At 41.2% G+C, this 72,089-nt stretch overlaps 3 protein-coding genes across 4 annotated transcripts in view; 1 reads left to right on the top strand and 2 right to left on the bottom strand.

Annotated features, from left to right (window-relative positions):
• The window catches only part of dis3 (DIS3 exosome endoribonuclease and 3'-5' exoribonuclease), an 11,961-nt gene extending 5,155 nt beyond the window's left edge, over positions 1 to 6,806 (bottom strand). Inside the window, exons 1-16 of the mRNA XM_072700575.1 lie at positions 6,450 to 6,806; positions 6,170 to 6,327; positions 5,612 to 5,805; positions 5,428 to 5,501; positions 5,171 to 5,338; positions 4,613 to 4,771; positions 4,213 to 4,326; positions 3,918 to 4,055; positions 3,672 to 3,818; positions 2,326 to 2,442; positions 2,143 to 2,244; positions 1,927 to 1,991; positions 686 to 770; positions 482 to 609; positions 189 to 275; positions 1 to 49 (exon numbers count right to left, since the gene is read on the bottom strand). The exon at positions 1 to 49 is cut by the window's left edge and continues 108 nt beyond it. Coding sequence (XP_072556676.1) covers positions 1 to 49; positions 189 to 275; positions 482 to 609; positions 686 to 770; positions 1,927 to 1,991; positions 2,143 to 2,244; positions 2,326 to 2,442; positions 3,672 to 3,818; positions 3,918 to 4,055; positions 4,213 to 4,326; positions 4,613 to 4,771; positions 5,171 to 5,338; positions 5,428 to 5,501; positions 5,612 to 5,805; positions 6,170 to 6,327; positions 6,450 to 6,668 — 2,004 coding nt within the window. The 5' untranslated portion in view covers positions 6,669 to 6,806. The remainder of the gene's footprint in view (positions 50 to 188; positions 276 to 481; positions 610 to 685; positions 771 to 1,926; positions 1,992 to 2,142; positions 2,245 to 2,325; positions 2,443 to 3,671; positions 3,819 to 3,917; positions 4,056 to 4,212; positions 4,327 to 4,612; positions 4,772 to 5,170; positions 5,339 to 5,427; positions 5,502 to 5,611; positions 5,806 to 6,169; positions 6,328 to 6,449) is intronic.
• A 9,033-nt stretch (positions 6,807 to 15,839) lies between these two features.
• LOC111852782 (Krueppel-like factor 5) lies at positions 15,840 to 22,192 on the top strand. The gene is made up of 4 exons (XM_023829025.2): positions 15,840 to 16,153; positions 17,217 to 18,039; positions 18,448 to 18,507; positions 20,186 to 22,192. Exons 1-4 carry the CDS (start codon positions 15,980 to 15,982, stop codon positions 20,362 to 20,364), a joined length of 1,236 nt encoding a protein of 411 aa, XP_023684793.1. The 5' UTR covers positions 15,840 to 15,979; the 3' UTR covers positions 20,365 to 22,192.
• A 13,264-nt stretch (positions 22,193 to 35,456) lies between these two features.
• LOC111852777 (Krueppel-like factor 12) lies at positions 35,457 to 65,490 on the bottom strand. Of its 2 annotated transcripts, none has more exons than XM_023829023.2 (6): positions 65,317 to 65,490; positions 52,215 to 52,291; positions 46,408 to 46,924; positions 43,944 to 44,076; positions 40,261 to 40,418; positions 35,457 to 39,658 (listed from the first exon to the last, which is right to left on the bottom strand). In XM_023829023.2, exons 2-6 carry the CDS (start codon positions 52,272 to 52,274, stop codon positions 39,477 to 39,479), a joined length of 1,050 nt encoding a protein of 349 aa, XP_023684791.2. In that variant the 5' UTR covers positions 52,275 to 52,291; positions 65,317 to 65,490; the 3' UTR covers positions 35,457 to 39,476. The 2 variants fall into 2 exon arrangements, with proteins under 2 accessions (XP_023684791.2, XP_023684790.2); XM_023829022.2 differs by lacking the exon at positions 65,317 to 65,490 and adding an exon at positions 58,255 to 59,405.
• Between the last annotated feature and the right edge of the window lie 6,599 nt (positions 65,491 to 72,089).

Here is a 72,089-nt window from a genome sequence, read left to right as displayed (position 1 = left end):
CGATATGTTGGCCAGCAACATGAACTCTTCAACCATGGAGTTGGTCTCCCTACGAACAAAACAGAAATAGTCCTTACTTTGAAAATGTGAAATAGAAAACGGGATACCAATGGCCATAAAGTTAAGAGAAGAACTCCATAGGTTCTTTAAGCAGAATAAAATCCATCCATCCAATAGGAAAAGCTCACTTGAGTTCTTTGGTTTGGAGATCTACTGGGTCATGGGTCTCACTGTCCATGTGGAAGCGAACTTCAGGAGAAGACAGGGTCAGTGCACTGCAATTCAGAACAGCTCAGCATTACGATCAATGTAACACAATAACAATGAATGTAGAAACACATTATACTATTTTTTATCCAAAACTCATTTCAGCATGATCATGTGGACAAATGATGAACATTCTCCAAAGTTCACTGAAACATTCTGACATTGTAAGTTGCTACAATGTAGAGTGGGCCAGTTAAAGAATAATATCACATACCCCTTTTCAATTCTCTTCTTTTTAAGGATCTTTGCCAGCCTGTTTAGCCCCCGCAGGCTCTTGGTGATGTCATCATTCATGTTGGAATCGTCTATCCTCATCTGTGCCTCGGCGTATGTGAGCGAGGCCTAGCGCAAAGACGACATCATCGTCACCGTTCCATTCGCACTCTCGGAATAAGAAGGGAAGACTGGCACTGCATACCTTGGAGTTTATTACGCTTTTTGTAAATCTTGTGTGGAGAATTTCAGCGTCCTGGTTCACTTCCCATATGCAGGAAAACGCCAGTCTGTGGAACGAACCAGAGAGAGTCCGAACCATCGCATTACAGCACAGCTTTCAGTAACGGTGTAATGCGAGCCCTTACCATCGCATTACAGCACAGCTTTCAGTAACGGTGTAATGCGAGCCCTTACCATCGCATTACAGCGCAGCTTTCAGTAACGGTGTAATGCGAGCCCTTACCATCGCATTACAGCGCAGCTTTCAGTAACGGTGTAATGCGAGCCCTTACCATCGCATTACAGCACAGCTTTCAGTAACGGTGTAATGCGAGCCCTTACCATCGCATTACAGCACAGCTTTCAGTAACGGTGTAATGCGAACCCTTACCATCGCATTACAGCGCAGCTTTCAGTAACGGTGTAATGCGAGCCCTTACCATCGCATTACAGCGCAGCTTTCAGTAACGGTGTAATGCGAGCCCTTACCATCGCATTACAGCGCAGCTTTCAGTAACGGTGTAATGCGAGCCCTTACCATCGCATTACAGCATAGCTTTCAGTAACGGTGTAATGCGAGCCCTTACCATCGCATTACAGCGCAGCTTTCAGTAACGGTGTAATGCGAGCCCTTACCATCGCATTACAGCGCAGCTTTCAGTAACGGTGTAATGCGAGCCCTTACCATCGCATTACAGCGCAGATTTCAGTAACGGTGTAATGCGAGCCCTTACCATCGCATTACAGCGCAGCTTTAAGTAACGGTGTAATGCGAGCCCTTACCATCGCATTACAGCACAGCTTTCAGTAACGGTGTAATGCGAGCCCTCACCATCGCATTACAGCACAGCTTTCAGTAACGGTGTAATGCGAGCCCTCACCATCGCATTACAGCGCAGCTTTCAGTAACGGTGTAATGCGAGCCCTTACCATCGCATTACAGCGCAGCTTTCAGTAACGGTGTAATGCGAGCCCTTACCATCGCATTACAGCGCAGCTTTCAGTAACGGTGTAATGCGAGCCCTTACCATCGCATTACAGCGCAGCTTTCAGTAACGGTGTAATGCGAGCCCTTACCATCGCATTACAGCACAGCTTTCAGTAACGGTGTAATGCGAGCCCTTACCATCGCATTACAGCGCAGCTTTCAGTAACGGTGTAATGCGAGCCCTTACCATCGCATTACAGCACAGCTTTCATTAACGGTGTAATGCGAGCCCTTACCTGTCCACATTGCACCGCAGGGAGCACAGATTGGAGCTCAGCAACTCGGGCACCATATCGATTCTCTGTGAAATAAGACCAAGAGTTAAGAAATAAGAAATTATTTGAATAAATTATACTTAAGTTCACCAGAGAATATTTATCATGACTTCTGAAATCGCTGAAACACAAGTTTCCATGAAGGTCCGACTGAACATAGGAACTGAGTGGTCCTACCTTTTCACAGAGATACACAGTAGTGCCCCTGCTGGCTGCTTCCTGGTCCAGTGCAGTGCCAGGCCTGATGAAATGGCTGACATCAGCTATATGAACACCAACCTGGAACATGCAGACACCCCATGGTGATACATCATCAATCAGTGCATGACACCCCCCCCCCCCCCAACAACAGCACCACACCTCCAGATTCCCGGTCTCCAGCTCTCGACAGTGAAGGGCGTCGTCAATGTCCGTACATCCGGGAGGGTCCACACTGCACACACACAAGTTCCTCAGGTCAACACGGTGTTTCATGTCCTGGAGGGAAACAAATAGTGAATAAATTTGTAACAGAAGGTAAGAACTATATTGATCTCCGTAGGCAAACTGTAATTCGCACATACTCCACATGGCTCACTGACACACATATCTATAAAGGTGAAAGGCATTGAGTTTAAGGTCCTTGCCAAGAGCCTAACTGTTATTAACCCTTTGGGGTCTAGGGGTAGGAAACACACTTTCACTGACTGGGGCATGATCACACATTTCTTCAAATATCATAAACTTAATTCATGGCAAATAAATTATTTCTTATATATTTGTTTTGCCATTACACTCATCTTTATTTTAATATATATTGTAAATATGTCAGATTTTTGTTAAGTTTGAAATTTGACATCAAAGTATAGACATTGCAAAATGCAGTTTGGAACACTTGCAGAAACATTATAAAAGTACATAGTAAGCAATGCTGGCAGTTTGTTTTGATCCCAGATATCTGATCACCAAAGTCTTGGCTACATGAAGATGACTAAATGGTGTAGATGCAACATTCATTTGGATAAATAAATAAGAAAAACCTAACTCATGTCACTATTTATGGCTCCTTTCATTGAATATGTAGCAACTTTCATGTGTATGAATGAGCCATTGTCACCTGGCCACGTCCCCAACCCCCTTTTATGGCGCTGAAGAGGATGTATCTGCATCGCGTTTCACCGTTGCGCTGTTAATCAAATTACCATGCGAATGCGATTTGAATACGCGCTAATGCGGCTATTTAGAATGTGAATAGCGATCTTCAGGTGAGAGCGGTACTACACGCCCCCGATGCAGGTAAAACAAAGTAAGATGACATGGTTTACTTTTCTGCCGATTTACCCTAATTAAAAAAACTTTAATACTTCCGACAATGGACGTTTTGAAAAGAAGACAGATTACGGATTTAGCCACGGTTTTTTCATGATTCTACATTAAGATTTCAGCGAGATATAAACTGAAATAGACGCGAAAAGTACGCGATGTTGCCGACGACATACTCGACCCCAGAGAGTTAATACCTTAGGAGCCATGGGATTCAAACCGGCAACCTTCTGGACACAGGCAGGTTGCAAACCCACACACCACCTGTATGACTACATTTTTCTCCATTTTTACTCGAACACAAGTCAGACCATTTGGTCGGTTTCAGGGGCTTAACCTTCAATGCTCAGTATTACTCAGAACGTCTCACTGCCTGCTGTGTACAAATGAACGGGTCTTATTACCTCTTCTGTGATGGCCCAAGGCATTTTGGGAAGGAAGCTGAGGACAAGCTGAGAGAAGGCCTGATGAGGAACGTCATGCTCCAGCAGCAGCACCTCCGTCTCAGTCTCCTTATCCCCGGCGTTACCCAACGCCTTCACGAAGTGACCCTGAAACAACCAACAGAACCTCTCACCTCAGCCCTTCCTTTATCAAAGGTGCTTTTTCCTTTGGTAGCTATTACAGCAGATGAGAGACGTCACTCTTACGTTGGGGTATCTAGAATGCTTGGGCCAGCCATCAATGGCCACCATGATCCTCTGACCCGCCAAGGTTGCCGCCTGCCGGGTTTCTACTCTGATCCTGGGAATACGACGGTCAGCCGGTGTAAATAAATGTCTTGTTGCCTGTAAAGACAAATAAATACAGCATATAAATATATGCAAATATAAACACGCACAGCTCAGGCAGATTTGTCAGTGCAAAGAGGGAAGTCTGAACAGCAGGAAATCACTGAATTTAATTTTCAGTAATAACTTAAGTATTACTACATTTCTGCATCACCTCTTTGATGTGGGACTGAGAAAGCATCCCACAGAACGGTCTCCAGTTTCGTTTAATAATGCCCACCACCTTTCCGGTAGGTTTCAACAGGGCGTTGCTGGCAGCACAGTTCAGCTGAGAAGGAAACGTTAAAGCATGATTTAAACACACGAGACTAAAGATATACAACCAAATAAGTCAGGAAGACACCAACATCAGTGCTACACCTCGAGCAACTTCAACCGTGAAGCAAATTCAGTGTAAATTAGTTACGAACAGGTCCGATGTAATCATTCAGGCAGTTTCGGCTGGTCATTTTAGAGTATGAAAGACAAGTGGCTCGTTCCTTTAAGGCACAAACCACCACAGCCAGCCTCCAGCACAGCGCCGCGCTCTAACACTCAGGCAGGCGGCCTCTCACCACATTCTCCTCTTCCAGGTTCTCAGAGTCAGCCTTGGGGCCCTCGTCCAGGAGAACCAAGGAGGAGGGGGAGGCCCAGGCCTCCCGCGGCAGCAGCTCCATCGCCACCACATCCTGGTGCACGGCCCGGTTCAGGTTCTGCAGGCCTTGGATCAGAACCTGAGGCAGGTTCCAGAGGAAAGCAGAGGAGCAACTGGAGGTTAATGATCTTCAGTCAGTAAATTGATGGTCCCTGTCCAAGTGGACCCTACAGAACAAGCCATCGTGGACATGATGACCACATGCTGTGTTCCATGTACCTACGAGGTTGGAAGTAGGACCACCTCAGTTAACGGTCTTCCAGTACAAGTTGGAAAGCCAATCACCAATACCAGTTGATGATAACGCATCACGCAGCACGTTGCTTATACAGACACAGTAGCAACATGTCCGCAGATAGCGGCTGGACAGTCGTGTGTATGACCGGCACAAATAATACATAAGTGGTAATAAACACACGACTTGCTACTTGAAACTTCCGACTTTCCAGAACTAACCAATAGATCTCAAAAAACTTGCCTCTGTACTATCTTCTCCGTCGCCTTGGATGAAGACAGTGGCCTCAAGGTAATTATCCCTGCTAGCGCGGAACGTTCCTTGGAGGAGACTCCCACTCTTGATCCCGGCCTGGATGCGGGAGAGGGGAAGATGCTCCGGGAAGAGAACTTTACCGGTTGTGATTTCATTCTGCAGAAAAGTAAAAGTATTCAGATCCGTGAGTGAGAGACTTACTACTATCAGAAGCTGAGCAACGCACTGATAGCCTGGATACATACGATGTCATCTGAACTTAAAGCAAGTCGGTCCACCAGCTCAGGATTAGCAATCAAACTCTTTATATACTCTTCACCTGTAGTCATTAAAAGTCAAAAAAAAAAAAAAACATTTTTTTAAGGATGAACTAGCAGAGAAAACCAAAGACACCAGCAACATTGTGGAATGCTTGTAGGCATGCCTTACATTTATATGCACTCAGACCACACTCCTCCGCTTTCTGCTTGTTCGCTTTGTCATTCGTAAGTAAAATTATTTTCAGGTCTTGAGCATCTGGGGCCTTTTTCAAGTGTTCACTGTACCACTGCGCTGCAGTGCGGATTGCTCTGTCATTTCTGTCATTTGCACTCTCTCCCTGTTCTCGCTCGATGAACGTTTCCCTGTAAACAAATTATTGTAGGAATGTGAGAATATACATATGAAAATGTATCAGCCCAGTCTAATACAACTGCCATACAGAAAAGGGACGTAGCAAACACTGGCTGGAATGGATCATAAGAAGGGCATGTCCAAGCAGGCATCATTTTGCATCAGTACTCGATAGAATAAAAAAATTAAACTAGGAATACTCTGACAATGAATTAAAAGAAACACATCTGCTGAAATCAGCATATTACTGTTCACATAAGTGGTTTTCATTCATCAATAAAACACAAGATTAGGCTAATGTGTTAGTTACTGTGTAAAAAACGAACATTACTAATGTCCGGTAAAGGATGAAAAAGACACGAGTGCTACAAATACCTGTGATGTTCATTAGTAAAAGTGTAGAAATGTTTTGCTGCAGTATGGATGACGTCTTTGATTCTTTTGTAGACTGGGGCACTTCTATGTCTGATCTCTTGCAGAACTGTTTGCAGAACTATCACGTTCTTGATCAAAGGATCTTCAAGAATATCAATCTAAAGTAAACAGCGGGAACTTAAAATCAATTCACGTACTGAGATAGCATAGCTATAATAATTTAAGTCTTAAAAATTTATCAAACACAAACAGAAACACACACGCACGAAGATTGCAATACCTGATGTAATACAACGTTTGTGTCTGGAATTATGTAGTGAGGGGACGAACACAAGTCGCTTTCGATAACGGCTTCTTTCTGCAGCACGGTTGAATCATGTTTGCATTCAACACAAAATTCACTTCCACACCAAATGTCATCTCTCAGATAATGCTCACGGACTATCTTCATAACCCCACCGGAACGGGTTTTTTTCACAAATGTTTTTGACTTAAGCATTCTGCAGCTTACTAATTTCCCCTGTTTTTAAGATAATACATAAGTTTTCTTGCCTGGTACATACACAGCAACAAGCACTCTTGAATTAGGAATAGGAAAGGCACGTGTAGGTTGCTGTCCGAAATATGTTCTTTCCGGAGTTTTCCTACGCGGCAGTAGACTGCATATATTATAAAGAATGTTAGCCGTACTATAAATGTTTCAGTAGAATGTTGTAATATAATTTTATTAGAAAATACATAATTTGTATTTCTATGTTTAATGGACTAGTTTTTATATTTCTACCATGCTTTTGTATCATTCACTCTTCTATGTTCAGTCGGCCAACTTTATGTAGAACGACAAAAAAAAACTACGCACGGTAAGTGTAGCGCCTCTAGTGATTAGACTGAATCATCACACATAGCGGCAGGTCTCTTCTTTCAGGTTGCGCGTTCACTTATCGGTCTTCTTTGTTTCTGCTTTTTTGTGGTTCCAAATATTTTTTTATGTGTTCTTACATTCATGTATTGGAAAGCAGATTGGTTATGTGTCGATGTGTTGAATATGTAATATCCCCTCCAATAAAAACAAAATGCCTTATAGAGAGAAAGCTTCCAATAATCTTACCTAAATCTTAAATAATGAGGAAGAATGAAATATGGAAAGATCGAGCTCTCTTCTGAAATTCTATTTTTTTCTTGTAATGAACATGATATGGAGTCTGCAACATATATGAAAGTTATCGATTAGTTTAAAAATAAAAAGAAACATGCATTGAATTCCACATTTAATTTCAAATAGCATCAAATAGCAACGTCACCGTGACCCTATATTGAATAATTAGTACGTACGATCCATAATAAGAAAAATAAATACACAGTTTACTCCTAATTTACAGTATATACAGCAACCATATGCTTCCCCCCCATTTCTCCAGTCACCCTATATACAATTAACACCACTTCATTCTTATGCTGGTCATGCTTAAATGATTTTTAAAGTTAAATATAAAGAATCATTCCTTTAACAGAGTTATTTCTTTACAGAGTTTTTCTACGAACATAGACACTCAGAGGGAGACAGTCAAGTGCAACGCTCAGACTGTCAGGTAATGATTTGAGCAGAAATATGTTAAGTTTCGAGATTACTTTTTAACTATATACTAGTTAAAAGGGAGGTGTGTGGCTCAGCGAACTGTGCCTGTGATCAGGAGGTTGCTGGTTCAAGCCTTAGCAGAATAATCATGTCTCAGTCGGGCCCCTGAGCGAGGCCCTTAACCCCCAACCCCAGGGGTGCTGCACCCTAGCTGACCCCCATGCTGTGACCCCCCCAAAACTTGGTTATGGAGAGTGAGATGGGCTAGGTGCAAGGGCGGATTAACGCACAGGGTAGATATGGCTTAAGCCTAGGGGCCCCACGTGTGCCAGCCTGCAAGGGGGCCCCCATTGGCGCGGAGGGGGGTGGGGTTGGGGGGCCCACAGACTACTGTAGCCTAGGGGCCTCTATACACCTTAATCCGCCCCTGGCTAGGTGATAAGAGAATCCCCTTATGGGAATGAATCCCTTTATGGGAATGAACACCACGTCACTATTCTGTTATAATGAATCTGCTCCTTCCGCTGTGTGTTAATATAGCTATGTGCAAATATTAATCTGCACACATTTATTTTTTGTAAAATGCTTTTATTAAATATAATTAGCAAAACAGTCCTTGTCCTGTAGTTTGTTATTGATTATAACCATAAGCCTTGCTGCCAGTGAATTTTACTCTGTACAGTTGATAAATCGATTGAACTAGTGGAAAAACTGCACTGTACAGTACAGATTTACAAACTATATATTTTAAAATGGTTTAAAGAGTGTTTATGTTTCCCAAATATTTGTGTCATTGTGATTTAATCACTCCGTTTCATCATCATCTTCGTCATCATTATTATTATTATTTTTAATATTAAAATTATTAGGTGTGGTCAAGATGAAGCTGACTCCTGCTTACAGTACAGACAGCATTCCACGAGAATGTCCTGTCTCCAGTTCCTCATACAGGAAAAATCTCAATTTTTACAGGTTCCTTTCAGTCTGAAATCTTCCATGCCTTTAAAAATGGAGGGGGTGGGATGCAAAACATTCTCACTCATACTTTAAGATTGCAACACCAGATTGGATCTGAAAATAGAGTGTTAGAGCCAAGGCAGTGTAACTTACGGGCTGGAAAACATTTTAGCTGACTTTCTGCACATTTTATCATTACTCGCAAAAACACAGAGTGTGGGATTCTAGAATTCTGTGAAGTGGTTATTAGGAATGTGACAGCACACAATTAAACTGTCTTCTCCAGGGCAATGAAAGCAGATGATCCTGAACGGCAAAGTCGAAGATCTGACTGAATCCTTTTCAGAATCCATGCGATCTGTCAAAAAGGATGAAAGCCACTTCACGAAGCTTGCGGAGTTTTAAAGGGCAGCTTCATATACTGACGGTGCTCATTTAGGGTTCTGAATATTCAGTACTCGTCACAATTGATTGATCTTACCCTTAAACACGGTTTGAATTAATGACATAGTGGGTGTATCATGTATGCATGCAAGATTTAGGGCCTTTAAAAGAAGGAACATGAATTTATGTGCAGTACTAGCTGATCAATAATCATTAATACTAGTTCACACAGGTTCTGTAGCCGTTCTTTTATTCGCTATGGGTGTGTGACACTGCGTTGCAGTTTGTAGGACTGGAAACGCATAAATAAACAAATACAGCAGTTTTACGACAAAATGGATTCACCCAGTGTCGAACGATGCGTCTCAGCTGGTTTTTTAAGTTGTCACAATTCTTCACAATTTGGAATTAGAAGTGAAGAGAATGCAGGCACCAAAGTAAACATATTAAGCAGACTTTCTCCCCTAACTAGTTCTACATGTGAACTGAAGGTACATACAGTACAACAGGGCTACATGCTTAAGCATGCTTAAGGACAAACTTTTAAAAGTTACTATAAAGAGAGAATTTTGGCTCCGCAAAGCCTATCGTTAAAGCAGGCCGTGACTTTATTTCCCCCTACACGAAAGGTTCCACACAGGAATATTTCTTAGGAACACTTTTGCAATACCTGTAATTAGTGCGTGTGTGTTTGTGTTCTTTTAAGTGAAGCCAGGCACGCAAATGTGGAAGCTGACATCAGTTCTCTTTGTGACTTATGACATTTGTTAACAAACTTGAATGACCACTTCTAATAGGTCGGTGATTAAACCACAGCCTTGTGCCTTTTCCCAGCTTTTAACATTTGGGTGGTAGAATGAAAAGTCCCACATATATCTCATTACCTTCATAATGACATCATTAATATAAACATATTAAACACTGTAAAATAATAAACATCACCATCCTGGCACTAAACGTCTGATGGTATAATCAAACAGATAAGTGAATTTGTTGCTGGGTGAATTGTGACTTAAAGATTTAAAGGACTCAAACTGAAGACTGAAAGCCGTGTTCATAATGAAGTAGCCAAACATTATCTCTGTGTTGTTGCTGTCAGTTACTGGACAAGGTATAACCATTTCATGCAAGTATCATACCTCGAAAAAGTTACATTGAGCTGTGACTGTTGGTTAAACTTGAATTTGAAGCTTTTTTAAAAACCACATTTAGGTTGAATCATAGCAGTACTTTTGGTAAGCATATATGTTTTGCTTATTTTGTCACATTTATGTTTCTTTTCTTTTGACCTTAGTTTACACACATTTGGTTGTTCAGTTTTCTCCATATGATATAATTTATTAATGAAGCATTGACTATGTTTCTCGGGTTTTGTAATGAACCCGAAGAATCTTCTTGCAATTATTTTATCACTGACAAGAAGCATTCCTTTTATAGCAAGCCCAGCCACAGCTGTGACAACATCTTTATTCTCTGGCAGGAAAAAAGTTTGCATATTAAAATGAACGAGATGACAGAAGGACATCGCGGCTTATGCAGAGTATGGCTCTGCGTGCCGACCCAGTGATCGCATGAGTCTTGCACAGGAGCAGGGGGTTATTGCTCCATCTCTGCTTGGCATTCCTTTTTTGCGCAGGTCAGAGAAGACTGGAGCTGGGTAGCTGTGAGCGCATGCCTGACATTCCGGCAGATCCGCAGCGCAGTTGCTGGGCATACTCAGAGTTTATATTAAGGGGGAAAGGATTGTTCCCATTCACATAAGGGCCGGATCGTGAGCCAAAAATGACAGATGCAACTGACATTATTTAAGGAATTTCTTGTGCTGTACTATTTATGGAAATTTTAAAGAAATGCATATTTCACACATTCTTATTTGAAGCAGGCTTGTGTGTGTGTGTGTGTGTTTTATCATTTTTTATCTGTTGTTTAAAATGCAAGACATATTTAAAATGAAATTATCACAGTTCTGAGCTTTCAATTTAAAAAAATGCTGAAATTATGAGTATTATTTTGAAAAACACCTGTCCAATATAATTTGATATCATGCCACTAAATGCACTGCCTTTGGTTTATCTACAGGAAATATCTATCCATAGAGATTCATATTTGGGCTATTTCTATATACTTATTTAAATCCTATGCCAGTGGTTCACTGAAGTCCTTTTCTGGTGTAACAGACCATCTCCGTGAGCTATTGAGCTGTCTACAGTATGTAATGCCATTGGAAACACAATTTGAAGGATGTTTCATTCTCCCTGTAACCCGTTAGAAGGTTCAGAAGCCCTTTGAACTTGACTGCACTCAAAGAGACTAACAGGAAACTTTAGATCAAACACACGTGCCATGCAGAGGTAACATACTCCTCTACCTTCTTTTTCCTCCCCCCTGAATTTTTCCAGCCAACCCAATAAAACCTTGCAAAAAATTCCAATTATTCCCACTAGGGCCAGGTGGGTTTCATTAATTGGGTTACCTGTGGGCTGGTGATCAAACACGAATGCAGAGCCAAATACAACTCCGGTGCCACCCAGAGGTCCACGACTCCACAAATCAAGTTTCAATTTCCAAATCTCTTTTCCCAAGCATTTACATTTATAGACTTGCCCTGGAAAGGCACTTAGGGTCTTATCTGGACCAAGTAAGCATGCCACATCGGAACGGTATGCTGATAAAGTGTAATAGACGGAGTTCTTTTTTATTTATAGCCGTAAAATGGGTGGAAAAGTAGGCTGTGTGGTGATGATTCTTTCCATCATGGCTTCCTCTGAACTCCTCAAGCACTGTGGCTTTTCAGCGTTTCACATTTCTTCAACAGGCATTTGCTACCATCATTCTCTGTGTGTAGATAATAAGTCAATTCCCACTCTGTCCTCTCATTGTAAACAAGGAACGAAAATATTCATAACTAGCAAAATATTGTATTTTAATTACATTGCAGAACTAATTATTGACAACTCTGTGCCGAATTTTGAATTGTAAGATATCATATCTAAGTACTGCAACTTCAGAAGTAAAGTACACCGATAAGACATTTTAAATTCTGAAAAAAACGTACAGCAGGCTTAGCCTGGCATGAGTTTGTCGACATAAAATGAAAGGTTTGGCGTCAATTAAAAAGTGTTCATTTTTCCTCACCTGGTTGATGGTCATATACAGAGAAAGACACAGTCCATCCTGTACTCTTAAGTGCACATTAACGAATATGCTTGATGTAAACCCAGCTAATGGTATAAATCTCCTGCCAGACACTAATGGTCACATATAAGCAAAAACCAGAATTACTAAAAAAAAAAAAAAAAAAAAAAAAAAAACATTGATGTTTTATAAACCAAGAATGCCTATTTTGGAAAGAATAGCTTATTATCAGCTATGGTATGGTATTAGCATATTAACATGTTAATATGGCCAGAAACAGGCTCATTCACTGACTACAAAATACATTTCACTGCCAAAATGACATCTTGATGCTCTATGTATAGTGACAATAAACTGTCTTATATTAGATTATGTTATTTTATCTTTTATAATGTTTCCTAAATTTCTGTTCATTCATCACTGGGTTCAGTGACATTTAGGTTTGGCCTTATAAAGGAACAGCACAGCCCAATGGATGGTGCACTATCTGCTTGGGACACTCTGTGCCTCTTCGTTTTTAACTTTTTCACTGCATGTATTTGTTTTGGTTGTGTGTAAACCATGTAAAACATAAATATGCATGCCAACTAAGTGGCACAGGAGGGATGCATATAACTTGAAAGAAATGGAAGAGCTTTTTATTGGCAGTAAGAGATTGTCATAGCTGTCACACCCAGTTTGGTGCATGCACGCGATTAACAGCGCAGCCCTTTGATGAAGGGAAGGGCCATTTCTCCTTGTGCAGAATTCCGTGTCTCTTTCATGGATGGGATACTTTCACATGGTATTTTCTGTTGTCCAAAGATGAACTACTCGTGAATATATACATATTTTTTTTTTTTACATTGCCACAGGTGTAGTTTTGGGAGTATTGACAGGGGCTAATATATTTAAAACATCACTCCCTGTATGTTTTAGCAAATCATAAAGACGAAGACAAAAATTGCATCACAAAAAAAATAATTTTAAATCTCCCAAGTGTTCTCACCCTCAGTCAGAAGTTTTGTCCTACATTCAGTTTATTTTGGCGAAACACAGGGTCCCAGGTACGAAAAGTGAATCGATCTTGCTGCTGCATTGGTGAAGGTATATAGAAAGGAATCACCACAGGAATAACATCCCTCTTTTGGCTGTAGCTATTTGAGAGATGGAGGTTTCCCAGCTGCCCACAGTAAATTCATACATTAAGTCATATACTACATCCCTGATTTATAATGTATAATGCATGTTAACTGGTTTCTGTCAGTCTGTAGCCCCATGGAAAAGACCTCAAGTTGGCATTACGCAGCAAAGGCAGCCCAGTCTGGTTCACTTCAGGCCGTGGCTGCTGCACTGCTTCCTTCAGACCTGTTTTGAGCCGGTCGCTTTAGGGAAGCCGGGCGTGGGAGTGCTGTGGAGCAGGAGATCAGGTCCGATACGGTGGCAGCTTCACTGGGAAGTATATACAGAAGCTATTCGGGTTTGGAGAAATGTGCTCAAATAAAAAGCCTGAAGAAGCGACGTTGTGGGGGGGGGCGGTAAATAGTGTTGCTATGACGTGTTTAATTACAGCTTTTCCTTTATTGCCTTTAGAACTCAGTATATTTGCCGCGTGACAATGAAGGCCAGCTTTTGACTCACGGCGTCTGACGCACGTTAGTATTATAGAACTATACATTATTAGTTCCACAAAAGACTCTTCAAGGCGTAAATCAGAAAGCCTTCGTTTGAAAGGATGTGCGACACTGGGTGGTGCGGGTTTAGGCGCACGTGCAGCCCGCAAAGCTACCGTCCCAGGCCGTCGCCACGGGCTGCTCCTCGCACCTGCTGCTCGTGCTTGCATCACACTTTGATTCTCCTGCTTTGAAAATACGAACCCTTGCATCGTCGCTAATTGTCTCCATGTTTGAGTGTTCCGTGCAAATGCCATTTAAAATTTTCCTGATGTAAAATACCCTTTCTTCAGCCATAAAGTGAGGGAAGTTCATAAAACATAAAAAATGCGTGGTGGGCTAATAACTAATAATAATAATAATAATAATAATAATAATAAAAATTACCATATAAGCTTACTGCTAATAAATATAGTCCATAAAGCAGGTGAAATATTAAGTAGAAAATACTTGTTTTCCAGTTATACCCGTTTATTCGCCTGGAGTAGTAGCGTCTTCCTCTTTATCGAAGGTGATATGTGTGTTTTTTGCATACAGACATACTGTATTGGTCTTTACTCGTCTTTATTCTATAATATATAGGGCTATTTTCATCCAAACATTCACTGAATGTTCCCCACTGGCATCGTCTTTGCCGACTTCAACAACTTCCAGTGGCATGCTGGCATAAAGTATGCAGTCCGCACAGACAGCTGCACTGCAGTTCAGTTGACTTACGCGCCAGCACATATGGCGGGGGCGCGATAAATAGAAATATTAAATGACCCAGAGCCGGGACTCAATCCGCTGAAGAGGCAGCATCTGATTTGACACAACAAGATGCTCCCGCTCCACTGACAATAAACACAAAATAGGCTTTAGTTCACTGATTCATTTTCAGATATATACTGTCGGAAGAATGCATTCTGTCAAGTGTCACGTACGTGTGCTAAGTATTTGGAATTTATAATATTTTTATATTAAGAATCAATTCGTCACCCATCCGTTTTCTAACATCTTATTCTTGTTAGCGTCCCGGACAATATTAATAATTTCGTATTAAAAAAGAATCAGCCCAGCGTTAAGTTGCCATACAAAGCGAATGTCTTACCATAGTAACAGGTGCTGAGGATTATCTACCTGTTATTTAGGGGGTGCAGTAATATTTTCGAAGTTGGTGTCCTCTGAACTGTACCACTCCTTGAAATATTTGTGCTGATTTTTTTACGACAATAAAGACAATAAACTCATTCCTCATTATGTAGCCTACTCTTATAGACGAGTCCAAACGATGTCTACAAAGTAGTTTGAGAGTGTAATTCATGCATGCAATAGATGGATGGACAATGAAATGGCGAAGATTTTCCATCGTGAATGGAACAATCAATGTTTCGGCGCTTACCATTCAAAACCAGTGTTAAAGTCCCACAGACAGGGATGCCTCCCAGAAGCCATTGCCCAGCATGTTGCAATCCGTGTACTTCGCTCTGTAGAAGTACCTTGCTATTATTATTTTCCAATATTGTTGGATCGGGATTAAAATACATGCCGTTTAGTTAATTTTTCTTTTGATGTTGTCAGAACCAGCTGACGTTTTGAGTTAAATCCTTTAACAAATCTACTGATAAAATCGTATAAATTGCATTCCCAGTTGTTATATATTGAGCCAGTTCTACAAATATTTTCCCGATATGTTAAAAACAGATATTTTACAAATTGTTTGTTTTTGTAAACAAAACACGCAAACACAAAAGGGAGTTTTACACCAAATCCTTTAAACACTTTTAATGAGTGCTATCATTACTGGTTATAATTGTCGTGAAGCACAGGTCTTTCTGGAAATATAACTTTGTTGTTGTAGTTTCTATCTCGCTGAGGGATCTTAAGGAGGTTTGTCAGACACCATAGGCGAAGCCTTTTGTCAATCCAGCACCCGGCGCTCCGCCCCGATCCCGAAGCCCCGCAAAACGAGCCGGGCGTAAATCCTTAAATTGTAGCCTAAGATAGGCGGAGGAGGCGCGTTTAAACTGTCGTCAGCTTGGCTCTTTCACGCAGGCGGATCTTTTTTTAAAAAACGGCGAGCGCTCGGTCGTGTCATATGTGATTAAGCTTTGGGGAGCAGCGTTTATGGTCACGATGTTAACGATCAGTGCTGGGCTGGGTCCGGGGGAGGAGGACGCCTTTTACACACTTCTAAAACCAGCGCAACCTGAAGGTGTCCAGGGGGAAGATCTCCAGCAGTTTACTGTGGATACAAAGAATGTAGTCAGGGGAAGGAGTCTACAAAGTAACTACACTCAGGTAAATCCTGTTTTCTTATATACATGGACATTTTTAGTATTTTTTTCTTTTTAATTTTTTTGTAAACATATCTTGGAATCCAAGTGCAGAATACAAAGTGCATTCATTTCAAGAATAATGATGACCTTAGTAAATGTTTCGTGTAGGTGTTTTCCGCATAGGATATATGTATAGTAGAATCTGGTATATTTAATAAGATACCGCAAAGTAATCTTTTTTTCCCAATTAATGCGAATGGGGAAAATCAAAGCGGGTGGGATATATAATCCCAGCTGTTTTATTTTTCTCTCTCCCCCCCCCCCCCGCCCCCCAAGTGAAACTAAGGTAGGAGACGGCGGGTCTGCTGATCCCGGCCGCTCGGCGTAACTGGCTGCAGCGGCCGCTTTGCGGACGGTCACTCAGCCCGCCCACGCATGTCATTCCAGCGCTGAGATTAAACTTCTCAGCACCGCTGACGTCCGTGGGGAGATTCGGGAAAGCGATACTCTTGGGTCGGGGTGCCGGGGACCCGTCCTTTACGATTGTGTTTGCACACAGATATATACACGCTGCAGATGCGCTGCTTAAAAGGCGACACCGCTGGTAGAGAAAATGGGGGAAATGAAATTTATTGCCAGAACAGCACGATTCCCACTACATGCTCAATTTGTCAGCAGATTCTGTTTTAGGAATGGCTATGACCGTGTTTTTTTTTCTTAACATGAGAAGGGGGAATGTCGCATAAAGTCATTGAGGAGCACTCGATAAATATTTTAACGCTGACTGCGGTCGACCGTCATCCACCCACGTAAGCTGTAAACGCTTCCCAATGTCGCCATTCATATGCTTCTGTACGGTTACAGGTTTTAAGATTTATTTGGATTCGGACTGCTAATGAATGCGTCTGTCGTTGATGACAGCGTTTGGATTCAGCGGTTTAAGTCCAGTGCATAACTGGGCCGTTTCTCTCCAGTTGGGGCCTGTGAAGTGGAGAGATGTGCGGCACTTATTAATTCTTATTTAAAAAGTAATATTTAGTATTAGCATGAACGGGTTGTGCCTCATTATTGTTGTCCTTCCTCAGGCAAAATTAGAGATGGAGAAGTACATGTCACATGAACCTTCGATTTTGCAAGAGGCCAATAAAGTGAGGCGGGACGGGGTTTCCATGGTGGACCCGTACTTTACCGAAGAAGGCTCCCCATACAGCATCAACATGAACGTTTTTCTTCCCGACCTTGCCTACCTACGGGCTGGTTTGTGTAGACCGCCGAGGGCCGGCACTCCGCACATCAAGGCGGAGCCCGTTCAGTCTTTCCTGCATCCCAGTTGTTCCCACAGCAGCACGGCAGCGACCCTGCCAGAGTTCACCAGCACCTTCAGTCTGTCGAATGGGCCCGGCGTCAACGGTGTTTACATCAAGCAGGAAATGCCCTCGGCTGACATGGCCCAGGACGGCTCCTTGTTTCAGCTCCTCAACTCCGAGATGGACGTGTCCCTTCAAGGAGACTTGGCCAATGTCGACCCACATAGTGGTCTCCCCATAACCTCCCCGGTCTCCAACATCACCAGCATGCACTTCGTTGACCAACAGACTGGCGTGAAGCCCTTTTGTAACATGCATAACATGGGCTATTCCCTGCCCCCCAGCTTTGTCCAACAGCGTCATAAAGCGCCCTATCTCCCCCCCTCGCCGCCTAGCTCCGAACCCGGGAGCCCAAACAGACAAAAAGATCCCCAGCATAATCTAACACCCCCTCCGTCCTATGCGGCCAGCATTGCCTCCAGACTGAGTGTCCACAGTCCCGGTCTTCCATCACCCATGCATCCACCCATGCCTGTCAAGTACAACCGCCGGACGAACCCCGATCTGGAGAAAAGACGGATACACCACTGCGACTTCCCAGGTAACTATCCCCACGCGTCGGTGTTCGCCAGGCTGAAAGGGCTTTATATCCTGTGGCTTTGCGGAGTCAGTTTTTCCGTTTAGACCTCGTTTTTTGTACCGCAGTGTTTTAACCGCCACTGAACGATTAATAGAAAACAGCCTCTGAATTTACACTTAATCCCCAAACGGTGGGAAGATCAAACAAACAAACAGAAATGGGTGTCAGCAGGGTGCTTCGTTCACACATGAAGGCTGCGGTAATGTGACGCACATTTGGAAAAGATAAAGTGCTACTTAATGGCGTCTCGTTAAACCGACACTGTAAACATTACCATATTTCTGTGGAGTACGGTTAAAGTGTTAAACGTATTATGCATTTAAGGTAGCGCCACATTCAGGTCTAATCAATTTTTTTTCTGCCTTTTAGGATGTAAGAAAGTGTACACCAAGTCGTCTCATCTAAAGGCCCACTTGCGGACTCACACAGGTAAGGACTGGAATGAGCCGTGTGAGTAGGGAGCTGCAGAAGGTGCCGGCCTCCGGACTTGGCAGGTCTCGCCGGTGTTGCTAGGCAGAAATGAGCTTTTGGCAAACGGTCACATTTATTCAGCATGCTGCCTGAACACTATCCCACACGGCTTCCCGGGATAAAATTCCAAGTTTAAAATAAATAAATAAATTAATATTATGGTTTTTATTAAATAATAATAATAAAAAAAACCCAGATTGATCTCTGTACGTGGAGCTGATCATTGGGCTTTTCTTGATGTGGTATGCTGTCATATTTTTGTTTCCAGTTTACTTTGCCCTTAAATTAGGGTTTGATGATGTAGTAGTGGCTTCGACAAACTTTTAAAGATTCTTCAGTGTCTTAATTAAGTAGAGGTCTGCATAGTCCAGCACATTGCAGTGTATGTCACAGTAGATTACTAATGGTTAAAAATTGAATGCATACATACATACGCACTCTGAAGGGAACTCTGGTTCAGGGCACTATATGGACTGACTGAAGGGTCTGTTTCCATGTAGGCATCAGTATCGCATTAATATGATGTTTTGCTGGAGTTTGTACTTTCAGAATTGGGTCTGTTCTGCATCTTGGACGAATTGGATGGATTGACAGGTGGATAAATCAGTGATGTGTTTCTGTTTTATCTGGCTGCTTGTTGTATGGATGTGTAGTTAACCCTTGTTTCAAGGGAAATCTCTACCTTTTTAAGGATGTAATTAAATTGTAGATAGATGGACAGATAAGGGATCCTGGTGGACACACTAGGCACAATTGGCATTTTTTGATCAACCATAAATATGTGCATCATTTAATGCTAGGAAAAATTTCATTAATATTTCATTGGCTACTCTGCCTTTGTTCCCCTGCTTTATGTCCCACTGCCAATGGGACGCTTCCTTTCACGTCATTCAGCACAAACACACCGGGCAGTCATGCCGCTTGTACGTCTGTGGTCATTATCTGAATTATCTAAAGAGGGGACTTTGCCGTTCTCAAATGATCTTTATAATAGCCTGGTAATCACCTGCGATGGAGACAATCCTTGCTGTCCTTTGCAGTGGAAAGTGCTCGAGGCAAAGTCTGTACACCCTTGGTAGTTCAAACAGGTTAATGCACGTCGTCTTTGTTTGGTGTTTACCTGTGTCCTGCCACAAATCCCATCGGAGAGCTTCTCTTTTGTCCTCTGTATTCTAGAAACTGCATTTTGAAAAGTCAGTTCAATCTTACTTTCCTGTTCTAAACCTTAAATTACCTTATGTACTCTCAGTGTTGTCAGGTCACTTCAATGTGTTCTAGAAATATGTGATAGTGTAATACAGTGTTATAAGGTGATTTTTTCCTGCTACACGTATTCCTGATTGTATCCTGTCTTTATTTGGGTTTATATGTCTTTATATTGTCTTTTTATGTCCATTTCTGGCACAGTAAATGCAACAAACTGTATATTATGCATACGTTTGGCAAAACTTCTGAGTGTAACTTAAAATGAAAACCCTTTTGGTTTTTACTGTATTTCTGTAATGTTCTGTATTGTCACAGGGCTGTTTATTTGGCCGACCACGGCAAGGAGGGGCCAGCTTTTGTTCGCATTGTCACGGGCACAATAGTCACAACTGGTTTGGCTTCATGTTTGTGTAAATCCGTGTCGTTTTAGGGGAGAAACCATACAAGTGCTCTTGGGAGGGCTGCGACTGGCGCTTCGCCCGCTCCGACGAGCTGACGCGACACTTCAGGAAGCATACAGGGGCCAAGCCCTTCCAGTGTGCCGTGTGCAGTCGCAGCTTCTCCAGGTCTGACCACCTGGCCCTCCACATGAAGAGGCACCAGAACTAGCTTGGTGCTTCTTCACCATCCTCTTCATCATGAGCCGCCTCGGTCACGTTTTTATGTGAAACGATTCTGTCGCCCTGTTTAGAGATATTATTTTCCTTTACTTTTCAAACTTAACTTTCAGAACTAACCCATTCCATTTTGACATGCTACATCAGAGGTGTTATTTTTCTTATGTATGTTAAAAATGGGGGCTGCAGGGGCTGCTTTGTGCTCATATTGTTTATATTTGATGTTGCCCCTTTGCCTTTGTTTTATTAATAACCAATGGGTTACATCCTCACTGACACGTCAATGTCCATTTAAAAGTTGCAAAATATTGTGTACAAAGAAATTCTGGAAATGTATTTCTAGAATTCTGCTTCTGCAAGCACTAAAATATTTATTTTTTCTACTTTTTTACTACAAATGTAAAGAAAAAGCATGGTATGCCATTTTACATAAGGTGTAAAGTTGCAATGGAATTTGCTTTTAGGTGTAAGTGTTCCACTATCTTCTTGCACTCTTGCCTGAGTGATATAATCAACATATTGCCAAGTGATCTTGTAACAATGGATTGTTCAGTGTTTTGACTCAAGCACCTGGTCAGTATAATAATGCATCATCAAACTGTCAGGAGAGTCCATTGAAGACAGTCGTACAACTGCGGCTCATGACATACTGAAATCTAAATAACAAAGGTTTGAGTATACTTGAAACTTAAAATACTTCCTGTCAAGAATGATTACTTTGGTTATTGCAGGTATTCAAAGTACTTATGACTGAAGTGTATTTATGTATGTTGACCAAAATTGTGTAAGTTATTGACACAATGGAATTTTGACGATTTGATTATTGCTCAAAAACAATAAGTATTTACGGTACCTAATTTGCATTTGTCAACTATTTCAGAAATGTACAGTGGTGTTCAGTACAAAATTCAGATTTCATCTATACACATAAAATCTATAAACATAAAATTCCATTTGCCAGATTAAGCTCCTTTACTGAATACTTGAAGTCATGTTCTTTATAGCTATAACTGGAAAATGCTAATCATCATTTCACAGCACTGGACATTTAAAAGGTTTGTCATTAGTAAATAATCACTCTTCTGTCTGAAAAAAAGTTTGTATCAAGGCTAAAAAAGTACAGCTACTGATCATTAATAATGTATTTATAACCATTTATAAATGGGATTTAAAAAAAAAATCAAATTAGACTAAAATAACTGAAACAGACATATTGTACAGACACGTCAAGACTTTTTTTTTTTTTTTACAAATATATGCATGCTATTTATGATTTGTTTCAGATTAATGAAGTGAAATGAATGTATAGCAACACACTGACATGTTAAGAACAGCCTTTTCATTATTAAGTGCCTTTTAGGTTTTTCAAAACAAAACCTTGGAAATCAAGTCTTTCTCAGTGGTTTATTTAGTGATATGATTTTATATTGGATTTGGGATTCCTGTCTATTATACAAAATGCTGGTTATTTACTGGAAATTTCATTTTTTTTAATTTTGTAGCAGAGTGATATCAGGTACGTGGACAATAGGTAATTTTATGTAACTAAAATGATGTAAATACTTGATATGCAGTGTACATGGCTTTCATCAGGTGTAATTGCTTTCTTTTAACAGTTCAAACAAAAGGGCAAAATTATAGATCGCCCCGCTGCCACATTGTGTGATTTATTATTGTTATTACTATAATTATTATTTTTTTTGGCTTGAAATATATTTTCTTTAAATATTTGTGAAAAGTGTATAACGAGATCTACTGAAATTGCGACGTTGGATTGCCACTGTTTTTGGCAAGAGAAAAATAAAGGTTTCCTAAAGGTAGTTTGGGATATTTTTGCAGTTTTTATTTCTTCCACATAACCCTACATCTGCTACTGTTGTTTCAGGATACTTTATATATTTCTGTGAAATAGATGTAGATCACTATTCATGTTTCTGTGACAAATGACTGTTTTTACAGATCTGTATGTGTGGAGCTTGGCTCACTTCAGTGTCCTTTGGTTACTCCAGCTTCCTTCCACGGTCTAAAAACACACATTCAAGTGAACTGGCTTATCTCCCAAATGTACATTTATTTATTTACCAGATGCTTTTGTGTAAAGCACCGTACAGGTGAGGCAAAGAGTACATCACAAGCTCAGATTTGTCGAGGGGCCATAAGTGTGGCCAGGCTGAGCTTCCAATGAATGCTCAGGTAGGAGTGCAACTTGGCACTGGGGCAAGAGGTCTGCAATATATTACAAATTTGGCAAGAACCAAATAATAAAACTATAAGCTATTCAAATCAAAACAAATGTACAAAAATAAGAGCATTTGGAATATGCAAGAGAGCAGATTAAGGGATCACCGATGAAGACTGAACAGGTCTCTGGTTGGAGGACTAGTTGAGGTTCTCCCGGAACAGATGGGTCTTGAGGTGTTCCACGCCATGTGTTTGTGAGTGTGTGCCCTATGATCAATTAGTATCTCATCCAGGTTCTTCCCCTGCCTTGTGCCCTATACTGCCTAGGATAGGATCCAGACCACCCTGCAACCCAGTCCTGAACAAGTAGTTGGATGGATGTATTCTTTGTGTGTGTGTGGATTATGTTTATATTACATTTTGGGGACCAATTGTTCCCCATAATGTGATTAAAAAACTGTTACTTTGGCATTGTGGGGACCATTATTCAGGTTCCCACAAAGATTGGTGAATGCGATTGAAAAACTAAAAATGCCAAAAGTCATATTTTGTTTGGTTACTTATGGTTAAGGTTAGGGCTGGATAGGGGTTAAGGTCGTCATTGTTGGGATTAGAGTTTTCCTCATAGAAATGAATGGAGAGTCCCCACAAAGATATAATTACAAACGTGTGTGTGTGTGTGTGTGTGTGTATGTGTGTGTGAGAAATTATATTAGAGCAGTAATCATACACATATTCATTGTGTAGTGTTCGGTAAATTATTTTCGGTTCGGTGCGCAAAATAAATGTGTCCATTTATTGATACAGACATAACATAAATTCACAAGTATATGTCCAATATGGGAAACATTATGCTAATTGTGGTTGTGAGTTGGTTACGGATAACGCTGGTTGCAATCAATCATAATCGGCGGTTTAGGCACATTTTGGTTTCCCAGTAAACTTGCCTGGTTCAGCACTTGAAAGAAGGACAGAGACAAAGAGAGAGTTGTTGGTAAGACCAAGGCTGTCTGTCGGCTCTGTTTTACCGAATTCGGGTATGTTACTGGAAATCAACGTGCTAACTCAACTGAGACGACATCATGCATGTTTGCCTACAACCGCAGCAAGACAGAAACCATTTCCCTGTGGCATATACTGTAGGGCAATACTGCCTGGCAATTCAGACCTGGCAGTGATAATATGTCTATAAGGATGTTTATCCCTACAGATCAGCAACCGTACTCGGTAGTAGAGAACACGGGGTCATTATCATTGTTATGATGCTATTTAAATTTTGTGCAGGGAAGCCTCTCTTAAGTTTTGTTATTCAAACAAATTGACAGACGCATTGCCTGTGTTCTGTAACTATTCATAATCTTGTTTGTTTTTGCAGGTTTAATAATAAATTATTCCAAAACAAATGTTTTCCCTGCTGCACCGATCAGTGAAACCAAAACCAAAGATTGAACCGGATCGTGAATTTCGTATATCGTTACTTTGGCATATAAACGTAAAGGTTTGATTTTTTTGGATATAGAAACATTTTTTTAAATAAATATGTTAAACTTAGGAGAAGAATGGAATTTGAATTATATCATAATAATGATCACATCATACTGTGATCATATCACTAATCAGAATTATCACCAGTAGGCTATATGCAGAACATTACACATTGTACCCACTGCTGATGTGATAGCACAGCACAGATAATGCACGATATACAAGCTCAAAGCTTTTCTTAGATAATTAGATACAATTAAGTGTTAAGGGATACTCAGCCATCTGTAGTAGTAAACCTTAAGATAAGGATCCACGGGCAGTTTTTCACTGGGCTGCAGAACACTGGGGGTTATGCAGAAGGGTTAATTTCCAAAAATAAAGTATAATTTTTCACTTTTTTACGACCCCCTCACCACATTCTGTTCGCATTTGGAAAAAAAAAATGGACTTACTTACAAAATCACATACCTTTCCGCCAGCTCCCTGGCTTTTTCACTGGTCCGTGAAAATTTTGAACATAAACCGGTCTGTGAACTATGGGTGTCGTTAGGTCCGATCACTCGGGGCTATAGCCCCAAGTATTTTAAGCCTATAGCCCCAAGTATTTTAATCCTAGCCCCGAGTATTTTAATCCTAGCCCCGAGTATTTTAGCCCTGACGCCAAGCTTCCTTCAAAAAAATAAAAGACAGGCCCCAGGCAAATTTCACATAGTCCCTGATCTTGTCATTAGCTAGAACCGCTCCTACTGTGAACATCAAAATGTTGGGAACCCTAACCTTGAGGTACAAGAAATTAGAATATTTACATATGATATTAGTAGGTCTATTATAAAAATGAAACCAATAGTGTATAAAAATATATATACTCAAGGCTGAACTTCTGCTTGGGCTAACCTGGGCTGTGGCACAGGGCCCCAAGTAATAGGAGGGCCCAAAAATGTTGAAGGTAGAGCCACAAATATGACTACATTGTATACTTGCTTTAATATTACTGCAAGTCAGACTTTTGTCAGAATCATAATCATGTCACTTCTCCTGCAAAGTTGCAGCCAAACAGATTTAATGATAATGACACTTCATCTGCCATGTGTGCAAACACAATTACAACTACATAGAAATTCTTTGGTTTTTGCTTATCCAATTTTGCTCTCCTATGAGATACATACTGTAGGAGGGTCAGCCATTTCTCCAACGTCCCCAGAAGTAACGGTCTTACACAAGAACGCAGCAGTGATAGAATTCTGTCAGCCAAGAAATTTGAATCGGTGACTTGAGGCACCTAAACTTCTTCACTAAGACAAACTCTCCTCCCTCATCTGAAAGAAACAATGTGCTTTTTCAAGGGAGGACCACTGCCTCGGATTTGAAGGTGCTGATTCTCAGCTCTGCCACTTCACATTTGGCATTGAATTGCTGAGTGTGTGCGGAAGGTTCTGGTTGAATGAAGTCAAAAAGCTACTAGCAGGGATGTCACTTGTTGTCCCCATACCAGAGAGTATATTTCAGCTACACCACAAGGACAAAATTATTTGGACACACCTCTTAATCATTGAATTCAGGTGTTTCATTCAGATCCATTGCCATAGGTGTGTAAAGTCAAGCACCTAGGTTAGCAGACATCTGTGAAAGAATGGGTCATTCTGAAGAGCTCAGTGAATTCAAGCGTGGTGCTGTCATAGGATGCCACCTTTGTTCAATTTCTAACCTGTTAGATATTCCTCAGTCAACTGTAAGTGGTATTATTGCAAAGTGGAAGTATTAAGGAACAACGGAAACTCATTCACAAACGTGAAGTAACAGAGCAGGGTTGCCGAATGCTGAGGCGCATAGTGCGTAAATGATGCCAACGCTTGGTTGACTTAGTAACTAAAGAGTTACAAATGTATTGTAACGTTTACCCCAACACAAAAATTGTGCATCAGGAGCTTCATGGAATGGGCTTCCATGGCCGAGTAGCTGCGTGCAAACCTCATATCATACAATGCTAAGCTTTGGATGGAGTGGGGTAAAGCACGCCACCACTGCACTCTGGAGCAGTGGAAATGTGTTCTGTGGAGTGAAGAATCATACTACTCTATCTGGCAGTCGGATGGACGAATCTGGGTTGGGCAGAAGCCAGGAGAACATTACCTGCCTGATGGCATTGTGCCAACTGTAAAGTTTGGTGGAGGAGGAACAACACTATGAGGTTGTTTTTCAGGAGCTGGGCTAGGCCCCTTAATTTCAGTTAAGGGAACACTTAATGCTTCAGCATATCGAGACATTTTGGACAATTCTATGCTTCCAACTTTGTGGGAACAGTTTAACAAAGACCCTTTTCTGTTCCAGCATCACAATCCCCCAGGTGCACAAAGCAAGGTCCGTAAAGACATGGTTGGGTGAGTTTGGTATGGAAGACCTAGACTGGCTAACACAAAGCCCGACCTCAACTCCTTCGAACACCTTTGGGATGAACTAGAATGGAGATTGCGAGCCAGGCCTTCACGCCCCGTCCAGCATTACAGTGCCTGACCTCACAAATGCTCTTCTGGATGAATGGGCAAAAATTCCCACAGAGAAACCCCAAAATCATGAAGAAGGCCTTCCCAGAAAAGTGGCAGCTGTTAGAGCTGCGAACGGGAGACCAACTCCATATTGATGCCTATGGATTTAGGATGTGATGTCAAAAAAGCCTCCGTAGGTGTAATGGCCAGGTGTCCCAATCCCTTTGTCCATATAGTGTATGTAGGCACCTTGATATCCTATCTATGAAAGTCCACTCCAGTGGAGAAAAGATGCAGTCTTGCAGAAGGCCCACACCCATTCTGAATGACTTTGAATTCATGCCCTGGTACATAGCTTTCCACTATTGATACTGTCCCCTACTGAGTGGACTTATGCACTGGGTTAAGGAGTTCTTCAAACGATTCCTTAAGGCACTCAGCAACATCCTTAGGGTTGGTCAGCACTTCCCCAATCCTGCTGAACACGTCCTGAACAAGGTCCCCCTTCTGAGACATCAAATGATTTTTCAAAACATCTTTGGTAGCCAGTCAGTCTCTCTCCAAACTCCTCCCTTGCACAAGTTTCGCCTCTACGGCCACCTACGCCGAAGTCGTTCAAGCCTGTTGATACCTTTGAGCGGTCTCAGGAAAGCCTTGTGTAAGCATTTCCCTGAAGGCCTCCTTCTTCAGCTTAACAGCTCCTTATCATCAGTGTCTACCAGCAGGTCCTAGGGTTACCATCATGACAGGCACTGACTGCATTTTGGCCTTGAATAGGGTCCTTACTGCCTCAATGCCACTGGTTTCACTTAACATTCGGGAGAAATTTGTCTGGTGGTGTGGGATGAATTAATCTCATTTGGAAGATCCAGCCAGACATTGTCAGCAAAATCTCAGCTGCTCATCCTGGGTCATCCTAAGCTCATCTGGCCTCCTCCTCATGAGCTAAATCCAACTTGCATAAAGGGGAGGGGGGCAGCTGATAGTTCTGCCTCGTTCATCATGCAAGTATCCAAAACACACGTTATCTTACGCAACTACTAAGTTGATCTTTGACCTTTGGCCTTGGATGCTCTGGCTCCAAGGTTCGAAGCCTGCATGAAAATTCTAGTTGCAGTGATTATAAAAATATCTCCAGCAAGTCAGGAATCTGTTTTATGATATATAGTGCAGCTTAATCTAAGAAATCATTGCTGTCACCGTTTGTAATATATGACAAAGCAGCAGGAAAGGCGTGTGTCCCATTTTACTGCTAATAACTAATGAACTTTTTTGTAGTGACTTTTTGTTATTGTAATTGTTGCAAAGCGCCCTCGATATTAGCGAGCCACGGTGGCTCAGCGGGAAGCAAGTACTGGGGACTGGAACCCTCCCTCTCTCTGAAGATGGAACGTTTTCCCAATGTTGCCCGAGTTTCCTTCTGCAGTCCAAACACAAGCAGATAAGTTCATTACTAATTAATTAGTCTAGACCAGGGGTCACCAACCATTTTGAAACTGAGAGCTACTTCACGGGTACTGAGCCATACGAAGGGCTACCAGTTTGAAACGCCCTCCTAAACTTATCTAAACTTCATATATAATAAACATGTTTTAAATGCTTTTTTAGATACTGTCATTTTCAAATCTATATAAATGCAAATGTGATTAAAGAAGAATAGCAACAGGATAAAATTTACTTTTAGATGCTGTTCATTGGTCAGCTGTGCTATTTTTAGAACAGGTCCGCAGGCGACTCATGTGGTCCTTGGGGGCATCCTAGTGCCCGCGGGCACCATGTTGGTGACCCCTAGTCTAGGGTATATGTCCCCTGCAATGGAATGGAATGCAATCTAGGGTGTACCCCAACCTTACACTCTATGTTGCTTTGTGAATGCTCTTAGCCAGAAGTCACTAGTTAGCAACATATATGGACCATGAAATAGGAATACAATTAATAATATGCTTCACGCAGAATAGTGTAGCTTAGTTTCCAGCAGCTTCAAAATACTGCATCTTGTCCAATCATATATGTTGTTTAAATGGCTTTAGGCTTCACAGTCAATTGCTCTGTGCCTCAGGGGCGCTGTTAGTTTGAGAGGCAAGGAGATTAGCGACTTTGAAACATGGCTCAGTAAAAAATAAGAAAAGTTGACAATGAAAATAAAGAGTTCAAAGAGACGTCGATAGCAAAATATGCCTTTATTCTCCCAGCAGGATGTAGATGGTCTGTCTGATCTGTTCCAAGTCCGTGATACTTGTGAGAGGCAGCAATGTGAAGCGCCGTTACAAAGCTAAACAAAGACACTTTGACAGAATGTGCTCACGAAAGTCAGAGTTGAGAATCAATTATAACCAAAATAACATATATTGGCCATGGCAACTTCCCCCACATTTACAGCCTAATAACATGTGAGAAAATCACGGATTTTGGGCCAACACGAAAAGAACAAAAAACAGATCCCACTGACAGGTACAACAGCAGAAAGCAACCAAGATTATTAAACTCGGACAAAATTATTAGTTTGGACCTCAGCATAAAATATAGGTAACTGGAACTTCTGTGTTTTTAACTGTGTCCCCCTACTCTAGGAATCCCCATAATCCTGACCAGAACATGTCGTTTAGAAGAGGGATGTTTACCTCAAAATTACCTTTCAGTAAAAAACAGTGGTTTAAAGTGATCTCGAAGCACTATAAAAATAAATGTAAAATGAAAGCACAAGGCGTTTGGTAATAAAGATGATTCATAACATTCTTTAGGTAGTATAGAGAGAGACTTTGCATGTATAACGCTTAACTCTTTTCCCCTTTATTGTAAATATATGAAGAAAGTTTGACATATAAAAGTTAAATCATATCTTAAGTGTGCTGGCGAGTTAATTGCCGGATATGTTTAATTAAGATGAAAACTGTTAAGTGGGATATTTGCTGCAAAAATTATTTGTAAAAATTGCAACTTCTTTCTCTCTATAGTCATTTGGTTAAAAATTGAATCAGGAACTAAACAAAATATGATATGCAAGCGTTCATCTGGGGATTTTCATTACTGTGTTCCTGGGTTATTCACTGAAGCGACCAAGAACCGGAGAATAATGTACTTCAGATGTGAAAGACAAACTAAACAATCTGGCGCCTGTGAATCCAGTCAAACAGCGTTGCTATTTCCTCCTGAGGTTTCCTTTTACGTGTGGCTCTTCTCCCTCCTTCATCTTTTCTTATATCATGGCTTCACAGCGTGAACATTATTGTTCTGAAGCACAGGCCCTTCTGCCTCTGGGGCAGGGAGAGGCATTCTGCATTGACTCATGCTCACTCCCTTGCTCATGTCAAACAAATGAAGAGGAGTCATTTTACCAGATAGTTTTAAAAATGTTAATTCTGTTCTTTAGCGAGCAGAGTACAACATATGGCTCCATGGCACTGTTCCAGCCCCCTTTCACTGCACCCCTTCCGCCACGGACAAAGCTTGGTTCACATGCATATTACAGCAAAGCGGGCCATCTCCTGACTTACCTAGGTCTGCTTTTTACAAACGATTGCAGTTTGAAATACGCGTAGATTTAATGACTACTTTTGAAAAGAAATCCCTACAATGAAAGGTGACACAATATACATATTTAATGGGGTATAAAATAACATGTTAGAATTCTTGGCTTCAGTTCACTCCCCTGTCTTTGATGCCCAACAACTGGCAATAATAATAATAATAATAACAATAATAATAATAATAATAAATATGCTCACATATTTTAAGATCATATTTGCTTGAATCTGAAACTGGTACATCTGCTGGCTGCTCTCTATTCCCAAACATGTTTTTAGTACAATTTTCCAGTTTAACATTACAGACCACCCAAACTGAGACAGAACAAGTGAGGTAGTCAGGGAGAAGCAATGGTTGGTGATAAAATGCTCCTTTTCTCTTGGCAAACTGCACTGAGAAATAGATGCTGCTTTCAAGAATAACAATTTATGTTTAATCCTACAAAGTATGAAACTATAATGCTGTTTTGTTATGGAAAGGGGGGGTATTACTATCCCAATCAATGCAAAAAACAAAGAAATTTTAATTTGAACTGTTATCCTAAACAAAACAAAATGTTATTGCACGTTGAAAACTATTTTTTTTAAATCTTTCCTGTTATTAATTTTCTAATATTTATAATTATTGTGACAGACTGAGTCAGTTGTTATAGTTCACCCCAATAATTCTGGTTTAACTACTTGAGGAAAAACCGGTTCAAAAGAGAAGAGAAAAATGGGGTGTTTTTTTTACTTAATACTGATGGATTGTGGTGAGTATTAAATGAGGTTGATTCACACAGAGGGACACACACTCATATGCAAACACACACAGTCATGTTGCATTTCTAGGATTATTGGGACTTTCTGTCACTTCTAATTTTAATACAATGAATGATTCAGGGCCCCATTCCAGAAAAAACCAGAAAGAGATGAAAACTAATTAAGTTTTCTAAAAAAGCCGATCAGTGCAAAGGGGACTTTTCTCAGCATTTGTGTGTCAGAGGAAATAATTATTGGCGGTTAGTTTACTATACTACTTGTATAACAGTTCAGCCAGAATCATACGACATCTTTTAACCAGCAACCTGAGAACCTGCCCATAATTACTACGAAAAATGTTAATAAATTCATGAATCTGGAAATTCCAGGATACGTTTTGCTACAACTGCCACACATTTAGAAAATATAACACAATCTTCAGACTTCAAGTAAACCGTACATATGAAAGTGTTCCAACAACCATCACACATATTTTGCCGTAGAACGACCATGGAACTTTCCGAGAAAGCTCCAAATGTCATTTAAGGGTTTTCCCACCACTATCGAATGTCCTTTTCCACAGTGGCTCTAGATCCCCACCATCGTTCTACACAATGAGAAAGAGAGTGCGGATATTTCTTGAGCACATACATTTCCATAAACTGTCTATAAACACAACTGTGACTACTCCCACCCTGCTCTCGGTGGACTGTGTGGGATGAAGGCTCCACCCTGCTTGAGGGAGAGATGTTAAGGAAGCTTTTGATTGTTCCAAACGGAATTTCTACGTGGAACGGCTTGGCTATGTCCCCGCCAACGGTACAGTCACATCTGCAGAGCTAGGGGTCGGGGGAGCTCATCTGATTTATGAGTCGAACTAACAGCTCTGACGCTCGCTGTCGCGAAACGGCAGAAAATGAAAGACATCAAGCCGCGTATACTGAAGGCCCGTCCTAAAATAGATCCCCGTTTTAAATACCGTGGAAAAAATAACGACGGGGTGAATGCGCTGAGTCATGGCAAATGGAAGAAGTTAAAGATGGCACTGGTGTGTGAAGACCCATTCACCAAGTAGGGGAGTGGATGCCACATGCTGAGTGGCCGGGCCAGAGTTCTCATTCAGCTGTGCAACCTCTGCTTGTGTTAAGGGCCAATAACATGGCAGCCCACAGCCATTGTATACGTGCTATATGCTGCACTTACTGTGAAAAGGTTTAAGCATTTATGGAACTGTTCTTCTAATGTTACATTATGAAAAACCTAACCAAGAATGGAGCGGAGGGAGAGTGGAAATGAATAGAGCTGGCTAATTTCATCCTGTTACCTTTACGTAGCAGTTTTCCGCTCAAATACAGTGAGACACATTTTCTGCATTTACCACATCTTCCCGGCCTATCTGAGAGTCGCATCATTGACAAACTCTGCATCGCTTATGCTTCGGCTAAATGTAAATGAGCAAGTAATTAAATATAAGTCATATACTGTGATTTTCCTTTAATTGCATGTTCACATGCTTGGATTATATACTTGAAATGGAATGTATTGCCTAAACTGAAGTGTGATTTACGTTATATTGTATGCACTGACTGCCACAGCCTTTCTCTATTCCTATGATTAATTCCACCCATGCATCTTTTCAGCTGCTTATCCTAGCACAGTCATAGACCCTGGGCGATGTAGAGACACCCATCAGGACTACGGGAGAAGACCAACATGACAGGGGGAATAACAGGCAGCCTCCACACAATCAGACCGGAGGTGGCATTTGAACCACAGCACCGCTGGAGGTGTTAGGCCACTCTGCCACCTTCCTAACATTTCTCAAGCAAATACAAAATGGCCTGTCACCACGGTAACAGAGATGTCCTTATGACCTCCTGCTACTGCTGGGGCGTTAGAGCTCCGTTGCGCGTAATCAGAAGGTTGCTGGTTCAAACCCTGTGGCCGGCAGAGAGATTTCATCCCTCAGCCTCTAAGCAAGGCCCTTTTAACCACAGTTTCTCCGAGGACTGGCTGACCATGCTCATCTCACTTTGTGCAAAAGCATATGCTAAATAAGTAAATCTTTGGCTCAGAAAAGGTTAATCTAATACGTAACATCTGATGAAATATATAACACTACAGTGTTCACATTATTGACCTTTTGTTTAGTTCAACCCACTATAACTACAATAGACATTCTAGAACCTATTATGCTTATGATTTATTGTGCAGTGCTTGCATGTGTGTGTGTGTGTGTGTGTGTGTCCTTTTGCATGAGAGATGCAAGAAAGGGGACAATGAGCAGAAGATTATTGCCAAGTGAAATATTATTTGCATAAAAAGTACTTTGCCACTGGGATTGTCTGATTCATCAGAGGCTTTAAGACAGTTTAATTGTTTGTACAGTGCCTTCCTGGTGATACCACATTTTTAATTAATTGGACATAGAATAAACTGGTTTCATGCACATTATTTCTCTTTTGACTCCCATTTCCCTGTTGATACCTGCCAAGTACAAACTATGTATTACTAGAATGTCTTTTAATGGCAATTCTGTTTAAGGATTGCATAACACAAATGCTGACTGATTATTAAAACCTGCAGACCAAAAATCACCTAAAATCCACTGAGTAGCTGTCTTAGAGCCCCGCGGTCATTAGATGAGCACAAGACTGCTTTCCGTGCAAGTTGATGCGTCGCCTGTCAGACGTTTGAGCAAAGCATGGTAATAGTTCACGGCAATTATGAAGTTATTTCCATGTATTACTGCAAAAGCATTCGTTTTAGTCATATTCCCTCAGGAAATAGCAGTACAATTGTGAGACCTGGGATTGTAAACCGGTTCTAACCTGTTAAACCAATAAAGTCTTATACAAGTTTAACCAGTTTCTCCTTTGCTGGCTACATTAAAAGGGAAGAAAAAAAAAACGTTAGTGAATTGTTTTGCTTTGAGGTTGTGAAAAGTGCTGCCCCCCTCAGGATGAATGTGAACATGCAACATATCTGGTCCATGCACTATGTGTACTGAAAAATACAACCATTAGTAAACTGTGGGTTATTGTGCTTTATATGATACGAAACAGAGTAAACCTCACATGTTGTTACACCTATTGTACTTGTCTCTGTAATGTTTCAATTTAGGGTTTGATCTTTGGCTTGTATTTTAAAAAAAAAATCTCTTTAAAAATCTCTCCAATGAGTAGCATGTACAACATCGCAATGTTTCAAACACGTAAGAAGGGTAGAGCTGGAGGCCAATCCTGCATGACTCCACGCATCTAAAGTTGCATCAGAGTTCCTTCTTTGAGAGGTTATTGATCGTGTCAAAGCATAAGTCCTTTGGAGGTTCCAGCAAACCAGCCATCAAGCAGCCTCTCGTCTCCGGTAGGGTTAGGGTTCAAAACTCCTGGCGATTTAAAGTCTGGGTGTTTTTGGATGAGAATTAGAATACCTAGCTGACCAAACCCTTTGATGTCCTGGATGATTGTATATATATATAAAATTCCACTTTATTGAAGGGCATTCTTTTTTTTGTTTTAATTAAAATACACAAAGATGTTCAAATTTTACTTAAATTCACAGTTGAATCCATATTGAAAATGTAGAAAAAAGTCAATCACAGTCAGAATATTGGGGCACAACTGAAAGTAAAGACTCTTAGGTTTCGTTCAGACTCTGATAACCTAAAGTGTACCCTTTTGATAGAATTTCATGTGCACGGACCCCCATAAATATCTACAGTGGTTTACTGGTGTAAACCACTGTTAATATTTATAATTAACATTTATTATACACAGCAGAAAAACACATTATATCAGTAAACTTGCAATGTTGGCTTCGGCTAACATTTTATATTATTCTATATTTAACAATTCTAAATTCCATATTTTACAATATAGAATAAATAAAACAAACTGAACAATAATGACCCTGTGTTACTGTCACCCATATAAAGGTGTCTGTGTCTTCAGCAGAGGATTTCCAGCAAATTACAAAAACCATTCTGTAAAAATGGAACAGGCAGCCTTCCTGGTACAAGAGATTTAACAAAATTGATGTTAGCAACTACAACATTTAAATTTAAAGGGATACAAACAGAATGTAAATCACCATGTATTTCTTTTGTAGTTAAATATCAATAAAAAGATTAAATTTGAGTGGCCTAATATTTACATCAAAAAGGAATAGTCTATTGTTTGAGTTTTATACTTAGTGTGTGTGTGTGTGTGTGTGTGTGTGTGTGAGTGTGAGTGGGTTTACCTATCCTTATGGGGACACAATATCCGTTTTTTTCCCTTATGGGGACCGGTTTCCTGGTCCCCATAAGGGAAAACTCTATTTTATAAAAATTGGTGACTGCTATGAAAAAACTAAAAATGCAAAAACACTTATATTTTGTTTGGTTACTTATGGTTATGGTTAGGGCAGGGTAGAGGTTAAGGTTGTCATAGTTAGCGTTAGCATTTTTCCCATTGAAATGAATGAGCGGTCCCCATAAGGATATGTTTACCCTACGTGTGTGTGTGTGTGTGTGTGTGTTTTACACTACGGAAATCCTGCCACAAAAAAGAGATAAGAGAGATGGCTATGGAAAGCACTGTGAGGGGACAGCTGAAGGGACAGAGGTCCTGAAAAAGTAAGTGAAGGAATACGGATAAGGTCCAAAACCAGTTCACAACTCCAAAATATATATTAAGTTTTTTTTTTTTAATAATTTGTAGTTTACAAAAAAGCACTCGTTACCATTTGAAAAGACTTTAACAAAGTGAAACATACTGAAAAGTTTAAGCACCAACCAAATTTGAACAGAAAAGGTACTGATATTTGTTATCAATTACAGAACATTCACAGTCAGGTTTACAGCCAATTTTAAACTGATTTTCAAAGTAATACTATGACATTTATCACATAGTTTCAAAACACCTTTTATGCTGCAAAAAAAAAACGATTTGCAGAAATTAAGTTCCCAGAATAGTATGAATGTACATTACAGAAAAGTATGCTGACAGTTCGAACTGTATATAATTTAACTTTTATCATTTACATTAACTCTGCTTTTATAATACTTAATACAAAATCAAAAACCCAAAAGTTGACTAACCACTTTAACAATAACAATAAATCTAATAATTCCGTGGGCACTCCAATACAATACCAAGGCATGAGAAAAAGTAAGGAACATTTGGTCTTACTCTATAATATACATACTTTAAACAATACTATAAATGCATTCCTGATATGTAAATCACAGCTCAGCTTAAAGGACAATCCTTACTCATAACTGTAATACGTCATGAAAGTGATACTGAGGTTGTGGCCCAGGATTTCCTTGGTTTCCATTGTGCCATTACATCATACCCTCCACCAATGATTCCACGGCTATACAGAGTATAAGGCAGCCCTTTCCAAGTATATGGCATTGGCACTGTGTATATGGAAAAGGACAGATATTTGACATGTTTGACACATCAGGTCTGCCTTGTCCTTGCCAGGGGATGGCTGTTCGGGACTCTACACATATTGCTCATTCGTGACATACTTTCACACTTAAATTGTACGTATTTTGAGAAACTGAGAGCAAAGATAGACAGTAAAGCTGAAACACGGGCAGAGATACTACTAAAAATCAGATGTACTGATGTAACATCAGTGAAACATAAATAACCCACAGATGACATCATATTAGACTTCATGTTTGATTTTAAGTTTTACTGATAAAATTCAAAAGCGTCAGCATGAACATTAAAGCACAATTTTTATGCTTAATGTGTTCATCGGGATACTGAGGTTTGTCTGTTTTTATTTAGGGCAAACTGGCTTTTATTAACCCAGTCAACCATTTTGAGTGCTTCACTAGTTTGCCAAATTAATCGGGCCAACGTAAACCAAGTGCAACTAATGATAATTTTAAGTGTTTCTCATTTTGAGAAGATGCAGGCTTCAGTATAAAGCAGGGATGCACCTTTACCTATACAGTAGAACTTCAGTTCTCAAACGTTTCAAATATCATACAATTCGGTTCTCGGCAATATTGTTTGGTGAAAAAACGTCTCCGTTGTGGAACATATTTTCAGTTCTCAATCAACCGACCCATTCCCGCTAAAACCCGTCTGACAAAGCACACGTCTTTCTACACATAAACAAAGGAAAAAATGCGTGCGTAGGAGTCAGTTTATCGCTAACGTTCGCGTATTGACTATCTCTGCCGAACTGTGCTGTTAATATTCTCGTGTTTTGTTTTACTTTTACTTTGTTTTGAAATAAGTCACCGTGGGTCCTAAGAAGGTTAGGGATAGCAGCAAACACAAAGCAAGGTTGTGAGAACCATGATAGAGCTTAAATAGGAAATAATTGCCAAGTATGATAAAGGTGTTGTATGGAATGTAGAAATCAATTTTTCAATTATTTAATGTGTTTATGGGTTTTGATGTTTTTATTTATCGTTTTAGAATTATAATGTATTTTACAGGTTTAAATATATAGGCAATCGTTTGGGGGCCTTGGATGGATTAATCCAATTTACATTATTTCTTATGGGAAAAATCATCAACCAAATCAGTTCTCCAACAGCCTTCTGGAACAGATTAAGTTCGAAAACTGAGGTGCCACTGTACTAGCACCGGTACTGAGTCCGATACCATGCTCATGTTGTACACGTACTCCTCCTTGTGATAATCCCTGTAACCAATACCACGAAATGACTATGAGCAATATCATTAGTGAGCAAAATACACAGGACAAGATATCTGCGTTCTGGAAATACTTCAACATTAACAAAATCCAGAGCATAGCGGACTGCAAACTGCAATACTAAGCTATCAAGAAGAGGTACGAAATCAGGTTCATACCTCACTAGTAGGTCTAATCTAAATTAAAAAAATAAAAATTAGGAAAAAGTATGACGAAATTTCCCGCAGCAGCAACTCTGTGAGCAAATCTGCAGTAAACACTTGCACAGAGATAGAAAATGTCAAATGATAACCCCCGTGCAGTGAAAATTAGAGAAACTCTTTCTCTGTATCGGTCAGACACAATGTCATAATGGTCGTAGGAGGAGAGCGTATGGGGGACACGGTGTAAAAAGTTTGTGAACCACTGCCTGAAAGATCTGAACAGTGGCAAGGGTAAAAGGTTTTAGAGTGATGTTTTTAAATCATAATTATCTCATACATCCAACGCTTTCCGCAGAGACTAAAAAAATGTTGTTCAGCCCTGATGATCAGTCCCCCCCTCCCTGATGGCAAATCTTAATGCCGGCTGTTTAGTCTGTCCTCTGTAGGCCTGCATTGTTTTGTTCAGTTTTTTTTTGGGGTGTATTATCATTTATCCCAATACTTTTAAGTTATAATACTGAATATTATTCTTAGACATGGTACTGTATAGCCCTAATTGCTATCAGTACTCGTAATCGCTCTGAAAATAATGATATCGGTGCATCCCTAAGAGTGTAGAAACAGCAAAATTTACATCCTGGTTAGTTGGCCTGCACTCTTAATTACTATTACTTTAGATACGAGAACAAAAATGGCATTCCCTTTTACTCACATGAATAGTATGGTTTATTTTCTCAATAAATTGTGGGACTGTGATTTTCTTTTTTTTTTAAGGTGCTTTAAAGACTAAAACAATACATACTGGTTTCACAATTATGTTCACATTTCATAAAATAACATATGTTCTGTACGGGACTTGTTTTCAATATTATATCAGAATTAAAACAAATGAAACAATAGATGCTTAATATTTAAGAACTATTTACTTAATCAGATTGCACGATCGCTAATCACAGCACAGAATGCACTAATTACATTATTCTAAATAACTCCAGAAGAAGAAGGCCTTCCTGAAACCCTGACATGATATGGGTGGTCAGTAACTGGCGGTGTCCTAATTAATGTATAGATTGTCAGCAACATACGTTGTAGGATTACAAAAAAAAAAGCCTCTGTTTTATCGGCTGAAACACTGAAGTGAAAAGCGCAAGCTGTATGTCTACCCCAGTCCCCAGTCCCCAGTCCCCAGTCTCATCAGCCAATCACCATCCATTTTTGGTCTTTGCGATCTGGGACTCATGCATCGATTATCAGTCCCTCTTGGCTTCCTGGCTCCTGCCGTGGAGTAAAAGGGAGACTCAGGTCTCTGGGCAAGAATACTGCTCACTGAGGGCAGGGGCCGGTCCAAGGTACGAGCGAACTGCGTGGCCACCAGGGGGCCAGCTTCTGACCAGCCCGTCAGAACGGGAAGAAAGATGACAAATGACAACTAGGTTAATCAAAACTTGCTTAGGGCCATGAAAAAAAAAGGTTGGGTGGGCCCTGACTGAGGGTGTGGGTCAGAGTCCAGTCTCCTGTGGCAGCCAGGGCAAAATGCCCCTTCCGGACCCAACGCCCACCTTCACTGGTGATTCACATTGCAAGTGCTGAAAAGAGCAGGAGGCCGAAACTGAACAAAATTGACGATTATAGAAAATGTATGTTATTCCCGTATGTTCAAAAGGAAACAGATTTGGGTGTCAAATACTGTGGCGGGGGGGAGGGGGGGTCCTTCCCATTTGTGGAGCCGAACCCTGTTTTCGTCCCAGGATGCCGGGCTTCCCCGTCCTGCCAAGGCTGAGGAGGGGCAGTGACCATGGTGCTGCAGGCCAGCTGAGCGCCAGGCGGAGGAGACCCCGCTCTTCCGCACGCCCCTCACCCCTCACCCCTCACCCCTCACACCAACATGTGGCGACGGCGGTGCAGCGCCAGGTGATCTGAGCGGGAGAAGCTGCGCTCGCAGTCCATGCACTTGAACGGCTTGACGCCCGTGTGCTTGCGGTAGTGCCGCGTCAGCTCGTCGCTGCGGGCGAACTTCCATGTGCAGCCGTCCCACGTGCATTTGTATGGCTTCTCACCTGAAGGTGCGGGAACATGAAGGAGACGCCATGAAATGCAGATACAACAGCCAGCTGCTGAACCACCTTAGCATGGGTAATATGTTCATGATGCTGGACAGCTAGATCAAAACTTGTTCGGAGGTTATAATATCTGTTCGCATGCAGGAACAATAAAGACTTTGCACTATCCAACGGCTAATATGTGATTTTAACATTAAAATAAACAAACTGCAACCTAGTTATTAAGGGTCTTAGTTAGTTGTAAGTCAGTTTCAGTGCTTTTTTGTTTGTAATGAGATTGTCATGTCATGTTTGTCAGATCTTTCCCACCAAAAGAAAATGGAAGAAAAATGTATTTTATTTCAATGTAGTTTCAGTTTGGAATGATGCACACAGTTTGCATCACTAGTAGTACCAGTGAAAGCCCACATGGTGGCGCTCGGAAATTACGAGCAAAAGTAGCTCGTTAAATCAGCCCCCCCCTCGGAATATAGCGCCATAGCCTGCTGCCTACGTCACCCAATGGGTCGGACCAACACTGACCACTGGTACCTGCAGAGCTCAGAATATTCATTGTCCTAGAAAGAACACACCTGCTGATCTGGGGCCAGTGAACTCACCCGTGTGTGTCCTCCGGTGCGCTTTCAGATGGGAGCTCTTTGTGTACACCTTATTACAGCCGTCAAAGTCACACCTGTGGATGCGTCTCTTTTTGGGATCTGGGGACTCGGACCTCCGTGGGCGCGACATGCTCTCGATGCTGAATGGAGACATGGAACTGGGACACAAAAAGAAACCAAAACAGATCATTAGCGAAACACTTGGCTGCAACGTAAAGTGAAAAGAAACATTTCTGTTTTCAAAACATACCAATGGCAAGTAAAGCAGAATCCAGAATATAAGCCTGCAGTGACAAACATTAATACAGCAAACATACAGTGAATTAGGCTGACAAGTTAGAAATTTAGCACTGCAACTGATTGCCGTATAACTCTAAAGAGCCAAAGCACTTCATCTAAGCTGCGTCCAGCTGTGTGAACAGTATCAAATTAAACACGTAGGAGGATTTTCATCTGTTTTCTTTCAGCTCTTTTCTACGGTACATTGCAGTTATGTACAGGGGCACATAGATGGAAATGAGTTTTATGTCATTTTATTTTCACTGGGTAAACTCTGTAGATTATGGTAAGCTTGAAAGAGAAAAAGGCCAATGTTTCTGCGGATCATCCGCCCATGAATTACTGTACAAACCTGCGCGACAAATTTCTGATGACACCTTCATTTGATGACCCAATCAAAGGAAGCAAAGCAAATGAGTTTCATTTCCAGCATGTTTACAAGGGCGTAATAAAAATGGAAATGACAGATGAGTGACAGCAACGAATCTTAATGCATCACTTAATCTGTTTGTCCTGGAATTAATAGTTTACCTAGTTGATTTTGCTACCCTTTACTTTCCTCTCCATTTTTCCTTGATAGCTTCTTAGGTAGCAAAAAATGACAGCCCACTACTCTCCTCTGCCTTTTCCAGAACTGACATTATGAAGTTCAAGTGTACAATGAACTGATAGGGGGCTGTATGAGGTTCAGTGGGCTACGCATCTGTGCCTGTGACTGGAAGGCCGCTGGTTTGGGCCCTGCTTTGGCAAAATAGTCACGTGTCTGTGTGAGTAAGACCCTCCACGGGCACCACTGCAGATGGTTGCCCTTCACTGCCAAACTTGCTCTCACCTACACATGTGTCTCTGTGTCACGGAGAGCAGGATGGGGAAGACAAAAAGATGATCTCCCTACAGGGATCAATAAAGATGTGATTTTTTTATTAGATATTACTATTATTTATTGGTGTTGTAATTGGTGGTTTATTGTTATGTATGTGAAATAACACTGTGAAATGTGTACTACACAGTTAACTTTGGCAGTCTACCACTGCCGAAACACTGACATTAAAAGCAATGGTTATTGCTCTTCTCAGTAATGGCCATTAGGGGGCGCTGTGGTCTTATTACTAGCAGCACCAGCATGAAAAAGGCCTACTACTTGTGGTGAAGAAGACGGAGAAAAGGTCCCTTTAACATAAGAAATAGCACAACTAGAGTGAAGTACCTGTATAGGAATTTGCTCCTAATAATGTCTAGAAAAAATGCCTTGTGGATTGAGGTTGTAGGATTAAATTTTATTATTATTAATAATAATAATAATAATAATAATAAAATAATGAAAGCCGGAGTAATTTAAACATTCTTTTACACTGTTTCCATCTGCCTGCAATATTACCGGCATCTACATTTTGAGAGCAAACTTTTAGATTGCAACAGCATCCTATGCATGATGTGTCTATGACTCTTAACTATGAAAATGAACATCGACAATGAACAAGATACAAGACGTTCAAAATAATCTGGATGTAATGACGGTGGTCATTCTGATGGCGTAGCATTCGAAAGCAAGAAAACGTTCACCTTGTTTCTGTACGTCTTATCCTATGTATGAACTTTAATGATGTACACACATCTCTAACAAAAAATATGCTGTTTTGTGTCAGAAATAACTGCAAGTTTATTTCTTCTGTTTCACATGCATTCATCCTAAAATAACCCTATGACACATAACATTTTGTATTTTTAGAGGAGCAGATGTTAATTGGACCATAGACAAGAAAGATATGACTGTTGATCTACTGTTTTTATGCAGGGAGTATTGACACATAGACCGACACAGAATACACCCAGGCAAACTCATGGGCCAGTTCAGTGGACCAGTAGATACTGTGGTTTTAAATAAATGGATGAGTTTGCCCAGGGATGCCATTAGCAGCAGTATTAACTTTCACACCTAGGGCATTCTAGCGGGAGCCGTCCGTCTGAACGCTCTTCAGCTACATCCACACCCGAGTGACCTGAGGCTCAAGGGAAGCACTTAAAGCTGACATATCCTTTCAGATAGACAACCAACCAGCCAGCAGTACTCAGAAGCTCATTAATATGGAAAAGCCACGGCACCGGTGGATTGGACCTACACTCTTTAAACTGATAAAGTAACGTGATGTTTGAACACGTCCACAACGCGGACGGTTCTCCCCTTCCTCCTAATCAAAGACACGTCAAATCTAGTATCGCTCCCAGCCCGGCCACACCACTGGTTTCTCACAAGTGTTCAGATAACAACAATCATCTCCCCTGCCCCCGTAAATGCGTAGGCTACTTGTGTCTGAAATAAATACAAGTGGGCTAAACTTTTTTGCGCACGGGGAACTGGCGGAACACGGAATTAAACACGTTTTCGAGTGCAGGGACTCTTATCGGATTGCAAGTGACTGGAAGAAGACGGCCAAAAGGAAATAAGACTCATCGAGTGAAATGTGTAAAACCAGCGTGTTTATTGCTTTACTTGAGTAGCCAACTCTAACGAGCCGGTTGTTGTTTAGAGGGTTTTTCACTTAAGGCACAGGAAATCTGTGACGTGAGCTGGCTAACATTAGGATCGGAGAATATAACTGACGTAACAATAGTAAATGTAGTGAAAAAGACTGAATAAAGAGATGTTAAACGGCCAGTTAAACGTCGGGGCAAAAACACTGGGTAATAAGTTGATGTACACCAGAATAAATAGTAGAATAATTCTACAGAGTATATTCATTGGTTTTCAAAATTGTTTTTGCCCGACATCAGAGAATAATGTGCAATGTCCGAGAAATCTGTCCTACCGACAAATTTCGCCTCACAGTTTAACATGCAGGAATGTACAGTATATTATACATGGTGACAGCTATGCAGACAGACATACCAACAAGCAAGCAAACAGTCTCATGCTGAAATCTGTGTGCAGGCCTAGTTAATGCGTGGGTCATTTTACGACAATCAAACTTAAGAATGGGAAACGGGAAAAATGTAAGATACATAGCAGGTTGATGGATTAATGGGGTTTGTAAAAAGAAGAAAAAAAATATGAAGTGAGCTTCCCAAAAAGTCAATGCTTTATATCAGGGTTCTTCAACTCTGGACCTCGATTCCAAATCCAGGCCGTGTTTTCAGTTCTCCCAGGTAGTTGTTTAATAATTACTGATTCTGATTGGTCAGAGGCTTCACACCTGACTGACAGGTAAAGGAAGGCTGGAAAACCAGCAGTGCTCGGACCTCGAGGACCGTGAGTTGAATAACCCTGCTTTATATGTTCACAAATAATAAATATACCTCCAAAAGAAGAAAAATGTTGCTTTCTTAATTGGCAAGACTCTTCTGAAATGTGATGGACAGAATGAGGGGAAGGCTTCGGAGCAGACTGAGCTGTGAAGGATACTCACTCCTGTACGGCCCTGGCGATGGAGAGTGCGGTGGAGCCCGTCTCGTTCACGCTGTCCAGCGTCACGTTTGGCAGGTCGTCATCGTCGCTGTCGTTTTTGATTTCCCTCAATAAGCCATTAGGATTAGATAGTGCTGCATTAAAAAAAGAGAGAGAATCCTTTTTTTAGTCAAGCAATATTAAACATATTCAAATGTGGGAATGATTCTCTTACTATGGAAATGTCACCATCATAAATAATATCAGAAACTTACTGTGGTTGATATTTTTTTTCAGAATGTTATCACTTTTTCATTAATTTGCTTGGCTTTGTCTCTCACCAAAAGCAACTCAAACATAGCTGGATATTTTCCTGTAGAAATTCATGTCAGGTACTTTACCCAAAGTGTCAACAGCAGGCTGTTCCGAGGGCCGCTGCCCCTTGGGTATCTGACCATATCTTGAGCCTCTACCTGCTACCCCATTATCTACTCAACATGCCCAGGAGATTCAAATACATTTGTCGGGTTGCAAACTTCGGTCGGCTGGTTGGAGTGAGATTTTCACTTTGAGGCAGGTCTGCACACACCGGGCCAATTCCTCCACCACTGTCCCTTGTTTCCTGAATCTTTCGCAGTTTTCATTATTAAGGTCACACTTCTAATCATCAATATCTCTATAGTACTCATGCAGATGTATTATACTCTTCTATTGAAATTTCTATTCACATCTATTGACATCAACTAAAACATAAATAAAACGATAATGGATTATGTTATTCTGTCAGGGACAACTAGGATATTTTAAGGTAGGGGCAAGCATTACAGGGGACATAATTCATATAGAGGGGAAAACCTTATCATCAGCCAATAATATGTTTCAAATCAGTGAGTGACAGGGGAGGGGGCATGCCACAGCCAATCAGCTTTCACCTGGGACAAGTGCCTCATTAAGTTGCTGATCATATCTGTAAATGTTTCTGCAGTTTCTGTAGTATTGGAGTAATGGGGTAATGTTACCACTCCAGTTGGTGAGAGCTGAGAATATAATTGCTTTTTCGAAATATTTACTTAAATAATAATTTATCACAGCTGGTGTTTCAGTAAGCCGGGACATAGAATTTCAGAGTAATATGTGTCGATCCTAATTTTGGTTACTTTTAGACTATTACCAGAACTGACATATTGCCCAAGTAATAAAAATTAGGCTTTTTGTTAAAAAAAAACTTTTTAGGAATAGATCTGGGAGGAAAACACAGCCTTACCCAACTGAGAGACGTAACAGTACAGGGATGTGAATGGTCCTCACTATGACCAACATACAGTATATCAACAAACACATTCGGAAAGTGGCAAGTCCTTGGTGCTGATGGTTTTTAAGGCTTGTCTTGTTTACATTTACATGGTGATGTAACCGAAGGATGAGCTGGAGGGGTACCTGTCATGTGGAGTATTTTGGAAAATTGCGTGTAATGTTCCTGGCGCTAAAAAGCATTGGGGACAACAGTCTGATTGCAAAAATGGTGAATGAGCAGGAATGTTTGTAATGAGCATTACACAGTTGAAAATAATGGATGTTATGTGCAATTAAACATAGATATACCAAAAAAAAACCCTTGTTAAAGTTGTGCATATTAAGAGCAATATATGTTCTGTGTCAAAATATTCAAAGTAAGCATAATAAAAGTAAGAGTGAAAATCTTGATGACTGCGGTAGATAAGCAGGACTGTCACAACTGGTAGAATTTTGGTTTGTTTGGCAATTGGATGCAAAAGTCACCGATGGACCAGTTTGGTTACACTGGTCACACTGGTGCGATTTCTGAGACGCCAACAAGCCAGTTGGCACCTGTTGCCATGGTTTCCGTAAGAGGAGAGAATTCTTTCAGCGGTTTCTTGGGCACCACAGGTTCACTATGTTGCCCTGTCTGCGTTACTTTAAGAACTCGCAAAAACAGGGTCCGTTTTTACGTATTCCTGTCTTCCAGGCAGAGTAAAGGTGGTGCTCACAGAGGCACTTACAATGGAATGTTTATTTATTTATTTATCTTCTGGGCAAGTGAATAGCCTTATCGCTAACAGAACTGGACTGGCTAAGTTCTGCAGAAGAGATTTAAAACACACAGGTGCCCCGCTGTGACTCGATAGCAGGCTGTAAAGGTTTACAGAATCAGCAGTAGAGACTTCAGAGAATTTGTTTCAAAAACTAAAGATCGTGGGACCAGCTACTGAAAACTGACAGCAGACCTGAGGGCAAGGGTGGTAGAGAACGTGTGGTTTTGATTAAAGTGGAGGTCTTACCCAAAACTACCTGAGCTTAATTAGAATAATGCATTTCATAATTTATCTCAATGCTGATGAAGAAGCATCTGTGCTTAGAGATTCATTTACAACCATTTTATTTCATCAATTAAACTAGAGTAGAATGAAAACAGGGTGGCAGCCCTTAAAGGCTAACAGTGCAGACGGAGAAGAGCGGTTGCTCACCCTTGCCCTGAGCCCTTCGCTTCTCCAGCAGAGGTAGCATCATTGCGGAGTTGCGGCTCCGGGGAGCGTGCATGTCCGCGTACATCATGGGCGTGGCCCGCACCACCACGGGGATGTGATGAGCGCGGCTGGGGAGCTTGGGGCTCTGGAGGGTCATGGGGCTGCAAGGGGACACGGGGTGGATGATGTGCAAAAACGACTGGCCCCTCATGACAGGGGAGGGGGGCAGCAGGGCACCCGACGTCAACACGGGGGAGATCCCTGAGGGCGGGGCTGACGAGATGATCGTGGGGGGGCAGGATGAAGTGAGGGAGGGAGAGAAGGCAGACATCGCCGGAGAGGACCGAGGGGACGTCCCAGCGAGGTGAGGGGAGAGTCGGCCTTTGTTGATTGACAAGTCCACAGGCTCAGTCTGTGTGTGAAACTGGTCATGGAGCTGTCGCCGTGGAAACTCAGGTCTCCCTTTTCTTAACAGGAGTGGAATATCCATGTTTGAGTAGTCATGGACTTTTGGGGGCTGTAAGGGGAAGAGAAATGCAGTTAGTCTCTTTAAAGTTCAGTCCAAGAAAGTTTAAAATGTATTAACAGATTCTCTGTTTGCGACATTTCCCTCAGTCAAAGCATAAACACCAATTGGGTATGCATTAAGGCATGGCATTGTAACAAAGCTGCACATACTGTATGAATTCTGGGACAAATTGCTCGTTACTCACTGAACAGAGGTGTTACAATAAAGAGAGTGTAACGTTAACCATCGTTCACCAAAAATGCACATATCAAAGTATGTTATGATGAAGTGTATTTACTGCTGTTTCAGATACTTGTTTGCATTCCCCCTGCTTATTTGAACTTTAAAGTTACTCCATGGAGAAAAGTACTGTGTTTACTTTAGAACGTCTCTGAGAGGGAGGACTTCAGCACAGACACCAGCTGTCTCACCGTCCTGGTTCCCATCACCCTCACAAGAACAGCTCTTTAGTTCTGCTAATGTCTTCAGCCAGTTTTATTTAATGCTAAAAAAAAACAGGCAAGCTGTGTCCTGTCTGGTGTGCTGTTTAACACCCGCACTTGTCATTTCTCTTTTTAATGATTTTTGATGAGGTATTTTTGACCATTCGGGGGTTTTGTTTAGTGATTTAAATTATACCAGTCAAATCATGCATTTACTTTTCAGGCGGTGCAAGTTTCAAGACTCACATTTCCTGTTAAGTTTATTGGAAAAAAATGCCACAATCATATTAAAAAGTGTAACATTTATCCAGTTAAACAGCACTTTTGATGCTCAACAAACTTTATTTATAAAGTAGAATGAAATGAAAAAATATTAGTAAAATTAGAATCAGAGTACAGATTTATATAATTTTACAAGTTATCAGGTTTTAAAAAAACATCCATTGAGGCAGAAAAGCTATGGGCATGAATGAAATGATTACTGAACTGTTAAACTAGTACAAAACTATACCTGTATTGTAACATCATATGTGAAAAATGTTTTAGTGTATTTTGTTTAAAGACCAGCATTTTTTTCTGTGTGTAATGCTAGCTGTAGTGACTGACTATATTTTCTATGTGCTATTTTAATCCTGGACTGCAATACAGTACCTTTGAACAGGAAGTAACACAGTTACAGTCAGCAAATACGATCTTATGGCATATAGCAGAACCACAACTGCAGTGAGGTATTGATTTACTATTGAGAAAACAGAAAGTTTCAAGCAATGAACTGAATTGTAGGAACAGAAACAAAATAAGAAGTGAAATTCAGATATTAAATTATATACAATAACCGTGTGTAAACTATTAAGTTTGGCATTATAGAAATTCTTTATTTTTAGCATTTGTTGTTGAAATACCATAAGAACATGGTTAGAAATATGTCATAACACCATGTCACAATAGCTTCTTACAGCTTATGACAACTGTTGCAACATGACATCTGTGTGGTTATTTTGTATGTAGAGATTTTGATATTTTTGAGAGCATGATGAATGTCTGTGTGGACTTTGTTCGATGAAGTGAAGAATAATTGAAGCCTGATGACACAAAGTGGGCCCAGCTGTGAAAGACAGAAGTAATGGAGGCAGTATCAGGTACAGTGGTACCTCGGTTCTCGAACTTAATCCGTTCCGGACTCCGGATCGAATCCTAAAAAGTTCGAGTTCTGATTGAATTTTTCCCATAAGAAATAATGGAAAACCAATTAATTAGTTCCCAGCCCCACAAAATTACACCTAAATATGTATTTTTTTAGCATTTAAACACAAAATAAACTGGATAAAACAAGAAGAGCATTTTTTTCTTAATGGCTTCCAAAACGATAAAGATCTTATCCCAACATTACCCCTGTCCTGCCCCGATCGTCCGCTCCCTCCGTGTGCCACGCCCCCTCGTTAACCTCGTATGGGATACCCATGTGATCAGCTGTTTCTGGTTGTTGTCATTAGTCCTCTGTATTAAGTAGGCGTTTCAGTTTGTTTCCCCAGTCCGGTCAATGGGTGCGTTCAACTTGCTTACAGCGCTGGCTTAAAGCAACGCATTCTGATCCTGACGCAATGCATTACGGTTAGATGCATTGCGACCTCTCACCCGGCTGCACAAACTGGAACCGCGTCCGTGACGACACACCTTTGCCCTTATTGGCTGAAGAGTTTATTACACGCATGACGTTTGTATCCCAGGCAGTTCCGATGCGTAATCTGCTATTTCTCCCGAATATCACGTAAAGCAGTGAGAACTGGTTTCTAGTTAATTTACCTGGTAAAATAAAGTTTAAATAAATGACATAAATGCTCTAATAGTACACGTAAGTTGGTGGTTTATTTATTGTTAGTTACTGTAATGTTGCGCTGCTTTATTTGGTTAATCGTCCAGTCTGTGAAGAAGGCATGCAAGTAAGAATTGCACTGTAGTCTGTACATGACAATAAAAACTTTGAATCCGGTCCATTGTTTATTTTTATTATTACTCTGTATTTGTTAATTTGTTCGTGAATAGCAAACTTTTAGGTTGTAACATTTATACAACTATAATTATGTAACTTTTTGGTGAGCAATGGCTAACAAAATGATATAAAATACTGTACAGTGTATTACCTGATACAGTATTTTCAATAAAATAGCATTATCACCATCAGGCGCTGCTACTACAGCAAATGCGAGGCTGACACTGAAGCGTTACCTTTTCAGAGACGTGCCGTGTGACTCATTTCCTGGCGTGTACAATTTATATTAGGTCAACTTTCACGATTCGACTTCTGATATTCAGATCGAGTTCTAGGTCGAACTGGTTTGTTCGACTTTCAAGAAATTCGAGTTCTAGTGAGTTCATCATCAGACTCTTGGGTACAGTCTCCTAGGGGAGATTTTTGGCCCCAGTATGGACTACATACTCCTCTGGTTATTGGGGGGGGGGGGGGGATCCTTAAGAAAAACTTAAGGATCACTAGATGGTTTTTCTCAGATTTCACTGTATTCCGCTATCTGGAGGAGTCACAGCAAAGGCAGAACCTTGTCAAAGAGGAGATTCCCCTGATTTTCATTGCTGCTCTGGGCTGGATCTAAAGGATGGACATGGTGTTACTGAGCTAGGCGTGATAGCTAACTCCCTAAAATGAGTTTATTTTATTTTTAATCTTTATATGTATATCCTATTGCATGGTTTCTTCAGCTTTTATAGTAGCAGTTTATATCTAAAATGAGTCAAAGGTTTACAGAATTGGCTCTTTTTAGTGTTAAGCACATTTGCACAGAATGAGAATCTGGATCACAGTCTGTTGGAGTTATTGCACTGCACCAACACTTTTCTAATTAAGTGACAAAACAACAAAGAAATGCAGGCAAATTCCAGACAGATGCGGCATATTGTATTTTGGAAGTATAGATCACATTGTTTCAGTAGTCATCTTTCACCAATAGTTTAATTTCACGTTTTAAAAGTAAATCGGTGCTTCTGTTCAGGTGTCACCCTACCTCCCCAGGACTCCACTGCTGAGGACAGTAGCCACATAAAAGTCTAGTGCTTGAAGTCTTATTAACGACTCCAGCCTGCCTCCCTCCATAGAGTAATCCCGGTTTTGTTCCTGCCATTAAGGCATGACTGGGTTATGAAAGTGCATAGGTAGTTAGGTAAGTATAGTTTATTGGTCCCCAGGGGAAATGATTTAATACTGATGATATGTTTGGTTAAGTTTGTTACCCAAGAGGTACGTCAGTGAGCCTCCCTCTAGCTACAGTTCAAGTTTGAATAAACGATGGTTGTTCATCCAAGATGCTGGCTTTTTTTCTCCCAGAGTGCTGACTGTCCTCCAGTACTTTTGTCCATGGTAATGAATGTCCTGAGACTCAGGCTTTCAAAACTCAGAACACCAGTTATCCCAGCTGTCCCCCTCCGCCCCCCCCTTCCCACACCCTCTGCTTCAGGCTGGGTGACATTCTCTTATTTAGGGCAAGCACTTAGAACAGCTAATTTTCCGGTAAGAAGTCAAAGACTCAGAGGGGTTGACTGTTTCCAGAAAGACCTTGGCTGCAAGCCATGCAAATGAGGACCATGCGTCTGTAGTCTGTGTTGAACGTGATCGTAAAAGTTGCCAGATTAGCATGATACGCTTCGAAGCAGATCCGCACGAACGCTGCCGCTGAGTGACATCACTACATGAGGAAATCAGTGACAAGAAGCCATTTTCAGAACCGCGGGCTAAGGCACTATGGATAAATAATGTAGTTCTGTAAAATGAACAGCCATTTTTATCCATCCGTCCGTGTTCTATACCAGCTTGTCCTAATCAGGGTGGCGGGGTCCGGAGCCGATCCTGGAAGCTATAGACACAAAGCAGGGAATAACCCAGGGCAGGGTGCCAACCCATCGTAGCAGCTGTTTTTAATGTGTCACAATCCATTAATATATTAATGTATTTCCTGGAAAATGACATATTTTTCTCAAGAATGATGAATTTATATTCTAACAAAACACATTTTATATTTATATTCTTTTATTATGCCGAGTATACAGTATCAATGCCAGATGCTGCCCTTTAAAAAACAAAGACACAGATAAACAATGAGAATAGGACTACAAAAAAGCAGCTCAAATATACAACTATAGTTTAAGTTATATACTGTTATTTCTGTAGAAGCTGTAAGAACATGAGCCAAGACTCGTCACACATTCTGGCCGGATCATGGGAAAACATTTTGCTAATTTATACCTGAAACTAAGTATACCTGTGAGCTTCTCCATAAGCATAAAAGACAAAGACAAAAAGACAAAGTAAATCGGGGCTCATAATTCCTAGATGCGGCGACACCCTCTAGAAGTGATTACTCGAATAACACTATCATAAGCTGAGGCTGGGTAACCAAACTTTAAAATCAATGAATTGTAACACATTTTCGCAGGAAATTCAAAATATTACGACTAAAATCAGCTAAAATATTATGTAACAGTGTTCTTATTTTAGTGTTTATCGTAAGCTTAAGCAATTCTGTATAAAACTCTTAATTCAAAGGCGAGGTGGAGCAGGTGAAGAAAGTTCGAGGATGGCTCTGGTCTATTACATGTGCAGTAAAGAGGGATCGTTCATTACAGGTACAACTAAGAGGGATGGTGCATCAGAGGTATGGATTACATGGCTGATCGGTTACAGGTGTGGCTGAGAGGACTGTGTCATTACAGCATCAACTCAGGCTTGGCCCACTACAGTCCTCACCGCAAGAGCCAGTCCATTACAGGTATAGCCAAGAGGGCGGCTCCATTACAGGTAAAGATGTCCAGGCATTACAGGTGTAATGGAGAAGCGTCCGCTGACTCACCGTTTGCTGAGACTCCAGTGGTTCTGCTTTGACTGCAGGCATACCGTCCAGCATTAGCATCCTACTGCTAATGGTATCTGCAGGAAGGGAAATGGAAGGAGGAGCAAATGAATTCCGGCACCCACAGTACCATGACTTTTTACTGAAGTTTATTACAAATAAGCAGTTACATTTTACCAATGCTCACATCCAGTAGCATGTGAATTCGAATAAAGAGAGACGCGGTCCGTTACGCTCAAAGTATATAGTGGCAGGCAGAAAGTGATGCCAGCTGTTTAAGTGGATCACATCAGGAATCATATAATCCATCCAATTTCCAACTGCCTATCCTGTAGGGGTTCACTCTGATTCTGGAGCCCATCCCAAGAAGTACAGGCCACATGGCAACCAAAGTTCTCTTATGTTATTCGGTTAACCATAAATATTCCCTTTTATGGGGCTCTTTGGGAGAGCTTCCCAAGAGCATCCATAGCTTATTACGTTGTACATGCACTGTATTTAAGACTAGATCCAGGTAGTAAAAAAAATTACAGGAAAGACGGCCCTCCCATTGCAGGTGAATCCCTGCCTTGTGTCCTGTGCTACCTGGGTCAAGGCCTGCAGCGGTCCGGTCCTAGACTTGGATGGATGGATGGATGGATGGATATTGGGATACTGTTTAAAAACATCCAATGCCCAGTTTATCAGAAAATTACCACATCACTAACTTTTACTTCCCAAAATAAATACATTTCTCTCTGGAAAATCCATTTTTAATGATTTCCCTTATGTTTATATTTTTTGCATTTTTTTGTCTAAATTCCCTTTAAATGTGCATGTTAATACTTCACCGAAAATACAACGATCATTAATAATAAATATTATTCACAGTTTTTTTTTCTTCTCAGGATGTCACAGAAAGCTGGTATTAGACTTTAAAAAGCATCACGTCAGTGTCATGAATAGTGTGGCAATTCAATTGTTGCAGCAGGCAATTTACTTTCTTGTAAGTAACTGGGATCTATTTTCATTTCTAGGCAGAAAAATAGTGGGCCTTGATCTTATAATTCCCAAGCAACAAAGCCGACTATGAATGGCAGGTATTCATTAAGATTTTCCGTGACATACACACTTGATGAATAAGGAGGGTCTGGTAGAACAAGTGTTAGACCTGAGCTACTGTATAGTATGACATCTTCCACAGATCTCACATCTGTCCATTCAGCTCTACCTGTTCTTGCATATGGATGGTTATGGGACAGATCTGTAAATTCCATGTTTGACATCATGGGTCTTACAGAGCTACATGTGTAATGAATGCCATTAGTTTGATTTCAAGTGAAATTACTTGTTATCCCCATACTTGTTATGTCCATACTTGTTATTCCCATACTTGTTATCCCAATACTTATCCCCATACATGTTATCCCAATACTCGTTATCACCATACTTGTTATGCCCATACTTGTTATCCCAATACTTGTTATCACCATACTTGTTATCCCAGTACTTGTTATCACCATACTTGTTATGCCCATACTTGTTATCCCAATACTTGTTATCACCATACTTGTTATCCCCATACTTGTTATCCCAATACTTATCCCCATACTTGTTATCCCTGTACTTGTTATCCCTGTACTTGTTATCCCAATACTTATCCCCATACCTGTTATCCCAATACTTGTTATTCCCATGTTGTTTTCCCCATATTCACAGGCACATTTTCATCTCTGAAATATTATGCAATCGAATTTTCTCATAAAAAATGAATAAAATGTAAATAAAAGTAGGTTCTGCTTGGGGTCTTATGCTTCAAAGAAAAATACATGCGTCTTTTCTAAGCACCAAATACAACAAAACAAGTATCCCTTGCTGGTGTCCTGGTATGACCCAATCCTCTGTTATTTTAGCAGTAGAAAAAGAATGACTGCAAGCAGGGTAAACATGTTCTGAACATCTCCGTTCCACTTCAGACTTGGCAAAAAATGCAAGAATTGTGTCTCTCATTTCCATTCAGCATTGGATCCCCTTCTGCTAAACGTAAGGGTGTCACATCTACAGAGACTCCAAATAAAATCCAGAATCCAAATAAGGAAGCCAAACATCAAAGCTAGAGCCTCACATGATGGAATGCTTAAGCAGTAACATACAAAGCAACTGCCAGGGCAAGAATATACTTTGGTATTTGGATATTGTTTTTTTTTTTACATATAAATGAAAGAAATTGTAACAACACACTGTATTATAATAAAAGGAACTATGATAAAATATTTTTATGGTATAGTTTTTCAATTCTGCACTTTTCCAAAAATGTTTAAAACACAGCAATAAGAAAAACACATTTAAAATCCTTTGGGTGTCTGAACCAAATCATCTTCTGTTACTCCATAGACATACAAAGCAGGTGTATATCTAAAAACATCTTTTAATATTCCCAACTTCACACAGTGTGGACTGTTGCATGCTATGTATTCTACTTATAGAGTTCTTTTGTGACCGTGATCTATACCACTAATTAATGCCTAAGGTGCATACAACTCTTAGCAATAGTCTTGTAATTTGAGTGTGATTGGCATGTCCTTTGGCTCCAAGACTTATGGCGTAACTATAGCAACAGAATATTGAGCTTGCAGCGCTTTAGGCGGTCCAGAAAGATATCCCCTGACACAAGGCTGCAGCCACGCCGACAAAGAATGGCCAGTACTGCTACCTGAACGCCCATTTCATCACGCCCTGCCACGATTAAAGGATTAACACAGATAATGCTTATGGACCAGTGAAACATAAAAGGGGAAGGTAGCATTGTAAAAATGATAAAGCAAACCAAAGTCTTTCATTTGTTTGCTTGCATGCTTGCTCATTTTGATTGACACCAACAGCTACTGACTGGAGATCCTTCTCCTCAGCATGTGAACACGATCCTCCATTTCCTTTATTCTTACGATTTTCACCCTTGGAAATCAGCTGTCCACAAGCAGAAAATCAATACCCTGAGCATGTCATAGACTTGCTGAGTATTGACCACGAGGGAAGAAAACACATTGTTCTTCGCAAGTAATGACTGTCAAGTAACAAAAACAGCAGTTTTATTATTTGATCTGCTTTTCTTTTGCTATATTGTATGCTCTGCTTATACGGGGTATTTACAAGTTTAGTTCGTGGTTCAGAACATGTTTAATATAATTAATTTGTATGCAACTGCAAAATAAGGTTATGTACCTTGTACAGTATAAAGAATACCAAAATATGGCAGTTCAAAAACAAAAGCAAAATATAGTACTCATTAGCTTTGTGTTTACAAATGAAGTTTTTTTGACAGGTTTATACATCTACAGCAGTTGTAAACATTGAGAAAGCGTGAGACACCGATGAAGCGAAGGTCCAGAGGACCAGAGATGGTTCAGGGGACATATCAGTCTTCTTCTATTGCCCCAAAATCTCTGCTGCACAGTAAAAACTGCCTGACTGAATAGAGACAGGAGAAAATCCACCTCAGTCATGGGGTCTACTGAGGAATTTGATCTTCAGTCTCATTTTGAAATATGCCGTTCACACTCTCAGAAACCACAGTTAGTCACGGCGCTAACTAGTGATGTCAGCAGTTTCACAGGACGGCTTCTCGGTAAACTGGGGGATCAATTAAAAGTACAAAGAATTTGTAAAGAAAAAAACAGAATCTTCCCTGATCACATGCTGACCTGTACATATATTGACTGATGGAAAATTGTCAGTACTGCAGCATTTTTACAGTTAGTTTTTTTTCAATATTATCTGTCATCTAAATCGGCATCATCTCAGCAATCATTAGAGCAATTATGATTATGGTGACGCATACCATTAACATCACATTGGCATTAGCAACCTCGGATCACCACCATACCATGGTGGAGGTGTTTGCCTCTGTGATCCTAGGAGCCATGACCCCGTCCGGACTGAGGAGACCAGGGCCCCCGCCCTGGGGCCCGTCGTGGGGAAAGAGCTCATGGGCAAGCACCTGGTGACTGGGCCTCTACCCCTGGGGCCTGGCCGGGAATAGCCCGAAGAAATGACATGGGTCCACCCTCCTGCGGGGCCGCCGCCTGAAGGGGGGTGCTGTGGGGGTCGGGTGCCGTGTTGATCTGGTGGCAGTTGAAGGCAATGGCCTTGACTGATCATCGGCGACCAAATCAGGCTGTAGGTTACATGGAATGTGAATCTCTGGTGGGAAAGGAGCCTGAGCAGGTGAAGGAGGCAGAGAGACACCGACTAGATGCTCGGCTCGAGATCTGGAACCAAACTCCTGGAAAGGAGCTGGACTCTATTCCACTCTGGAGTTGCCCATGGTGAGAGGTGCCAAACAGGTGTGGGTCTACTTATAGCCCCAAGGGTTCGGCTAGTAGACTGGGGTTTACCCATCTGGCCTTCTTGGAGACCTTGCATGGGGTGCTGGATGGCACCCCCTGTGGGGACTCCATAGTATTGCTGGGGTACACAGCTGGGGTAGTGACAGTGCTATCTGAAAGCGTGTGACTGGGCAGAACAGCCTGCCCGATCTGAACCCGAGGATGGATGGATGGATGGTATTAGCAATATGAAGGTAGAAGTAACCGCAGTTTCTTTTGAAAACTTCACAAAGAAGTGTGGGAAATTTCAGTTTAAAAATTATACATCCATCATCCCCCTCTTTATCCAGCACAGAGTTGCAAAGGATCCTGGAGCTTTTCCCAGGCAGCACAGAACACCCTGGATGGGATGCCAGTCCCTCACAGGGCATGCACACAATATGTACGATTTACAGACTTATCAGAGGAGACCAGATTACCCAGAGGAAATCCATGCAGTGAGGGGAACATGCAGACTACCCAGATGTATAGAGAGGGGGTGGTATCCAAATCCCCAATCGCGTGGGGGAGGGACAACAGTGTGACCAGCTCTGTCATTGCGAAATACAACATGGTAAATGAAAAGGCAAAGGATGTTTACGAAAAAAAAGAAAAAATGAACTTCGAGTAATATTCTCACAAGAAAGAAGATAGATAGATGGATAGATTGATAGATTGATTGATTTTATTTATTGTGATTAACATTAACATGATAAACTGCGAAAAACGTCTGAAACTGCAGGATTATAATCAGACCTAAAATAACCTCTATCCCCTTTCCTCTGTGCCAATGCACGTTCATTTCCTGTGTGCTAAAAACACACATCGACAGAAGAGAAAGCCCAGCATCAACAATCCAGTTCAGCATGTTCAGTGTCTGTATACTCAATGCACACATTACTGTGTGACACATTACTTCCACGACCATCATCAAAATCATTTGCCATTTGTGCCACATTAGCTGTATTGTTGGTTTGTACCACACGGAATAGCCTTGAATCACATCCCTCATCTACGAGTCTTGGCCACCTAACATCCTGTTGGCAGATCCCTCCTCCGACCCTCTTAGTAGGTATTCACCATGACTGATTGTGAACATCCCGCAGGCCCTGCCATTTCCGAGATGCTCTGACCCAGTCGTCCTTTTCAAAGTCACTCAGATCTTAGGCCCAACTTATTGCTTCTGCATTCAACATGTCAAGTTTGCGTACTGAATGTTAGCTTACCATGTAATACATCCCAGACCTTGACAGGCACCATTTTTACGAGATAGTCACCATTATTCACTTCACAATGGAGGTGGTCATAATGTTTTGGCTCATCTGTGCATTTTTAACGTTGTATTTCCATCTAGCACAGTAAAAACATAGCGTGCATTTTCTTTATGTCACAAAGGAAGAACATACTGAATTCCATAGGATTTCAGGGGAAAAATAATATTAGCAGAAATTTTGAGGTCAAAGACTCCGTGTCCCTGGAGAATTTAGGCTAGAAGGTCTTGCTCAAGGGTCCAGCAGTGATGCGTTTCCCTTTCAGTTATGAGATTTGAACCCACAACCTTCCAGACACAGATTTATAACCTGATCTACCCACCAACTGTTAGACACAATTTTGACCTAATTTCACATTTCCCATCTTGGGGTAGGATCTGTGACTATCTAAAAGAGCTGCTGCGCTTTCCAGTGGTCCATTCTCACCTGAGCATGACCAGCCATGCAGCAGACATGTGGTTTTCCCTTCCATGCATTTCAATCCTTTCTGCTGGCCTCTTCGGAAATGCTTTGCTGCTGCCTGCAAACTTCTGCTCATAAAAGCCAGACCGCAGCCACCATGTCGTGGATTCAGAAAAGGCCGCCGGTCATTCATATTCCCACTCAGGCCCAGTCTAATGGCACAGCGACGAGTTGCTCTTTCAACTGTAAAAGTACTTTGGATACAGCTTTGGCTTAATCTTTCTGGCATGCCATAAATGACTTCAGACTTTCCATTTTATAAGGCTAATTTTCCTTGGCAGGCGAATTGGCCGAAACAACTTTGGATGCATTTTTGAATTAGACCCTGGAGAGGTGAACTGTTTCAGTACTGGTATTAACTGCAGGCTGTCACTAACTCGTGAAATTGGCCTGTGTGTGCGCTTATCGGGCTCATTCACTATTCATAAGGTTAGATATGGACATATTCCCCCTGTCCATTGAATTGCTATGATTGTTTTTAAACTGTTAATCTATTTTGTGATTTTGTGTCCAAGGCAGATAGTACTGCTCCAGACTGGGCACAGTACACTTGCCGAAGCGAGTATTTGATTACTGAAATGACGATCCCACAGGCAGGTGACTGCTGAAACACAACTATGCACCGTCAGCTATGAAAAAGAAAACATCTGATGTTAGACGAAACATGCAAAGGAAACATCAATAAATAAAAGCTACAAACATAAGTAGCTGTACAGTTATGCAATATATACCTAAAGAACATGCAGTGTCTCTGTGCTGCTTAAAAATTCTTCCTGGCACTGAACTAGCTGTGGTGGTGAGTATAGTCACTGAAACGAACATGACTGTGAACAGGTTAAGTACTCCAGCTTTGCTTTTAAAATGGAGCACGTATGACTGCCTCATTTCCCTTGGCTTGCTTCAAAACCTGGTTGAGTAATTTGGCCCATTTATAGAGCCGTGACACCCATGTAAACACCAGGTTGGCCCCAGATGCAAGCTGGTGAACGGAAGTTCACTTATTGAGATGGAATGCCCTTGGGCTCCTGCTATTTCTGCTGCAGGAGATACTGTGTCGCTAATCCTGCCGAGCGGAAGTTTCCGGATACAGCTCGGGTCCAGGCCGTGTTCACACACTTACAGAGGGCCTCTGAAAGAAGGCTCTGGGTCACCCCGAGGTTTTTAAGTTTCCATTCTAATTCGAGGGCTGGAACCAGCTCAGTTAAAGGCACAGTGCAGTTTGTGAAAAACTACTTCATCATGATAGGTCAAAACCATCATTATTTCAAGATATTGTAAAAATCCCAATTTTATTTGTTTATTATGACTTTCCCTCTATCTCAAATATGTCAGATATTTATCATTAACACTGCATCTCTATTAGAAGCACTGCAGTGTAACTGTAACACTGCACATCTGAGCTCAGGTCCCCATTGTCCCCGACACAGTTGCTCTCAATCAGAAATGTGGTTTTTTTTTTTGTGCAGAGTAAAAAATGAAGGCACACTCTATCATTCATGTATTTCATGATTCAGATAATGTGAATTAATGATAAAACAGATATGGTGACTGTGATTTGTACTTTTTGGTAGTGCGATATATTGCATTAAACGTCGTATTAGACAACATGTGCGGGGGAGAACATGATGGCGTTTGTTTAACGCTACAAAACAATAAAATTACATCAGTATACATTTTAATTTCCAAACCCATTATCAAAATACATACATAAAATATTTTTATTACTTTTTCACTGCAATCCAAAACAGCTTACAATTTCTCCCATTTATTCAACCTAATACTTGTCTGTTCAAATTCAGGTACTGATACCAACAGGCTGGAGACCAGCCCAGTACCCCTCAGATCTGTCCTAAGCATCCTGCTGACATAAAACATGCGTGAAGGACGGTTCAGCTGTATGATGCTCTAAACCACTTTGTCAGTCTTTCAGAACACTTGGGATTTTCCCTTTACAATGAGAGGTTCCAGCGTGTTCCCTATCTGAAACTTCCCAAGGCCACGCCCCCCCACCCTCTCCCCTAACTGACCTTGTAATGACCTGGCACACCCCAGGCCCCTGATTTACCTGCCATCATTATCACCATCATCGTTTATGCTGGACATTCCAGTTATGTATAAAATCTTCATCATCAGCATGCAAGCTGGAATTATAGCAGGGGTAGTACGACTGAGCACAGCCCACGTTGCATAACATTGGAATGTGATATTCATTATAAAAATTACATTTGAATTTATACAAGACCTACTGCTAGACACAGGCAGACATCAGGTCGCTCTACTGCTCTAAAAACTTGGTTCCATTTGCTTTGGTTTTTCAACAATGAAAACCGTCATCAACTGTAATTTCTCTTGTAATTAAAGGTCGTTTTTACTCTTTTACTTCATAATACACATGGGTGATTATATGTATGTATGTATCCATGTATGTATGTAAGTATGTATGTATATATGTATGTGCATATGTATGTATATATGTATGTATGTATGTATGTGTGTGTGTGTGTGTGCAGGGTAGCTGTAAGCAGGAGGAAAGTCAGGACGATTCCAAGGGCCCCAGACTGACAGGGGGCCTAAATATACAGCTACTTAAAATTTGGAAAATAACTGGATTGGTCCGGACTGGAGGGCCCAAAATGTTTAGCAATGCCCCTGTGTGTGTGTGTGTGTGTGTGTGTGTGTGTGTGTGTGTGTGTGTGTATATAATGCAAAAAAGTTACCATGTGTGCACATTTCCTTGCAAATCTTCCTGGCAAAATAAGGAGATCACACTACATAGACAAATAATAGATTCCATTTTTGGCACCTGCTTCAAACAGATGATTCACATGTAATGAAAATGGCCCAGGCTGGGTTTTATTTACCCGGGTTTTTCCTAAGAATCATCTCTAGTAAACCTTAGCAATAGCATATTTATTTGATCACAGATTATTCTGTGAATGGGAATTTATCCAATGCATGAGTGAATTTGATATATGACTGCAAAATAATACATAAAATAATATAATATAATATAATATAATATAATATAATATAATATAATGAGGGAAAACATGCATGTACAGTAACATAGTGACATGACCCATGGGAGTTTTACCAATCAAATTGCAGAGGAGGTAGGTCGAAGCAATTAGAATAAGCAGGACCAACCAATGAGATGTCTTGACCCCGCCTCCTCTAGTTGCTTGGACCCACCTCCACTACCTGATTGGTATCTGACTGGATCTTTCTGAACCAATCATTTTTCCTTCTGCCCTCAGAACATTTTTCTGTAAGTAAAACTCCCACGAGATAGTAACATAGGAACAGGTGTTACAGAGATGCATATCATGGCAGACATTGGCATACAGTGACATAACGACATGGAGGCAGGTGATACAGTGAGGTAGAGCACAGGAGACATTCGTACACAGCAACGAAATTATATGGAGAGAGGTTTTCTGGTGATGCAGAGTACAGCAGACATTTATATACGGTAATGTAGTGATATGCCAGTGAGCAATTCACTGACGCACAGTAGAGCAGACATTTATATATAGCATTGTTATAACATGGAGGCAGGTGATACGGTGAGGAAGAATACAGCAATGGTTCGTGCACCATGGCTTAAAAACATGCCCTGAGGTCCTCACCAAGAATAGTTTAGGCAGTGATAAGTGAAGTTTTTCACTACACGCTCACACAGCAGTCCTGTCGAAAATAATGCGCTCACATTGCTGGCCCAGGTCTGACTCCGCACGTTGTTTTGCATCATTCTCTAGAATGTTCACCTGCAACTGCCGACAAAGTAATGACATAATTACAGGAAGAAGACGAGCCATCCGAGACCCGCCCATGGATCGGCCTGCGGGAGCAGGGCAGCCCAAACTTAAGTAGCCTGCTGCCGTTCAGGCTGATTCTTCAGTAAACATCCAGGCCTCTGCTCACTCTGCACTGAAGTGGCCACATTTTGTTTAACCAGTGCCAGTAGGGAAAACTCTACTGGATTTTTACATTTATTTAAAAAAAAAAAATAGACTATTTAAATCTGTCAATTTTTTTAAGTTTCTGTTGTGATGTGAACTTATGTGAGATTTTAAAAAAGGTTCCTGACTGCGATAAAAAAAAAATAATAATAATGGTGCATCCTTCTCTGTGTAACTTGTTTTGGAGCCAGTCCTCTACCATGAAAAATTACCGGCCTCTGCAGCTCTGTCCTTTCCTTGTCTTGCCTGCATCAAAGTTTGCACAGCTTGTCTATGCGCAGTGTGTACTGAACACGGCTATAGTAAACAAAATTGTGTGGGAGTTGGAGATCAGGGGTTGAATACACCAAAACATTAGTAATGGGGCAATTCATTAACTTAACTGTTCAAAAGGAAGACAGCCAAAATAGTTCTGATTCATTCATTGGACAGCTGAACTCTCCTAAACTTCAGTTTTATAAGAAAAACACTTTGTTTTTATAGCTGAATGTTTCCTGTGAATGTAAAACATGTCAACTATATGTGTACAATTGCTACATGCCTTCATACTCAAGTACTCTATTTTCTGTTTTCAGCTGATGGGATTCCAAGTTCGGTGGGGGCTCAGTGGGAGGGACTGTTGCCTCAGACTACCAAGGTTTGGGGATCAAATCCTGCCTCTTCTCTGTGTGTGTGGAGCTTGGCTGTTCTCCCTTATGTCATGAATTTCCACCTACAAACTAAAGACATACAGTTAGGCTAGCTGGCATCTCAAGTTTTCCTGTGGTATATGAAGGTAAATGTGTCCTGTGATGGACTGCCGTTCTCTCTGTGGTGTTCCCCAGCCCCGTGTGGCCAGGAATAGGCTCCTGGCAACCATGACTAGGACATGGTGCTTGGAAGAAGGATGGAACTCCAAGATTTACTCACAACCCCATAGACACACTAGAAGTATTGCAAAGGTTCAACAGCTATTATCAAGAGAAAGGATGATTATACATGGTCTTTGACACATGAAAAAACAGAGGAACTGCCAGATTTTGCAGGATGTGATCAAAGACCTACAATGTCCCTGACATGCTGCAGGTGACTGCTGTGTTTGCACTTGGTCCTTGTTTGCCGTCTGTCGTGTGTGTGCTGGCATTGATTGTGTTGGGTGTCTCCTGCAACTTGACTTGCCTATGAAGATAGACCACCCTTCTTCTGTATCCAGGGAGCATACACAGAGCACATGGGTGCAGACCACAGATATCCCACAATGCCCCACAGTCCCCCACAATCCCCTCCATTTAAAACCAGATACTCCCACGCACACACATCGGTGACACACATACAGGGACGGAGCGTTAAACAGATTGTATGTATTCCACCTCATTTCTGATATACAGAGTCAACTGTTTGTAATCCCACTGATAAAGTATTAAATTATCATTTGATATGGCGTCTGGCAGCATGAACACATTTCATATGCATTTTTGTTGTATTTGCTGCCTGTACAATAGCAATAAAGGCATTCTGTTCTATTCCACTATAGGCACAGCAAAAATAATAATACTGAACTGTCAATATGAAATTGGTGTCTTTTGATAATTCCACTAATATTTCAGTGTCTGTTGTATTACAGTAAGAATAAATAAATGAAAGTGCTGGTACTGCCGTTAACACCAGTAGACATCTCCAGTGCCTGACATTTCACACAAATTGTGCAATTTATGTTTTCTAAAACATACAGAACTGCTACAGTTCTGAGTTCCTGTAGCTTGCTTGTGTAGCATACATGATCTCCCTGAAATGTCACACGGGTTTCCTATCACAGCCCAAAGATGTGCTGCTAGGCTACACTTCCCATGCTGCCTGCTTGCATGCAGCAAAAGCTCGGAATCCCATACAGGGAGAATCCCAGTGTTACACCCAGTACCACCAGCAATATGCACTGGACAAGTGGTGGAAAGATGGACAGATATTTTTCACAACATCTCTAAAATAAATGTAACATTTGTAGAGAGCATGCAAGAGTTAGGACTATTCCTTTACATGCCCTTGCAGATTTGATGTGTTTGTTAGCAAACGTCTGTGAAAAATCCACCAAATCTATGAATACAGGCCTGACTCAGAAGTGAAGGGTAAGGTCTTTTTCTTACACAGAGTGTAAAGTCAGGAAGCCTAACTCTGGGACTGAAGTTTTGCTCTGTTCCAAACTGCCACCTCCCACGAATCCCCACCATGCCCCCACCCCGCCCCCCACCCCGCTTGCAGCATATAAACATCTTTGCTGTCAGCTCTGCCCAGGTTTACTTTAATTGACAATAACAGTGCTGGAACTTTCCCCAGCAGAGGGTTGGCCTCCTTCCTGTGTGAGTAACGGCGGCTCACCAGTGCCATAGTGCTCCGCACTGGACGGCATCAGAGACTCGTGTAACGCTGCCATTTCCGCACCTGCCACACCTCCTGTCCCCACCTTCATGTTCTTCCACCACCTCCCAGGGCTTGAGATATTTAACCCATTACACTCCGGGTAGTGCCTCTGCCCCCCCCCCCCACATGACCCCCCAACCCTGAGAAGTCTACACTATCCCCACACATCTGACACACAGCAGGAATTACACAGGATTTTGCGTTTAATTCACACATGCAGAATTCACTACAAAGCACACATTAGCAAACATTTATCAGCTTGCAAACAGCAGCAATAATTTCAGAAACTCTTTTATTTCTGAGCAAGTCTTAAAATGCTCACTGGCACTATTTACAACTCCGCCGCTGTCTCTCAAACTACAGACGCCGCAGTGAATCACACAATCATCTGTCAGCGCACATCTGTCATCCCGCACTGCAGCAGCGTTATCTGTTGCTGACAGTTCAAGTTGCACACTGTAGCTTCCAGCACAGACGGCGGCCGTTACATTGCGAACTGACTACTCGCACAATGATGGTGTTTCCAGTCAAATGATGAATGGATAGCAGTGTGCCGTGGGAAGCATGTCAGTCGGCTTGCCGCTGACGGTGGATGGGGCAACGCAAGGCAGAGCTACAGCAGAACAAACGAGACAGACGACGCAAAACGAGAAAGAAAAACGACACAGACCTTGTCAGAGGCTGCAGAGCGCTGAAAACTGTTTTCCTTATACAGTCCCTCTCCCCCGCTCTCTCTCTCTCTCTCTCTCTCTCCCTCTCTGTCTCTCTCTCTGTCTCTCTCTCGCCACCTCTTGCTCCCCGCCTCTCTGAAACTCCCTCCCCTTTAAGCCCTTCAGCTGCTCAGTGTAGTTCTCAGGAAATGAATGGGGGCTCACAGAAAACTGTTGTACTTGCAAATGACTTACCACAGTCACATGATCGGTTAAATGCGGGGTGGGCCGGTGGGTGGGGAGTACATGAGCTGGGGAAGACAATATGCTCTAAGCTTTAACAGCATGCATCGAATTACACGGGGGCCCCTTGGGGGGGGTTCCCGACAGGTTCGGTTAGCTCTTGTCCCTGCTCTCTGTGCTGTTGACAGCAGATTGCCTCCCACATTAAAAAGAGAGAGAGAGATATGGGGGGGGGGCAACAAGAATACAGGAAAAAGTGGTGAGCCTCTTTCTTCAGAAAAGTGCTGTTCACCTATTATAGACAATGCACATCATTAATTGGCAACTGGGCAATTCCACTCCCTATATGTTTTTGAAAATATGGGTCTGTCGTTTTCAGTGCTTCACTAAATCGAGCCTGGAAGCGGCAGTGGGGATGTTTATGACTCAGAAAAGCTCCTCTGGGGACCCAAATTAGTGTAAAGGAAGCAAAACTAATTTGCATGACTGATAAATCAGGGTTTAGCGAGAGGAAGTCGTTCCTGGGCTGCATAGCAGAATCCCTCCCTGCCCCACTATCTGCCCTCCTGTATTTCCTGTACAGAGCTGCCACTTGCACACTTGTCGGTACTTGGTCTTTTAAACAGAGTGATTTCTCTTTTATGTTTTATATTTTTTCCATTTACTGATACTGTATATCAGGCACATGAGGAAAAGGTGCTTTTTACAAAAAAAAACCCAAAAAAAACAGCTAAATCACCTTTAATTATAAACAATACACATGCCAGGAAATTTTGAGAACTCTGGTTACTAAACGAAAAGCCATAAAGATAAAATGGTGATTTTTAAAAGGAAAATAAGTTGTGAATCGTAAACAATGTCTCCATTGAGGTTAATTGGAATCTCTAAATTGCCCTTATTGTGTGTTTCCTGCGATGGACTAGCACCCATTTTTCGGGGGTTCGCCTACGCCGTACCCCTTGCTGTCTGGGATAGCCGCTGCGCACCCACCTCACAGCTCTGTACTGGGGAATCAACTGGAAGATGGATAGATGGGATTCTTAGTTTGTCAAACAAAAGGCTTCAGGCTTGGGGAAGATGCAGAAGCATGAAGTGCGGCTCTCTGGGGCTGCGGGGGCAGGGGGGAAGGTGGGTGACAGGCAGCAATCTCACCTCCTGGCTCTCCAGCAGCAGTGATGATAGACCACTCCCACGGCTCTGCTCATCTATTTCTTTTACAGAATCTGGAGAGATGGGAAAATGCAGGTGCCCTGGACCCGAGCTTCCTCTTTCGGATACATGATAGGGAAAAACCATCTTCATTATGCAGGGGGATGGATACCTGAGAGGGATGAACCATCTTCATTATGTAGGGGGATGGATACTTGATAGGGATAAACCATCTTCATTATGCAGGGGCTGGGATACCTGATAGTGACCAAGCTTTCCCAGCATGCAATGCTTACTGTCAAAGTTTGAGAGGATATTACTCAGCTTTCTCTAAACTGATGGCAGAAGCATCTTAATATCCAGCATAACTATGTTTGTTTGGAAAAAGACAGTTTTTCATGTGATTAATTTAATGGAGCATGTTTTTTCATTACCAGATATATATAACATTTCAGAAAATATGTTATAATCACAACATTAAGTTATGAAAATTGTTAAACATGCAGCAACATATGGAAACACACCTTCATCCCCCAAGATATGGAAATTAAGCCCAGCTTATGTGTAATTATTATTTTTTATATAAGGGAAGGTACTATTATTCAAAGCCATAAAAAGTAAGCCAAAGGTAACATTAGGACAAAGGTGATGAGGTGATATTATGAGATATGAACCTGACTTCAAAGCCAACACTGGAGCAAGTAATGGCCAGTCTTTGTCATTAGACTGTGCATTCTACAGTCTTTGTCATTAGACTGTGCATTCTACAGTCTTTGTCATTAGACGGTGCATTCTACAGTCTTTGTCATTAGACTGTGCATTCTACAATGACTAATATTTGAGTTAAACCAGTATAGGGAAAAACAATGGATATTGGTTAGAACAGTAGGGTCAAGAAATTGATTCTAACACTCTGCCCAATGCCAGTAGACTGTATGAACGTTTGACAGTCCCATATGTTTGAGATTGGAGACAGGCATTAAAATAACACTGGAAGCAACTACTTTGGGAAGGGAGGATCTTTCATATGCATTTATAGGGTTCTTCAGAGGCACATGCTTGTGTTCGCTACCTTGAGGGGAATAATCCGTGATAGTTTCACTAACAGGGACAAAAATAATCCTACAGATGTCATTGGCTGAAACCTCCTGCTGCAATCCTCCATTTTGACAAACCCTCTCTGTCAAGTTAAAACTAAGGCAAGGTCAGCACTTTAAATCATTTTTATAAAACTCTTATCAAATTAAAGGCATAATTAAACGGGGTGGCTGTTGTAAGGAAATCTGACAACAAATGCCAGCTGAATACAGGAACTACAGGTTCAGAGCATGAATATAAGTGTAAATGTGCTGAACACGGCTCATGCCTGATCTGTATCACCTCAGACACCTGCTGGGTGGCTGGAATTGGACCTGCAGAGATGTCCACTCTTGTATTTTCCTGCAAACCCTCACCATATTTCTGTTACATGCTAGACATACAAATCAATGACATGAGGCTATTGGTGTGGAAAATTTTGTGCCATTTTCTGGGAAAGATCTTGACCTGACAACCTCACCTGGGAAGATCCATTTCTGTCCGAAGGTATACTCCATTGGGACGATATCACCCTGGCCGTAGATGGGTGGAGCTTATGGTATTAGTGTTGGCCATTGTGCAGTCCCAGTGCTGCTCAGAAAACTGATCACAACATAATCTGCTTCAACAAATAGTGTGTTTAAAACTTCAGTCTGTCATTCAGGTTTATATTTGTCAGGGATAATTAACACAGTACTATCTTTATCTTAATTTGGACTGAATTATAAATCAAACTTTTTAAAAAAGATTAAATAAAACTTTATTCATCCTGAGGGAAATTATTATGCCAAGGCAGAGCTCTCACCTTGCAAGATTAAAACAACAAAGCTTAAAAAATACTAAAAAAAAAAAAAAAAGAATACAGTGCAATACTAGAACACATTCAGAAAAAGATCTCACCAAATTCAATTTAATAAAATGTCTGGAAATGCTGATAATCAAACTGGTAGTATATATCTGGGGGAAATGTAGACATGTATTTAAAAATTGGGCATTTATAACTTTTTATTTGCTGTCAGAACTACTGGATATTTTAATCTATCTTTTGTCAATACTCTATCAAAAATGACATGAGACACTTCTAAATTTGGAAGTACAGTATTACGTTCCTTAATGCCAGTTTAAATATATTCAGTATATGCATAAAATTAATAAAATCCTGTCTAAAAGAAATTTACTTGACTAACATATATTTTCCCTGTATATTGTTTCGGTGACACCTTAATCCAAATGTAGATTCACCGTGCAAACACCAGTGGAGAAAAAAATTAATAAAAATTATCATGGAATGTATTAAACAGAGCAAATGCAAAACTGTGTGACGCTGTATATTAATGGAACCTCAGTCCTGCTATATAAGACACAGGATGCTAATGGGGGATTTTAAACCCAAAAAGCAGGGAGTTTCAAAAGACACTTGAGGTCATGACAACAGGAAAAGTATAGCTTAGGTCACTCTATAGGCAAAGGAGCAACCCAATAGAAAACTGATGAATAATAGAACATCTTGTATCAAACCCATGTCAATGGAACAATGGCCTGGCTTATTATCCCTCTGGAACAATGCAGACAACTTTGTTATGAGTGTGAACAAGAGGTAAATCTTTGTTGCAGGTACTTTAGTGACCATTTGAGGTCTTGGGAGGGGATGTCGGAATTCTACCGCTGGGAGTGATGGTTGGATCCTCAGCATATTGACACTGAAGGTCCTCTTGTATTTATGAAATCCCACTGAAGTATGCGTTGAGCTGTACATTATGAGACTACCCTTGAGAGATCATTTATCCTTGGTCTTAGACACAGCATCACTATCTCATACATACTCCACTTTACTCTTACACAAACACTACTACACCCTCTTACATGCACAATCATACTCTCTTTTATTTACTATCATACTCTCATACACACAGCATCATTCTCTATAGCTACTCATACAAACATTATATGCTTGCATAATAGTCTGTGTAATAGAGGAAAACAGTACATACGGTATCTATGCGAGTATGGTAGTATATGTAAATGAAGTTTACAGTGTATGTGAAACAAAGGATTAATATACTTACACATTCTGTAAACACATACAAAACAAGAGTGCTGCATATTCGCTCAAAGACAAGGGACGCTTTCCAGGGACGATGAAACGAGATGCATCATTAGGGCTGGGAGCAATATCGGTAGATGTTCCAAATGAGATATAGGACGACACAATATTGTTTATGGTGATAAGATAAGATAAGATAAGATAAGATAAGATAAGATAAGATGGAAAGTAAGTGTTTAGCATAGAGAGGTAGAATCATCTCTTGCCTTCATGGGAGGTGCATACTTAGTGCAAGTGTAACGGTTCAGTGATGAGTCAAAGAAAACGTTGGGTTAGTGTCCTCCAAGCTGAGTGGGGTGAGGGATCTGGAGACCTGAAGTAAAAACAGATGGAATTAAGCATGAAGGTGTCTCTGACGTGCTCAGTTATGCATCTTAGGGTCGAAGGTTTGTTCAGCCTACCAGCTACCTTGATATTACGCCCCAGAAAATAAAGAACATGACGCTGGATATCAGAGGCAGGTAAGGCTTGAAGCAGTTTTCTGCACACCAAAGGACAGGTCAAGCTCCTCCAAAAGAAAAACTTATTCAACATTTTTCTTCGTCACGTGGTCAGGCTTATAGACATGAATGGTGACAGAGGTCATCAGCTCCAGGACCAACAATTTAGTCTTTCTGACTTTGAGTTGGTTCTTTAATCACTTTCCACAATAAAACTCTTCACCAGATCTTTATATTCCTCTTCTCTTGCTTCATTGACACATCTCACAATCAAAGAATCACCAGAGATCTTCTGAAGACGACCTTTGTTTGTACCTAAGGTCTATAGTGTTGAGAGCAATGAAAGGTGGTGACGGCCCCGTTCTATGGGATGCCCCCTTGTTGCTCAGTATCACATCAGATGTGCAGCTAATGATGTGAATAAACTGTGACCTGATGATGGGGGAATATGTGGTCCAAGAAACTATAGTGTCCTTAACCTGCTTCACTTTCACCTTCTCTGCCAGCAGTTAAAATCAATGGACATAGTCAAAGAAGAGAATCTTCATCTTGTTACTCCACTTCTTCAGGGCTCTGTGAAACAGGTATGGGGTAGTTCCCTCTACACCTACACGTACCTAGTATGCAAACTGGAAGTTCTTCATTAGTGATTTGAGACTGTGGAGGACTTCCTGGTCTGATGTGCAGCAGCCAGTGTGAGGCTGAGTGGAAAGTAACTGACAGATAAACATAATGGTGGCCACTTTGAAGAAGGGTACAACAAGACAGCTATGATTCTATGAGTATATCTCAAAATTCTTAATGAGAATGTTTAACTTATCTGCCCAGTCCTGATTTCTGACATCACCATCAATGTTCTCACCATTCACCCAACATATAGGGGCCATAGTGGCCTAATGGTTTGGGAAGTGCACTTGTGATTGAAAGGCTGCTGGTTCGTATCCCTGACCAGCAAGGCACTGCCCCCCAGGTGCCAAATTAACTGCCCCCTGCTATGTCACACATGGTTTAAATGCTGAGGACACGTTTTGTTGATGTGGTATGTCAACGATAATAATGAATCACTTTCACTTCGCAAAACGAGTCCCAGTCTGTCACTACCAAGCAGCTGTTTCATGTGACCACATTCAAAAAAGAGTGGATGAAAGAGAGCTGTAACTGAACAAGGGGGTTGCATTTGTTGACCAGGTGTACAAGATTGTGGTCTAACCCGGCACTGGAGATGTAACTGTGTGCATTCTTCCTGCTCACACAGAACCAAAATAGATTCAAGGTCCTTGCAGAAAGAAGTGTAATTGATTGCTATGAATGTGCTATGGTATTGTGTGGAAAAATACACAATAATAAAGAGTACGACCTCACATGTGGTGTCCACTTCAGCTGTGAGTGGAACGTGAGAACCTGTATTGCAGGTACTGTAGTATGGCCTCAAGCTCAAAGCCAAATGATTAGGGCATCATGGTCAGCTGACCACTTCCATTCACCTTTCTGCCTTTTCTACTCCTGTCAGGGAGACTGGCAGGAAGTCTTTTAGTGTGATGGTGGCATTCAGCAAGTCCCTTTCAAAGTTCAACTCTGTTAAGCACATACATCTGCACTCCAAGTATTCCTCTTTTGTCTCGTACCAAGGTGGAGAGCTTGTCCGTCTTGCTTTGGAGCGATCTCACATTCCCCTACATCACTGCAGACCGGGAGGCCTTACGGTTTATCCTCCGTCTCTAACACCCCTTAACTCCTCTCATTTGCCTTGGTGCCAACAGCCGACTCCACTGCCACACCC

The sequence above is a fragment of the Paramormyrops kingsleyae genome, chromosome 16, assembly GCF_048594095.1.
Source record: "Paramormyrops kingsleyae isolate MSU_618 chromosome 16, PKINGS_0.4, whole genome shotgun sequence".
Classification (NCBI taxonomy): domain Eukaryota; kingdom Metazoa; phylum Chordata; class Actinopteri; order Osteoglossiformes; family Mormyridae; genus Paramormyrops; species Paramormyrops kingsleyae.
The sequence above is the reverse complement of the archived record's forward strand: the minus strand, read 5'-3'. Positions and strand labels throughout refer to the sequence as shown.

Coding starts and splice junctions, on each gene's coding strand:
- LOC111852777 (XM_023829022.2), bottom strand. CDS start 58,519: ATGCCAGAAAGATTAAGCCAAAGCTGTATCCAAAGTACTTTTACAGTT. Junction 44,077..46,407: donor GCGAAGGGCTCAGGGCAAGG/GTGAGCAACCGC, acceptor TTTTTAATGCAG/CACTATCTAATCCTAATGGC. Junction 39,659..40,260: donor GCACCGGAGGACACACACGG/GTGAGTTCACTG, acceptor CCGCACCTTCAG/GTGAGAAGCCATACAAATGC.
- LOC111852782 (XM_023829025.2), top strand. CDS start 15,980: ATGGTCACGATGTTAACGATCAGTGCTGGGCTGGGTCCGGGGGAGGAG. Junction 18,040..18,447: donor ACACCACTGCGACTTCCCAG/GTAACTATCCCC, acceptor TCTGCCTTTTAG/GATGTAAGAAAGTGTACACC. Junction 18,508..20,185: donor CCACTTGCGGACTCACACAG/GTAAGGACTGGA, acceptor GTGTCGTTTTAG/GGGAGAAACCATACAAGTGC.